The sequence below is a fragment of the Mytilus trossulus genome, chromosome 12, assembly GCF_036588685.1.
Source record: "Mytilus trossulus isolate FHL-02 chromosome 12, PNRI_Mtr1.1.1.hap1, whole genome shotgun sequence".
Classification (NCBI taxonomy): domain Eukaryota; kingdom Metazoa; phylum Mollusca; class Bivalvia; order Mytilida; family Mytilidae; genus Mytilus; species Mytilus trossulus.
Window position 1 is genome coordinate 44,137,743 of NC_086384.1, and position 66,300 is coordinate 44,204,042.

The 66,300-nt window shown below is 32.7% G+C and overlaps 1 protein-coding gene across 2 annotated transcripts; it reads left to right on the forward strand.

Annotated features, from left to right (window-relative positions):
* The first annotated feature begins 789 nt into the window (after positions 1 to 789).
* On the forward strand, positions 790 to 60,147 carry LOC134692168 (msx2-interacting protein-like). Of its 2 annotated transcripts, none has more exons than XM_063552615.1 (18): positions 790 to 1,029; positions 14,312 to 14,560; positions 25,179 to 25,325; positions 28,737 to 29,006; positions 29,424 to 29,593; positions 32,051 to 32,251; positions 32,602 to 32,750; positions 34,834 to 34,959; positions 36,999 to 37,226; positions 39,011 to 39,141; positions 40,277 to 40,405; positions 42,375 to 52,963; positions 53,591 to 54,936; positions 55,516 to 55,624; positions 56,569 to 57,347; positions 57,932 to 58,135; positions 58,628 to 58,786; positions 59,307 to 60,147. In XM_063552615.1, the coding sequence occupies exons 1-18, from the start codon at positions 947 to 949 to the stop codon at positions 59,436 to 59,438; spliced, it is 15,201 nt and encodes a 5,066-aa protein (XP_063408685.1). In that variant the 5' UTR covers positions 790 to 946; the 3' UTR covers positions 59,439 to 60,147. The 2 variants fall into 2 exon arrangements, with proteins under 2 accessions (XP_063408685.1, XP_063408686.1); XM_063552616.1 differs by having other exon boundaries at positions 29,427 to 29,593.
* Positions 60,148 to 66,300: the final 6,153 nt, after the last annotated feature.

The following is a 66,300-nucleotide window of genomic DNA, read 5'->3' on the forward strand; positions in this document are numbered from 1 at the left end:
TACAAAATCCGATGTACTCTTTTTATATATATATATATATCTTCTTTACAAAAATAAATCTAGTTTATATTATGATATTTCATGGAAAGTTAACTAGAGTTATCAATTTTTAATACCCGATTCTTTTTGACTGAGGTCTTTATTGCGTCTTTAATTAAAAATTTAACACTTCAGACGCTTATAAATGATATTTGTAGGCTACATTTCTCAACCTTAATAAACTAATATAAAACATGAAGCTTGAAATAGTGCGACTTGTCACGTCCACTTATAACAAAGTCGAATCACATCTTCTTGATCCTTCTATGTTGTTTATTTATATGTATGTATAAATGCATCAGTATGGAAACTTCATGTATACCAATATTATGGCTGCCTGGTTTTGACTGATAAATGATCAATATTCATATTTATTATATGTATTGTGTTTTTTGACACACTACCAAATTTCTTTTCCTTATCCGCTTATAAATACGTTTTCGTCTGTTGTTATCTGTATTCTATCTATACACACTTCATGTACACAGTTTTCTCAACAGTTCAATACACAAAGTAAAATGACTGGCTTGTTTCCAATATGGCTGATTTTCAAATATTAAAAGCACTTTTGATCCATTAGCTTTACTTGATCGCCGTTAGATTTATATTAATTACATTTTGTTGATAACCACTTACACGTACGTGTTAAAACATGCCACAAAATATTGATCCGATTAAATTTATACATTATGTGCCATTGTTTTGAGAAAGCCCCAAGCTGTGTTAATTATAAATCATGTGACTATTCTTTCGGTCGAAGGTCACGTGTTATCGTGACGTCAACGAGGCCATGAATTTTTTACTACACAGCTTTACAGAGAAGGAATATTGACTATGAACAGTATAATGCAATGTGATTTTGTGATGCTTTTGCATTTTATTTAACGTGATGTAGCAAATTCAAGAAATGGTTCGAGAAACCAGATATCTCTTAGTTGGGAATTTACCCGAAAATGTTACCGAAGAGGAGATATCGGAATATTTTAAAAGGTGAGTTTTGCCTTGGGTTCGAGCACGTTGACGAAATGAGGTCAACATTGTGGGCGCGATGAGACCAACGAATCCACGGATTATTATCAAACACGAGAATTTATTAGAAATTTTGTGTTTTATGTCGTAAATTCATAGTATATTGTGATTTATGGAGTATATTAGAAATAAATTCCGTTTTTGTTGTGGATTATTTTTTACCAATCAGTGTTCGTCCGAGCCACGTCTTCCTTCAATGAATGCGTGTAATTTTTATTTCACCTTTCTTTTGATATTGTGGAATATATATATACATATATTAGAATATACAATAATTTGCTTCTTGCAATTGGATTTTATTAGTTTATTTAGCTTAGAATTTTATTTTTAGAGTGTGTGTTGTGTTATGAATGTTGTATAATTGGATGTCCAGACGGGCAGATGGCATCATTAATTTATAATGAAATAATGCATTAATTTGTTAGTCATGAGTAATGGTACTCAGATAAGGTTTCTATGAAATATCTAGAATAAAAATCTCTGGTTTGTTTGAAATGGATAAATGTATATTATCTAATGATAATGATATTATTATGAAACAAATTCTGTTCACAGAGCCACATTGATTTAACATATAAGGGCGTTTACAGAGGATTTTAGTATTTAAATTATGAGGAAGTTGGGGGGGGGGGGGGGGTGATTATTTTACTTTTCTTTGTTGTTCGAGACGAGGAGTTTTACATTTGTCAGTGATTTTTACAGCTTGCTTTGCTAAATTGGTTTTGCTCATGGTTGAAGGCTGTATTTAGGTGACCTGTATTTTCTTCTTTTCACTCATTTGGTCTCTTTTGTATTGTTTTCTCATTGGCAATCACCATGACCATACCACATCTTCTATTTCCTGCTGAAAGTCTGATTTTACAAGTATATTAACATTATGTGACAACCCCAACAAATCAATGATCAGTGATATAGAAAAAGAGAACCCTGCCAACAAATAATTTATTTTTACTTTGATTTAATATAAATTACATAAAAATTTCCACAATATGGTTGGGCTCTACGAAATCCTACAGAAATTGATGTTTGAATCTAAAGTAAGTATTTCTATTTTGTCTACGAAGTGTTAATGATCGTTAAGTTATAAATGTTCCCTCAACATGGCATGTGATCAGGGTTCTCGCTAAGGATTTTTGAAGGCGAGTCCAAGGACTCATCATTTTTAGCCATGATGAGTTCAACAGAAAGAAGAAAATATTTTATTGAATTATAATGTTATATTTTAGTCTCCATTTTCTAAAAGAGCAATGAAATGACATAAATTCAGATCCCTTTTAACTTTTGCTATAAAATGCTGATATTTGTGTTTAACTGTGTTCAGTTTATACAAAATATTTCAATCTTGATGCATCTGTGGACTCACCAGTTTTGAAAATGGTGAGTCCAGACAGATTTTGATGAGTCCAGGACTCATGGACTCGCCTTAGTGAGAACCCTGATGTGATACATTTATATTAGCAGTATTGGATTTAGTAATTGTTGAAGGTCTATGCTGTATGGTAATTGTTGAAGGTCTATGCTGTATGGTGAATTATACAATGTAGTTAGTAACGTCCAATAAATAATGCTTTATCCACCTCATGGACAGGCAAACTTTAAAATTTGAAAATGAATGAAGAGAGACATGGAAAGTACAAGTCCTGGATGAGTGTTTTCATACATGTACATGTACCATAACTTGCCTGTATCTCTTTTCATTCATTATTCTTGTCAAAATCAAAACCACTGACACATTGAAGGTTCCTGGATAGGGGGAAGATTACCATGACTTCATATCATGATCATTTAAAGAAAAATTGCTTTTAGGCATGCATTCCAGTGATTTCACAAAGTCATAGTTCATGAAATTCAAAATCTGGTGCAATGAGATTCATTTATTGAAAACTCAGCACATTTATATAGTGAAAATTGAAGCATACATGTAGTTATAATGTTCATTTCAGAACTTAACATGCATGTCATGTTTGATACATATAAGTCAGGATTGCAGCTCATAGTTGATTCATTTGCATCTCTTGTTAAGGAATTAATGAAGTCATTTTGCAAAAAATATGTTGCTGCAATGTACAAAATTTTCACAGTCACCTTGTTTAAAGTATAATCACCTTCTTGGTAATATACATGTATTTGCTTGAATTAATGATATTGTTATTTAATACAACATCCAACTATACTTAAATAAATCTAAATTCCCATGAGCATCAAATTGCAAATTAAATCGGTGTCCTTTAACTTGGCTTTAATGTTTTGGAGTATTGCATTCAGGTGCAATGACTGCCTAACTGACATGTTTTTGTCATGGCTTTGTCAGTTGTTTTCAATTTATGAGTTTGACTATCACCATGATCACTGTGATATCATCTGCTACTCTTTTCAATGTTGAAAAAATGCTCTAAATTACATATACTTGTGCAAACTTCAGAAATTGGGCCTTCATTGTAGATGATGCAAATTTAAATTCAAATAATTTGATGTTGTTTTTTTTTAACGTTATTTTATGTTTTGATATATTTTATAAAGAATGTAAAAAAAAAACAGCTAGGAAGGCATAAACTTTTAAATAAATTGTTACCTTATGGATTTTATAACTAGTCAGTGTAAACATAAATTATGCAAATTTATTACCTAAAAATGTTTTTATTGCTACACTGAAGATAAAATGTTAAATTTTCCCATTGTTTTAGTCATATTTACTTTTTCATTCATTTGAAAGGTCAATCCTTATCTTGAACATGTTGAAAGCATTGACCTCACTTTTTACCAACTAAAATTGTACTTGATTGATCACCCCAGTTTGTTTGTGGTGTTTGTGTTGTGAACTATATATTATTTAGTTTATTTGGGTGTATAATAATGTAAACTCAACTTTCCTATTTTACTTTTTATGCATCATTTATATATAGGCCCAATATTTTGTGGTCTGTTCGTTCTTCGTCCTGTCCTGCTTCAGGTTAAATTTTTTGGTCAAGGTAGTTTTTGATGAAGTTGACTACTATGGATACTCTTGTTTTATTGTTTTTTCCTATACTTCGGTAAATCTTGATTGTTCATTAGCTAGCTTTTCCACCTTTTAGTGCATGTACACTGAATGTCTTTTGTTAACACCATATGTTGTTTCATATTGAACTCAAAATACTTTTTTGGGGTTTATTTGGTTGGAATACTGGAAACAACCCACATCCTCTTTTATTAATACTAAATTTTGAAGGATTCTGACATTACTGTCAGATTTTCTCTAATTTGCAAGTTCGGTGTGCTATTTAATACACCAATTAAACCAGCCTCAGGTGGTGTCTTGGAATACTGTCAGTTTTAATGTCTGACCTATAGATATCAACTGTCAAAGTGTAAGGCTACATAGTTACTAGTACATTGCATAATTTGGCTGGTCAGTGATTAAAGATCTCTGATAAAATTTAGAAAGATAATATTCATAATTTTATAAATTTTGTATGTTAATTATAAAGACCCAACATGAAAAATCTATAAACTGAAAGGTGTGACCAATCGAAAAGAAAAGAAAAAGGCACATTATGCATTCAGTCAACACAAAACTACTGTTCATGTACTTGTAATAAACTAGAGAATCAAGCCAGTGTCTTCTTATTCTTTTTAATGGTGTACATGTTCATTTTAAAACACCTGATTTGAACCCTGTGAATGACATATACATCTATCAATCTCTTAACGATACATGTACATGTAGTGTTCCCTGTTATCTGTTACATACATGTACCCCTTTGTGTGTTCTAGGAGACTTAAAGTTACAGGTCCTGATTTTAATGATCTGACGGTATTTTGTCAATTTAAGTTTCAATATAATTTAAATTTAAATTTCGTTTTATTTATGTTGTTGTTGGATTGCTGTCTCCTTGATGAACAACGTATACAAATTACATGTATACCCTCTCATTCTCCTTTTGTTCATGATGCCACTATACCGTGTCATTCTCAGTCTTCACGACACTTTTAAATCAACAGTCGCGGTCTTCAGCTCAATTTTTGAAATTTTTTAGTTAGATTCTGTTGGCCTGTAGATATGATTTTTTTCAGGCTCGATAGCAATTTTACTAGCCTGGGCTGCCAGTTAGCGTGAAGACTACATTCTCTTTTTGTTCATGATGTCACTATTCCGTGTCAACAATGATCCTTTTCAAGCTGTTACTTCTGTTAATTTTCCCATTTGATTTGTATTAAATACAAGCCCTCTGATCTGCATGTTGATTGTGATACAATACATGTATATTATCGACAGTATTTTTTTTTTTATCACAGAAAAGTAAGTTTGATTCGACATTTTCCCCTGATCAGAAAAAAAATATTTCCATATTAAATGAATTTTTATAAGCAGTTACACAGAAATAATAATCGAATACATTTTTCTATATCATTGAGTGCGAATAACATCTGTGTCATCAAACTGTTTTATAAATTTTCGGTAACAGCTTGTAGTTTTATTATTAAAAGTTCAATACAATATTTGGAAACAGCAATATGATTATGAAAATTGAATAGTTAGTCATGTTTTCATCATGAAAACTTGTATAACAATCCTTTTGATAACCCATTTCTAGGTTGTTTTTACATTTCAAACATGTTTAAACCGGGAGTGATGTCAGAATGACAAAATATTGTGTAAGGCCAGACTTTTTTTATTGTCTGTTTAACGAGATCCGCCGACTCCACATTGTCCGATTTGAGAATAAAAATAAAAGTAGTGCCTCCTACTTTTATTTTTATTTTTTCCGCCGACTGTAACGAAATCCTCAAAAAAAAAAAAGTACGAGTTCGGGTCTGCGATTATTAATTTATCTCTTGTCGCATGGTCAAACAAAACGGCGACTTCCGGGAAGGGACCGTTTTTTTACATTAAACTTTAAGTCCGATCACTAGAGAGAAGTTCGTGTTCACTCAAATTTGTTAAGTGTAATAGAGATGAGGCAATCGGGGTCATGTTGTCCAATGAGTTACCGGAAGATGTTGGCATCAGCCGCATTATAACCAACGAGGCAGATGTTGAACCTGACATGCCGGTCAACGTTTTGGAAGAGTTTGGGTTTATATTTTTCCTTTGAAGTAGTATCGTAGTATGCATATTAAAATATTATCAAAGATATCAATTAAAATCAATAATGCTTTTTGAATTTTGTGTATGGATGGGACCAAATCATTTGAAAAACCACTTTTTTTTATTCACGTACACCCCCTTTCACTTTCGCACCCTACAGAGGGGGGTACCCTTCTCCCTTCTCCCACCCCATTTCTCCTTTCTCCTACCCCGTTCTCCTTTCTCCCATTAGAATAAAACATCTCCTTTTGATATTTTTTCTTGAAATAGATCATTTTTTAAAAGGAGATATATTTTATTTTTTTCTCCTTTCTCCCAGCCTTCCTCTCCTTTCTCTCACCCTCTTTCTCCTTTCTCCTACCCCCTTTCTCCCTGTCTCCCTTACCCCTGTCCTCCCCGTCCTACAGTACACGTTTGCACCCTACACCGGAATAAAACTTAGGAAACTCAAGCTGGTAGCCCAGACCAAATTATTCCTAAATGATGTTTGTATTTTGAACTAAATTTTATCAAAATTTTAGTAGCCCAGCTCCCAATCTAGAGGTCTGTTTTCTTCCATTGTTCTTGTATTTTGATAAATTCTTAAAAAAAAAAAAAAAAAAAAAAGGGTCACTTAGATTGGTTTTATTTTTATTTTTAGTGTCGACTGGACCAATTTTGCACTTTTTTTTTTTTTTTCTTTCGTCCCCTCGACCCTATTTTTTTACAAATTTTCTCGTTAAACAGATAATAAAAAAAGTCTGGCCTTAAACTCATGGTCGCTATTAATGTACATTTTGTACAAACGATTTTATCATCTTTTTGCTTGTGATATTTGTTAATTATGTGAAGTACAAGGTTGTCCTTTTGCTTGTCTGATTTATAGGGGACTTCAAGTCATGGGTCTTGTTTTTTAAGCCATAAAATTTTCTCAACAAATTTAGGTGGTTTCACAATGCTGGCATAAATCATACAAGTGAAGTAAATACTTTTCTCTCTTTAAATTGTAACACCACTTCCCTATTCACAGTTATAGATATATGTTCATGTTCCCCCGATAAGTTCCCAGAAGTCTCCACTCAGTGTGGGCAGCATTTTCCCATATAATTCTACAAAAATAAATGTTTGTTGTATTCTACTCTAAAAGTTGTTTTTTGTGAATATTTTACTTATGTATATGTTGCAGTGAACATACATTTATTACACTCACCGCCATGAAATTTTCACCCACTATTTGTCGCATCTTTTATCATGTCAAATGAATCCCCAAAAATTGTATCAAATATTGTGTATCTATGAAGATAAAATTAGTTGTCTGAAATGTAAATTTTTAGATTTCATCAAGTTTAGTTTAAAAATTCCCAATTCAAGGCATGTTATTTTTTTTCTTCACTTTTAACGATGAAACCAAAGTAATATAAATGACCATAAAAATTGCTGCCTACGTTTGTAGTACATGTACAGTAAGAAAATATGGCATGGGAAAACTTAATGTTGCAAGCGTCACGCCACGCTTTATAAATTTCAGTCTAAACCTGACATTAAATTTATTTAAATGGTGTTATTTTAAAACTGAACGATTTTGTTTATCTTAATCATGGGCAATTCAGAACAGGAAGCTTTTGTTCAAAACTATACTGCGCTGCAATTGAAATGTTGGTTTATTGAAGTTTTTGGTAACCTAAAAAGACATTGGTCTCGCTTGACAAAACATGAAAGGCGATCAACAAAGGAGCGCATTGAATTGGATCTCCTTATAAAATCCTGTTGTGACTATAATTAATTGAACAGTTTTGTACATTAACATATATACCCAAAGTAATTGGATTGAATCAAAATAAGTTTTGTTGGGGAACAAAGAATTTTAAAATCTCAGTTCAAACATTGATAAAAATTACGAATAAATGGAGATGTAGCTATAGGGTCAATGTGAATGGGACAGAAACCATGATGACAAATTAAACCAAAAGATATCAAAAAATTTATCAAAAAAGTAAAAAAAAAAATCATTGGTTTTATGATTCAGGACATTGACAATAATAAATTTATGTTAATGTTGGTTTTTGAAACTACATAAATAGATCAAATTGTTCTTTCAAAATTTCCATTGGGGAAAAATGTCCATTCAGGATTTTTGGGTGATCAAATTTGAGTATTTGTCAAGTGGAGCAAGGCAAAAACCTTTTTTGAGGTAAATTTATCAAAATATTCTTTGTTGAGCTGAGGACAATCCATACTTTGCAAATTTTAGAGGGTGCCCATCATGCTCCCACCTGAATCCACCACTGTGGGAACTCTCATGGGGGAAATAAAATGATAAAATAGAGGTTAATATTGTTTAGGAACTTGAATTAATGATCTTGAAAAAAATAAAACCGCATGGCTGAAAAACAATGCAAAGTCTTTATTTTGACTTTGTCTCAATCAAAATTTTACATGTACATGTATTGAATAAAATTTTCACATCTGTTGTCTGTAAACCAAAAAATTATCAAAAATAAATATCATGTCATGTACATTTTAAAGAAAGACACTTGATGATCTTTTATTACTGTTCTTCATCTTGAAGTTGCTTGGAAATTTAAAGTGAACCTGAATAGAAAACTGCTCTGTTGCAAATTTTCTAATTAATTGTGTTTGTTGATATCAGTGTATGTTATACATATAAATAACTGATGAAGTTGTTCTATAATTTCTGTCATGTGTTGTCCAACATTCAGTGATTGATATCATGTTTGTTACATATTTTGTTTATCTACAGGAAACTTAGTTCCTGTATGATATAAAAGAGTTGTAAACTAAACTGCTTGTAATTGATTGAATTAAGATGTACACTATTTACATTTTCTCCTTCATTCTAACATATCTACTAGGAAGTCCCTTAAAAGGACTGTTTAACTTTAAAGTACTATGCCATTTAGCAATCTAGTACATTCATATAAATGTGTATAAATTACAGGATATTTGACCTTAAGAGAAAAATAAAGTTACATCATAGTTCAGCAGGTCACTTTAGCTTATGGCTATTTTGTTGGTTTTCACAGAAATTAATTGGAAGTTACATGTACATTTTGCTAAAGGGCAGTTTGTTATGACATGGTTTTAAGTACATGTATGTTAAATTGTTTTAAAGGTTGTTGTTAAAAGGTACTATTTGGCACAGTATAGAAGGTTTTCTGAGAATTGCGTATTACTTGTATAAGAAGTTGGCATACAGAAAAAAATTACTGATACATGTAAAAAAAAGTATCATTTACTTTCAATTTCTGATCCCCGCATTTATGTTAAGCTTACTTTACAAGTTTTGTGGTAAACATGTTTGTACATTGTATTATTAGTTTTGATATCTCTAGTCGAAACACTTGCAATTTAAAACTTTTTCACCCCCCCCCCTTTTTCCCTCTTTATTGCAAATAACACAAGTATTTTCTTCTGTATAAATGTTATACAATATACCAGAAGTGAAATTGGCAAGACTTTTATGTCGAATTTGAAAAATCTTTTTGGGCAAGTTTTAATAATCTTTTCCTGTAATCATGCTATTTTAAACATACAATACTAGTATCATAAATTATGAAACCTTTGGATTCATTCATGATTTACATATATGCATGTAGCATATGAAAAATTAACTATCTTAAGCCTTTTGTCACTGGGGTTTAAAATATGCATCATACAATTTACAAATTTCAAGAAGAAAATGTATGTCAAATATCAAATTTAAATTAATAATTTGAATCTGCCCAAAAGATATCAGTGTTTGACATTCCTTCTGCACAGGTTTAAATTGGCATACATTTATAGATTCCATGCAATACATGCAAACTTTGATGATGGCTTTGCTGTTCTCTTTCCTTAATCTCAACATGCCATTTCTACAAACCAGTTATGATCCTGAAATCTTTAAATATACTTACTTGAGTAACATTAAATTATTAAATTTGTTTAAATTCGAAATTAAATATTTCTGAAAAAAAAGTATTTTATTAGGGGTTTTGCCGTCAATTAAGAAATAACTATTGTAATTGACGTCAACAAAACAATTAAACCCCATATAGTTTTATAACCAATTAATGCAGATATATCACAATATTTCTGTCCCAAAGCTCCTAAATAGATTTAAATTATAAAACTACTAAGTTTTAAAGACATGGGGCAATACATTTTTTTTATCCAATAACGTGTCCATTGACGTCGAAGGTCGTCCAAAATCCACATGCTGTTGGCGGGCTTCAAAATCCACAGCTGGATACAAAACATACATCTCGTACACAATATAGAAAGGAAAACTAATCAAATATAATTTATTTCACTCTAAAATAAAATAAAAGTTGTGTATTCCTGTTTAATAATTCTACCAATCCAACGTCACCACCATTTTATTCAATGGACAATCATCATGGCGGCCATGTTTTAAGCTATAAATCTAGGTCGCCATATGTAACTAAAGTTTTCTACGAAAATTCAAACTAAATTTCTCAAATTATTCATGGATAATAATCCAGTATAGTACTTATTTCCATTTCTTTTGAGTATTTTAATTTCGAATCTTATTTTTGAGTGAATTTTCCATATATAATTGAACTGTTGGACAAATGTATTCTCCGTCAATTCAGTCATTTGATCGAGGCCCGGATATCTAGGCACGCAGAGCTTATTTCTTGCAAAACATCACCTGAGGATGAGTCATTTTGGACGAGTCTATCCATTTAGGTTACTTTTGCAGATGATTTTGCAGAATGTAATGTGTTAAATACTGTTATCGCCCACAACCTCCCCTTTTGAATAGACTCGTCCGCTATTTGGCGACCTTCCAAGTGATTTGCAGACGTGGATAAAATTGATTTAGAAACCGGAGAATTGTTCAGCCCTAAAGCTATTTACGTTCTTGGTGATAAACATGATCTGGGACATGATTTAATTGCTTTGGCAAAACGCCAATAACATTCTCAAACTAATGACAGCGGTCTATTGTGTTTGAATAACATTATACAGCGTGTCTTGTTTAATTTCTATGGCCGACTTAATAACATATTGTATGCATGTAAAAATCCTCATTATGTTCGGTGAATAGAACTTCGTAAAGTTTCTTTGGTGTTGTTTTGTGTACTTTGAAAAGGGATCAAAAAGAAGTAAAGATTTCCCCAAGGACTCCCTGACCTCCAAAAGATTAGACATAAATTTGTGCATAATGAATTTTACTGAAGAAAACCCAACTTCAAATAGGGTTATAAAAAAATGACGAATTACATCAGATCTCAGAAACGACATTTTTCATTAAAATATTTACATTATCCTAAAAATTATTACTGTGTCATAAAATATACATTGTCCTTAAATTATGACATGGTCATAAAATTTTAAACAATGTTGAGAAAATTTAGAAAGATGTCATTAATTATTTTACATTGTGTAATAGATTTGACATTTGAATGGTCACATAAATGAATACACAATTATAGATCTATGTATATTATATTAATGATTTAAAAAAAAAAAACTCACTTAATAAAAAAAGACTAGATTCAACAGTGATGTTGGAAATTTAATTTAAGTATTGTAAGTGTATTGTATATTAGTGTAATGGTTTGTTGGGTTGCGTCTCAATCATACACAACTAATATCTCTAATTTGAATTCAGATAAGTCGGCAAGAAAACTTTAATTTCTGGATGAGAAAGACCAGACACATTTTTAACCACAGATAACATGCCAACTGTTTTTCCTTGTACATTTGCACAAAGGTATTTCTGGGAAGAAAAACAATAGCGGTAATAACTGTGACCCTAGCGACCCCATTTATTTTTGTATTAGAGGTGATGTTTGGAAAACTGCCAACAAGTATTTCCTGAAGCAATAATAAATCATCCTTGTTTTTATCTGAGTCTACATAAATGTTACAGGATAATAATAACACAGAAATGCTTCATAATTATGTACAGAGAAAATATTAACTGGGAAAAAAGGGGGAGGTGTTTCTCAATCATGTAGATGTTACAGGAATATACTAACACAGAAATGCTCATTAAATTAATTTGTACAATGAAAATATTGTTGAAAAAAAGGGTGGGGGTGATTTTATCTCAATGTTCGGTTTAGTTGGTGGAAAGGAGTTAGAGGTTGTTGTTTATTTAAGAAATTTGAAAGTTTGGAATTAAATTCACAATTTTTCAAGAAAAGGGTCATTTTAGAGCTTGACATATACAGTAATTGTATTTTATTAGTATTTGAAAATTGTGAAAGACTTTGTGAGCTCTTAACTCCAGAATTTTTTTTTTATGTGTTGCTATCTCATTTTACCCATATATCTGTTGGTATCAAAGCTTGCAATTGCCAGTAATTTTAAAAGTACATGAAAGTTTGATGGTTAATAGATAGAATACATTAATAACTTTTTTTTTTAACCATGCATATACATTGTGTACCTAAATGTGTCTTAATCTTGAACTCTGGTGGACAACTGTCTCATCAAGAAAAAATAATTTTATAAGTTCAGCTGTAAGTTGAAAAAAAATTATAACATGACGAAATTATATCTTTTATGATGAAATAATAATAGAAAAAAAAAATGAAAATAACCCTTGAACATACTGTAATACAGATGAAAGCCTGTCACACCTCTAAGTCAAATACTTGTTTCTTAAATGAAATAAAGTTTAGATCAATAGTACATGAATAAAATATGATTTATAATGTAAAGGTTTGGTTTGTGATTGTGTTTTATATTGGTGAATAAACCACATTGCCAAATTCAGCCTGTTCACTGTTACTACATCAAATATTTGTGGCAGAAAAAATAAAACCTATTTATCAGTTTACCAAAGGTTTTCTATCTGTGGTTTACAAACAGGATATATTGTGATGTCATATCTGTACTTTAGATTGTATCTTAGACCAGACTGTTCCATCCTGTAACCAAATTTATCATTTAGGTGTACACATGTTTTTATCCTATTTGTGAACAAGAATTTTATTGTTGTCATAACAGGGCAGGATTGATGAACCTTCATTTAATTTATTTGAAATCTTCCTGAATGAGGTACTCAAAATCTTGTAAATTGGAATGTGTGTGTTTTAAGTTGCGGATTTAACATGTTTAATGAAAAATAGAAAAATGTTTTTGAGTTTTAAACGGTAAAAATTGAATTACTGCTCGTGTCAAGTGAATGATATCACAGAAAAAATAAGTGTTATTATTGAAAGAACCTGAAGAAGAAATATACATAAAATTCATAACACAATTCATACATGTATTTGATAAAACTTCAGGATCAGTTCAGGCGTGGATCCAGAGGGGGGGGGGGGTCAGGGGGTTGGGCCCCCCCTTTTTTTGGACGATCAATTCATTTGAATGGGAACATGTAATTGGAACCCTTAGACCCTTTGTCCTGGGTTAGTAGTAACCCCCCCTTTTTTAAAATGGCTGGATCCATCCCTGCAGTTGAAGGCTATGTGAGGGATTTTATTGCTGTTCTTCATCTCAAAATCACAATGATGCCTTAACATGAGACATAGTCTACCTCTAGCACTGGTATACGTTAATTTCTTTGCTTGATAAAGATTTTAATAACTTCCCATATAATTAACCTTCTTAAAGACTGGGAAAAAAGTGGTTGGAAGGTCTATATGTTTAGGCCTAAATCAATTCTTTTAAGGCCTAAATTAATATATTGTTTGTTTCCCCGATCCCGACCATGACAAGCCAGGTGTGGGTAGGTAGGTAGGGAAATAATTTTATTTTTTCCTAAAAGCTGGAACAATGCCGGTTGATCTGGTAAGCATGAAAATTGGAAATTAATAAAATAATATTTTTGACTAAGTTTGGACAATAAAATTCTATGAGTAGGACCGCTTTTGCAGGGTCGGTCAGGATTGAGGAAACAAACAATATTTTATTTTAGGCCTAATGAGGCAAATGGCTAGACATTTCTGTTACATAGTCAAAATATAACTAGTACTATATACATACTGTACAATTGGCATTATTTCATGAACTTTAAAAAAAATATGTTTCCTGGATTTTTATTATTGTGGAATATATATAAAAAAAAATACATGAATGTATATTTTTGTTGTACTTCTTCTTGTGTTTGCCTGTTTGTATTGTGTACATGTATTTTTGTTTACAAAGAATTTGAAATGTCATTCATAAATAATTCACATACAATTTTGTAATCATCTTTTTTCTTCTTTGCAGATTCAGTAAAATACAAAGTGTGAAAATTCATGGAAAAAAGGAAAGTGAAGATTTTGTTTGTGCCACAGTTGCTTTTGCGGACATAAAGTCTGCGTCAAAGGCTAACAATGCGGATAATTCTTTATGTGGAAAAGTTTTAACGACAGCGTATAGTGAAGGATCTGCTACAGGAAGTGTTGTTAAGAGGACATTGGACGATGCTCGTCCCAGTTTTAGTGCTATTAGGCCCAGTACCTTTCCAAGGAAGGGGTAAGTCTCAAAATAGATTTTATGCTTCCGCGATTGTGGCAGGGGCATTAAGTTTCACCCTTGTCCATATGTCTTAAAGTTTTTTTCTTCAAATCCATGAAATTGGAAGATACTCAAATCCCAGAAATTAAAAATAGAACTGGAAAAAAAACTTTATCTTGAAAGGATTGAGGAAATTGAATTGTATATTTCAATTTCAAGTGATCTGATAATTATAAGTAAAACACTTGAAAAAGTGTAAAGGATCGATGTTTTGCTTTTTTTCTTGTACAATGTACTTGAAAGTATGGGAAAAATCATTCACTCAAAATGCTAATGGGGATTTTTTTTTTTATCTGAGGTCTTGTATTTACAGATAGATTATGCATTCTTTAGCCCTTCAAGTATGTGTTGCTCCAGGATTTTCTCTTTAAAATTTGTCATTATGCATGTATGCTCTAGAAAAACTGAAGTTTAAAGATATTTACAAATTTTGAAAAACAACATCAACATATTGTCTTAGTATGTATGTACTGTATAGACACAGGTATGTTAAAAACCTGACAATCTAGACATTTTTTTACAAAAATCTAAGATTTTGTCGTTACTGTCATTTTGCTTCAACAAAATCATATACCTTCATGTATATATAACAAGTAAACAAGAATTCATCTGACTTTCACAGTGATGGATAGGCTGTCATGTATATAGAATACATAAATAGTTAATTTTACTGTTTGAGTCACACCTGCTCGCTATATAGCCATTTATTGGTGGTCCTTTGTACATTAGATGACCTGTTTGTTGAGCCTTCAGGTATAAATGTCCAGTATAGCTTTTCAATCGGCCGTACTCTCCAAGGCCTTTTATTATACAATGTAGATGTCCAAATGTGGGTGGAAAAAGTGACCACAATCAATAAAAGCTACTGAAATTTACATTTCTATATAGGTTTATGTGTACTTTCATGGGGTTGGCTTAACATAATTGATTTATTCAGAATAACTTTTTAAAACCTTTTCATGTTTATGTGTGTTGCAATAGTCAATGATAATATTTAAAACCAAAATGAAATTACCTAAAACATGTAATTTACATATTATAAAATTATGCTGATTTCAAACCTAATGGCTCAGCTTGTACTCCAACATCTGATTGTGACAGATTGCCAAATTGGATATGTGAATGTCAGTTTGACCTACATGAAGACTTTTCAAATACGTTTCCCAGTGACAGACAGACAGACATCTGGAACAAGTGTTTCAGAAAAAAAATATGGATTTCCAGGTGCGGATCCAGCCATTTTTAAAAGGGGGGTTGAACTAACCAAGGACAAAAAGGGGGGGGGGTTCCAACCCCTGGAACCCCCCCTCTGGATCCGCTCCTGATTTCAGTGCATCTTCCAAAACACTTCGCCAAGTCCAGCAAATGACTAATGACCTAGCTACTGTGGATTCATTTATTTTTGTGGATTGAGAAAAAATAGCAGTTTTAGGGATATTTGATGTCATGGTTTTTCACAATCTCTGCATACAAAGCCTTTTGAAAATTTGTATAATTCTTACATGTACGAACATTTGTATTTTTGGTTCACCTGAACCGACGATACCCATGAAAATTTGTATCAAACGAATAAATATGAATCCAAACAGTATCAGTATGTCAAAAAATGAAAAAGGATTGTTAATATTCCTGTTAAATTGAATCTTTAATATCACATACATCATATTGCGTGTATAGACACAGGGCAATCTCCTCCTTTTGTTATATGAATAGAATATTCATCATAAAATCATTTGCTTGAAGGATATCCTCTAGACTTTCATCAATAAAATATGTATGAACTGAAATTAATCTGCCTTCCTACACTTTTGATGAAATTAATGAATTTTTAAATGAGATTAAAAAAAATCTAATTTCAATAAACCAATCAAAGCAGAAAATCAATCTGATGAATATTCTTATCGTTGTGTTTTGAATTTTGTAAAGGAATCAAAGCTAACTGAATCCTTTTATTGCTTAATGCAGCTTTGTGTCTTACCCTTTTAAGGAGAATAGATAATCCTAAATTGGAAGATGAGAAAACATGATTTACATATAAAAGTATAGATATTGATTGTTCTAAGCTTGGAAAATAAACAGAAGGTGGTGACATTTTCTTTTCAAGTTGCTAAAGACATTAGAGGTTTACAATAAGGCTGAGACAAGGATTAAAAAGAAAAATCAATTCTTCGTTAAAGTTGGCTTCTGGCTCAACATACTGTTAAAAGCATTATACATTGTCTTTTACTTGGTTAACAATAAAGCTGAGTCAAGAATGGCAGAAACTAAAGAGAATAATCAATTTTTTGTTAAAGTTGTCCCCCAGCTCAACATACTGTTAAGAATTATACATTGTCTTTGACTCCATTTACAATAACGCTGAAACAAGAATGGCAGAATTATAAGACAGAATAATCAATTTTGCGTAAGAATCACACAGAAAGACGCCTCTAGGTTGACTCTCTTACAATAATGGTTAAAACGAGAATGGCAGAAACAAAAGAGAATAATTAATTCCGCGTTAGAATCACACTGAAATGTCCTAGCTTAAATACTCTCTTACTATAATGGTTAGACAAGAATGGAGGAAACGAAAGAGAAAAATCAATTCCGCTTTAGAATCACACAGAAAGGTTGTCCTCTAGCTTAAATACTCTCTTACAATAATGTAAGACAAGAATGGCAGAAACGAAAGAGAATAATCAGTTCCGCGTTAGAATCACACAGAAAGATTTTCCTCCTGCTCAACATCTTAAGAGAGATACATGATTCATCTAAATCTCTGACATCTGTTCGTAGTTCAGAGAAGATCTTTTTCATCAAAACATTCAGTCATTAGCAGAGAAAAATATGTGTTGCTGATGGATCTGATAATAGGTTTAACATAGCTACCATTGAACTGACATGTGGAAGCTGTTGGTTTGATTGCTTGTAGAGAATTCTTTGTCAATGTTTTCAATCTCTACACTACATTTTGCCAAGAATTCTTCATTTGAAGTCACATCCTTATGTTTTTGCCATGTTTTAGCTGTAGAAAGTTGTTATCAATTTGGCTTACATTTTGCTGCATCCTTGTTTTCACCATGTTTTAGAAAGTCGCTATCAATTTGGCTTAAAATTTAAATTTTTGCTGATGAATATTTTTTTTTGCAAAAAAGATTTACTGTGGAGAAACAGTTATTTTTCACAGTGATCAATTGCATGTTTAAGATGATAAATTATTAAACTGTGAAGCCATACTGTTAAATGACACGAAAGTTTCAATGAAGTCACCAATGAATTGCATTCCATTTCACACAACAATAAAAATGGCCAGCTTTGTTGTAGTTATGGGGGATTTTATTTTACAATGCTCCAGTGTTAAATAAAATGGGTGTCATACAGAGTTCAGATGCTGGTTTGTCTACACAATTAGGTCATTGGCGAATATTTTAAAAATAACTGACTTTGAAAGTTAAAAGTAGGACTCTTGTTGAATTTCCTAATTGACAATTTTTTCCATAGTCCTAAATCCTGTCACACTATGTTTATACTTGCAGTACATTTCCTTTAGCATTAAAAATTTCATAAATATCTAAAGACGGAAAGTTTTCGTGACAAATTTTATGTTTCTGTTGTTGAGGGAAAGTTTTATCTATTCGTTCAAGCCAGGTTCAGTTTTATACATATATATATGTGTCAGAAAATAATGTAAATTTTCAAGGACATGCAATCAACTTAATGTTATCATTACAATGTAGGGCAAACAATTGCATGAATGGTCAGTTACATTATAAATAACAGGTTTGAAGTCCACGAAATTTAAGTTCACATAGTACATGTACATGTAAATAGGTCTAGTTTATACATTTCCAGCTTACTGACTCATACTTCTAGTATTGGACACAACAATGACTAAGTCCGGCTACATTTTGTACTATCATTTCTCATAATGTGGAAATGTGAATTTAAAGAATGAAACAACTCTCCACAAACAATACTAATTTAATCGGTCTCACTGTAGTTAACAGAAAGATATTTTTGAATCCTGTCCACTCCAATGTAAATTAAAACCATTCTGAGTTTGTCTTTCTCTTTAGTGGGCTTTTAACATGTTCATATCAATTGGAAAATGTGTAACGAAATTAGTATAATGTTATTATGCTTCCATGATCAAGTACCCTCAACAAAATCTAATATTCTTATTCCTTCTACATTTGCCAAAGACTTTCTTCAGGTTTAGATGTATGAAATGTACACACTAAACATTTTATGAATCTATAAGTTTATCACTTGTGTATACTTTGGTTTACTTGCACTTGGAAATTTGCCAAATTTTCACAAGTTATAATAAAATTCTTGTTTATTCAAAGCTTAATCTCTTCTATATAGGAATGACTAACCTCTTTTCTGTCCTTGTCTCAGAACTGGTACAGATTTTATATAACATTCATTAATGTAAATTTACCAGAAGTTATGATAAGAAGCTTTGTTTCATTCCTGTGCTTCTAAGATTTTATTCTTCAAGATGGTACATGTAACAATGGTTTGACTGACTTGAGACAACTGTCTTTTTAATAAAAAAATTGAGAAAACATGTTCATTGCACATGTTGAAATTGATTTTTAGATCAACTGTAGAGTTCTCACATTTGGTGTCATTGAGTTGACGGGATTATTTGTTGAATTTATAAAAATAAAACCCAAATTTTCTTACAGATTTAGGAATTCAGCTGTTTCATACCCATTTTCATATGATGTGGGTCCGTTTGACTTCTAGTTGATTTTAGTGATATGAATGTAAGTTATTGCCAAAAGTGTCTCTTACAGTAAAAACACTCTTGGTGTTGGCTAGTGATGTCTTCACAGTGAATGTGATAACTGAGACTGAGGACTAATTCTGCATATTCAGAATCAATAGAAGATTATAATATAACAGGGTTATCAATTCTACCATTTTCTCAAAAAATCACTCAGAATCACAGTTATTAACCATGTGATATTACTTACAACCACTATACATAAGCATGTAAGATAAAGCAATTTTTACTTAGTCTTCCTCATGTTCAATATAAACACTTATATAAAATATATTCTTGCTACAATGAGAAGCTTATGATAATAAAGAAAGCCTGTGTTGTCCTTGGAGATTTATTATTTCTGAAATATCTCTTGTTTACCAAGTTAGCTGGGAGGCTTAGTTGATAAAGAAATCTACTTTTGTGTCAAAGCCAATGAACTTTGTTTTAAGTTAAAACTGTAAGCAGGAAAACCTCTGTCAGCTGATTTGAGAAGCCATAAAGAGAAATACCAAATCAATTTCAAGATTAATGACTCATTGTAGAATTTCAAATAGCAGAACAAATTGAGCATACAGAAGGATTAATACTGCCCTGAGGAAATTGTGAGATTTTTCCATCGATTTTCAATAGAATACCATTGCGATTTAGCATCAGGCTTCAGTATTGATTCTCTTCAAACCTTCGCTTCTCTCATTTATAGAAAACTTCCTAATCGATCACCGGGTGAAATAGACAACCTCAATTTACAGTTTGCTTATTGTTGTCGTTCTGTTCCTACGCTTTTAGTTTCCATGGTGACCAAATCAATAAGTTGCTTTTAATGTCTGCTAAGAGAGAATTGTGATTTGATTTAATGAATATTGCAGATGTGACCTCTAAAGTGTTGTTTATTAGATTTGCCTGGGTTTGACTTTTGCTGTAATAAAATTAGCCAGCTATTTTTTCTCTCTTGAGAATGTGAGATTTTTTATATCGTTTTCCTCTCAAATTATTCTTTTGATATCAGGAAGTGAAAGTTGATGCAGATTGTTTTAACAGTTAGTAAAACCTGTTAAGTTATGATTTGTTCATTAAATTTTAGTTGTATGGTATTTTAAGGTGATGACAATTTAGAACAATATAAAAGATATCAACCAAATGGCAATCATAATCATGTTTCGTAAATGGCAATGGTGTGGTCATTAGATTAAACAGACAAAATAAAGGAAACCCCACAAAGAGATGCACAGAAAATAAAGAGTTGTCAACATTTTGTAATGTCTGTTTTATAAACCACGGGACTCAACATTTGTTAAGAAAGTTTAGCTGTCAGAAAATTTATTTTCAAACTTTATAATCACTGACTTGGCATGATAATCATATGATTTTCAGTTGTGTAACCAAATCATCAGGTATATAATAAAATTTCATGAAATGCTTCTTTAATAAAAAATCACAGTAACCTGACCTATTAAATATTGCAAATTTGTCTGACATTTCTTTTTGATGAACTTAAATATTTCATAAGCATTTGGCTATCTTATGGCTTGATATGACTTGAAATCCTTGAAACATTATAAAACAGCCCTGTCAGTAATTTCAACTTTTATTTTGGTATAGTAAATAGAATTGTTTAATGAAGAGGAACATTCTTCAGATTTTTTACCATCATGTTACATCATTCATATCCCTGCAATGAACTTTATTTGGGGGAGATATCAGTTCATTAGAGATAAGATATTCTTATTTCATTGCAAAAAACCCTTCTGGTTTGATAAAACTGTAAATTTCATCTTGTCAGAAATAAACAGGTGACCCAGACATGTTAAATTTCATTTCACATTAGTCAGTTCTTGGAAGGCTTCCAAAATCAATATACATAATAAAAGAGGTACTCAAAGGGGAATTTAAAAAATATAAAATTTCAAACCATTAAACATTTTACCTTAGGTTTAATTGGACATATTCACTTAATATAATCTGTACTTTTAAAAGATTAAATATTAGTTTAATTAAATGCTTTGTGAAAACAGGTTTGGCAGGTATTGAAAAATATTTATAGAGGCTTTTCAAATGTATTATAATCTTCATTCTTCATGTAGGGTCTTGCCATAAAAATTGTTGAGGGGACATCTCAAAATTTTATTTGTTTTGTGGAATAGAATTTCATTACTCTGAACTAAAGATTTGTATATACAATTTTATATGCTTTTTACTTTGAACTGAAAAGTACACAAGAAAACTCATAAAAGTTGTTAATGTAAGTTACACATATAAATTATTTATTTGTATAAAATCTAAAACAATCAGATCGCCCTTATAAATATCATAAATCAACAAAATACAATACACACATGAAATATAAATTTACAAAATTCTAGACAACAAAGGGTGAAGTTTGTGAAAGAAACATTTACTAAACTAAAAATAACATTTTCCTCCCAATTTCTAATATATACATTCCTTCGAGACAATACAAATTCAGTCAAAAAGTTTGAAAACCTGAGGACTAACTTTTAGATTGATAATTCATTATTTGTTTAAATTTACTCATTGTGTAGTGATCACCAATCCCTTATCTGTTTAAGGAATATTTAAAATACAAGTGACAGACCATTAAAGCAATCTTTCTCAGTTTGTAAAACCAATATAGTAGCTTATTCTTTATTCATGTAACACCAAGTATCTGCTAACAAGCCATATGTCCTGAATTGTGAACAACAATATCCAATATTTCACACATGGGCAGATGTTTCTTGTTTGAGTGTAAATACATGTATATTATAATAAGCTGCTTTTCTAAAGCTCTAGTATTTGACATCAGTAATTAAATAGTAGATGTAGTTATAAATATATTATTAATCATCAGAATATTAGGACTCAGGCCATAGAATTAAGAAAAAAATTAATCATATAACATTTTCTCTGTATCATATGAGTTAGATTATAAATTCTATACTTTTAAAATTATAATGATGCACTGCAGGATATGTCAAAAGTCGGGATATAAAATTGAGAAGGGAAATGGGGAATGGGGTCAAAGCGACAACAACCCAACCACAGAGCAGACAACAGCAACTTGCCACCAATGGGTCTTCAATGTAGCGAGAATTCCCGCACCCGTAGTCCTTCAGCTGGCCCCTTAAATAATATGTATACTAGTTCAGTGATAATGGACTTCATACTAAACTAAGAATTATACACAAGAAACTAAAATTAAAAATCATACAGTATACATAGTGTTTGAGAAAGAAAAAAAAATAGACATGGAAATATTGGACAGACTGACTTATATAGAAAAGCTATACATTATTTTCACACATACATTAATGGTGAAATGAGAGAAAAACTCAACAACACAAAAAAAAACTTGAAATAAACTCTTCAAGATAATATAAATAATACAGCCTTCAAAAATAGAATTTCATTCTTGCTCTCCATTAGTCTTTATAGATATTTATTGAAATTTAAGCTTCTCCTATACTGTACTTGAGTATTCATATATATACATGATGAAATGAAATAGATTCTCTTAAAATATCCATTCATACAATGAAGGAAGTAGCAATGTCAAATATCCAATTATTTATGAGAAATAGTAAAAATCATAACTTCCTTGATCAAATGCTCATTTCCTGTATTGTGTATATTTCAATTCTTTGTTCAATTCAGGACGGAATTTATTTGTCTAGGATTGAAGATGTTTTAAACAATGTAACAAAAGGTTTTGTTTTAAGTGAGTTCATCCAAAAAAAAATTTTGCTTTGTCTTAGAAGCATGTCTCATGGTCTTTGTGTTGGGTTTTAGAAACCATCTGTCAAATTTTATTCTGGGTTTTGATCTTCCATGCTTTGTGTCAATCCTTGTATGGCATTGTTGTTTACTGTTTAAGCTTTCAGTATAAGATAATCAATAGTTTCACAAAGGAATTATCACCAATACAATGTTTTTCACAAACAAAAATACCTATAATACCTTTTGTAAAATTTTTCACATTTCATTTTAAATTTTAAATACAAGCTTTTGTATGTCAGACTGGCTTTTGTGTTTCAAGTACAAAACCCTTGAGGCCACATTATACAAATACAAATACAGTTACCATGGAGATTTTTAGATAAAAACACTCAGTCATTATCAATGTTCAGACAGCAGAGATATTGTTCAGTTAAATGTATGTAGGATGGTATGGACTTTTTACCTTGACAAGAAATTTGAGATAGGTGATCTGAAGATATGGGGGCCGTCTCAAAATACGGTTTCAACAAGGAAGTTTTGTCAACACATTCATATTTAGGACAAGTTTAGACTTTGGACTTGTGTATTTGGAAACCTCACTTGTGTGAATATGTAATTATGTTAATAAAAAATTTCTTGACAGATAATTTGATAAAAATATTCTGATTAATGAGCTATTTATTCATCTGGAAGATTGCACACAAGAGTAATGACTTGTAAGACAACATTTCCTGTCCTTTATAATAGAAACACACTTATGTAAATTTTTTAAAGAGAGAACAGTTTTTCTTTAAAGAAATAAAAAAGACAGATTATAATATGACTTGATTGAGCCAAGCAAATTATTAACTAGAACGGTTTTCTAAAAGAAAATGAAATGAATTCATGTACAAATATTTTTCTATCAACTGTATAATGAATTCAGCCCTGAGTGTCTGCCTTTAATACAAACTTGAAAGGAATTTAAATTTGGAAAAGCCGCTATCTACTGTATATCTTTCTGTCTGGCCATCTCACCTGTATGTGTTTTGTTTTTTGTGTTTAGAGGATCTCGGCTCTGCAATTTATTTTCAAGTCAATTTTTTGTCCTTACATATACTATCTAACTTATCATAGATTGTTACTTGAATTATTATGATTATTTGAAAATGAGGAATAAGTTTATTAAACTAATTTTCTTCAAAAGAACACAGTTCACAGAGATTTCTATGTAATAAATCAGAATATTTTAATTTAATTTTAGTATCATGTTTATTGGACGAAGCTCAGTATAATGAATTCATATGTTTAGCATATTGTTTACTTTTTATGTATGAATTTTTTTTTAATATTCATTTAATATATGCCCCTTTTACTGGCTGTATTTTCCCATAGTTATATTTGACCTTCAGCATTTAACTGTTCTTTTATGATAGAAATTACAAGCAATTTATAAATTTATGACCTTTTGTCCTCTGGCTGAATTCAAATTGTGATGACATTTGCTGATGACAATATGTTCAAAATTTAGCCATGTATTTTATCTCTCCATATAGAGATGGTTAAATATAGACATATCATAGGTACATGTACTTCTTCTACATAGAGAAATTTACAAGTTTGTCTATGCAGCAGAAATTTGTGTACTGATTATAAAATTGTGCCAATGCTGCAGATACTAATGTGTAAATTTGCAGTAAAACATCATGTTTGATAAGAACTTATAAAACCTCAGCTTGCCTCAATGTATCAGCCTTTAGGAAAAATGGTTTAAACAAATTCTACATCCAATCCTTGAAATATGCATTTTGTTACATACTAAAATTTGTTTTCCACTTAAATTCAAAGACCGCGAAATTCACAATATACATGTACACACACAATTGACCACCTAATAATAATAAATCCACAGTATAAACTTTGAATTAACAGTATTTTAGATAAGAAAAAGATCAAGGCTTACATCTGCAAGCAACCCCGAAAAACTCATTAAAACATTGATGATCTATTTGAAAAAAATCATCTTTTGATGATGTACATGTATCTGTATGGGTTTATTCTTTCGACTTAAATGTAGCAAATATAGGTAGAACCATGAGTAACCCTATTTTATTTCTATTGTAGGCCTGAAGATGGTGAGGTATATGAAGGGAGGGACTATTATTCCAGCCAGTTAGGACAGTATAATACAGGGTACACAGAGGAATACCAACGGGGCAGGCCTCGTGATCGATTCCCACCACGTGGAGGAGGATTTAAACAATTTGACAGGTAATACGAAAATTTGAATCGATTTTCATTAATTATTAGTTGCAGGACAAACAATTATAACCACTTTTATTATAAATGGGCAAACCCTTTATGATTGATTAATGGGTGAAAGAGGTTTATGTCTTCAGTGTTTTGTTTAGTTTTTGTTGAGAACAAATGTACCAAAAAGCACTAGTGGAATAATATCGAATGGTTTGCTGCATTTTCCGTTTCAATCCGAATAATTGCAAAGTGGTAGATGACATTGATCTGACAAGGCCTCATTACTGAAGCCAGAAATGCAAGTATGGCTGCTGTTCAATAGATAGATAAGATGGCGAAATAAGAATTTTGCATACATGTATACAAATTTGACAAGTGGTCTCTGAGTTCTCCATTCTGATCATGACATGATGATTGATTTTCCTGTTCGCTTGGTTCTTTATGCTAAGTTTTAGATATTTTTGACAGAGACGAAAACAGCGAAAGGTCATCGCGATGTAGAATCATTAGATATGGTGTTTTATAATTTTGCATTTAAGTACGACACGATTAAATCCTTGTGAGTTACTGAAGGCTTTAAGACATACTTTTTATGACAAAATGATGAGTCGACACAAATTTGCAATTCATGAAAATGTATGATAAAATCATGCCTCTGGCTTTAAGCTATGTAGATATACCGGTATATATTAACCATATACAGCTTTGTTCAAAGCTGCGTCTTATACAATTCAAAGTTCAAATAAGAAAACTCGGTCGAGCTTTTCTCAAAGAGTTAACCAGAGAAAGTCAACTATGTGTTAATTTTGATAAAAATAGACTAACCAGTTTCCACTAGTTCTGATGTTTGATTGTGAGGTGTTAATAACCTATACATGTGTGACTTTCAAATGTGAACAAATTAGAAATTGATTGAATAGAATGGTCTTCGAATAATCATCAGATTGAAATTTACAAAGCCTATATCCCTTTATGTAATGGACAATATAGTGTGTCAAACAAGTTTCACCCATTGCCAGCCAGACTAAATTGTAATTTGTTGCCTACTTTTTTAGAGCAGATTACTTTCAAATGGAACTTGCCTGTTTTGGCAGATGTAGTCTGCACTAAAAACTTTTTCAACAACTAATCTGAAGACCAATATTCTGACATTTTTCTGATTGGGCCCAAACAAACAAAACTTTGCAAAAACTTACTAGTCAGAATGAAATTTTACTACTAAGTCTGGGGCATCAGACTTGTGACTAACTGTAGAGACTGCAGATGCTTACTTTTTGCTTTTTATCTATTCATCTCTGGTGAACAGTACTAGTATAGCCAGACATATATTTCATCACACTAAAAAACAACATTTTCCTAAATTTAGCTTTAATTCCCGTATATAAAATGCATTTAAAGACTAAAAGGTTGGGCGGTTCATTTCAGTGGATTCAATAAAATAACCATTTAAAGGCTTTTCTGGGAAGTTATATTATCTGTTGTAAAAAACAACTCATTGTCATAACAACGGAAAGATTAATTTCCACAGTGAAATATAATTCTTTTGACAAGAAAAGAAATAAATTCTGCAGAATTCCAACCCACATATCTTCAATGATCGACAAATGCCAAATGTTCTGTCTGAGAGAAACATTAAATTGGTCCTATTAAAGGTATGGTTGGGTTTTGATGAATTATACATTATTGAAGACTGTCCGTGGAAGAAGCAGATTATTCCAATCCTTCCGAAAATGACAAGTCATCAGTAACGTAATCAGTGAAGTTATAATGGAAGCGACAGAATACGCTGCATCGGGTATGGATTTCCAATAACTTGTAACGCTGAGGTGGTATGTTATAGATTACGGAATGCTGACTCAAAAATATAATCTGACATGTGGAAAAAAAAAATTGTAATATTTCTGGTTTTTCTGACACTTACGGTGTGTAATTAGGCCTCAATAGCATTTGATAACCTTCTGTGTCGGAGGATAGGAAGCCAAGTTCTACGAAGGAAATTTGCCAAATCATTAACGTTGTCATGAGGAAAGCCAACTTGATGAGGGGAATTTTTTCCTAATTATTTTCAAGGATTGTATATATAGATCTATGCTTGCAGAATCACTGATGGTGGATTTCATATAATTATTCTGTTATATAAATTAAATGCTTGCTTGAAGCTGAAATCTACATTTCCACAAACTTTTTTCTCATGCATATATTTTTTTTTGTATTCTCCAAACAATTCATATCACCTCCTATTTCAACTTACTGCTATTGAGAGGGATGTGCTATTGATTTAATTGCATTGAAAAATGTGTGTTATCATTTTATTCAGCGTCTGAGAATTATTTACATTTACTCAGTGAACAAACACATCTTTTGTGGGAATAGATATTTTTAGCAGGATTCTTTCATATCATGCTTTCAATGAGCTTGGAAATCTAACATTGGCTTTTTCTCTTCAATCCTGAATAGTAGCCTTTTAACAATTTTATTTCGTTTGTATAAGGTTTTATGTATGTGCCAGGCCAGTCTTTTGTTGGAATTGTGTCGAATGATTGAATTAAAATAGATGCATTGAATTTAAGCTAATTTAAATTCTTACTGTCAATACAGAATTTGAGTAAACAGGTTTTTGCTTTCACACTCGGTAAAATTAATTCAGAGATAGGCTTAAATCAGGCGTTAGAAACCGTTGGACCATAAACTTTTAAAGTTCTTTTGCAAGGTATTTTTTTTCTATTCATAATAAGTTGGATTTTCTCATTAAAATGTGGTTATATACATTTGTATCATGGTTTCAAGGATTATAGAAAAATGAAGAATATTCCATGCATTAATATATGGTCAAATATGTGGATAATTGCAACGCAAGCTGTTTAACTTTATGTGAACTGTCAACTGATATTTTGGAGTAATTTGCACCATATTGAATGTAATGTGACATGTCAGTGGCCGTTACAATCCTCGAGTAGGTATCCTATTGGTGTAGTTTTTCGATACCAGTATATATTTTAATGCTGTTGGGAATAATTTATGATCTGTCATTCAAAGTACCCTTGTGTTAAAATGGTAATAAAAGAATTCACAGAATTTACAATGGATATATATGTGAAATATGCATGTAACAATGTAAGGCAGAATTGATGATTAGATGTATATAGAAAAATGTATACATAATTTACTGATAATTTGGAAATACTATACTACGATAGTACTTAGAAGTTGAATCGTAATTTAAAAAAAGAAAGAAGAATAAAGTTGAAAAGTTGAAAGGATTGTATGCCAAGTTGTATTTTTTGCATTCATTAAAAGATTATAATTCTGAAATTGCAATACTCAAGTACTGTAGTCTACGTGTTGTGTTCTGATACTTCTGAGTTAAATTTATAGTTTGTTGTTAAAGGAAAGACATTGTTTTAAAATTTCTATTTTGTCTTGTTTTAGGGGAGGACATCACCAATGGACTGCTGGAAGACGATTTGGAGAAGGTCACAGGTCAAATTCATCTAGCGATCGAGATGCCTTTGAAAAGCCACGACCTCCACAATCACCTGCTAGATCAACATCACAGACGAGCAGAAAAAGTCCAAAAATGAAGCGAAAGCAATCAAATTCTACTAGTCGTTCAAGGTCAGGATCATCAGATTCAAGTTCAAGTAGTAGCTATAGTGACTCGTCTTCTGACAGCAGCAGGTCAAGGTCAAAATCTGGAAGGTAAGTTAAGCAAAACTTCTATTTGTATGTATATTAAATGTAGTCTTGTGCATCAAAAAAAAGTATTTGTGACCTATTATTAATTTTCATTGACTTAAAGATTATGTAAAAATGCCTGTTTTTCTTTGTTAAATATGAACAATTAATAGGGCATACACAGACATATATTATGGTTTTGTAATAAAATAGTAAAGAACATGTATATTAAAAGGAAGACACGTATGGAAAGGTCAATACTGTGTATTTTGGTTTCATTGTCCTTGGTAATTAAAGGTGAATATTTGATAGGAGCTACTGAATTGGGTAAGAGATTTACATTTCTTTCAAAAGTTATCTTTGGTATTTTAAGAAATATTGATCGAAGTGAATTTAGTGTATAAAATGTATATGGTGTTACAATCCAGACATGTTTTGCAGCAGGAGTGGTTCTCGTGCAGGCAGATCCAAATTACCGTCCACAGGGTCACAGGTCAAGTCGGGGAGGTCAAGGTCACAAGAATCTATAGGCAGTGACAACACAGAAACTACAGAGGGTGGAGGTCGCCCACATGGTATTAGAATCACCAACCTTCCTGGACGATCTAGTGGTAAGTAATTTCTTTCTATTACAGCTGATTTCCTAATGCTTGCAAAGTAAAACTTTGGGTGGCTTGCTTGCTTTGTTTGTATAATTGTTTATACAAGCTTTGCTAATAGAATTGACATCTTTAAACAATTTATATAGGCATAGTTTAACCTGTTTATATCATATTTGAATTTAATTGGGTGTTATCGTACTGATTGTACAATATACAAACAAAGCAAGCAAACTTACCAAAGTTATGTTCTACATACATTAGGAAATTAGCTGTAATTTATACTACAGTTACTCCCTATGTATACTACAATTACTCTCCTGTTCATGCTCTCTATTTATACTACAATTACTCTCCTGTTCATGCTCTCTATTTATACTACAATTACTCTCCTGTTCATGCTCTCTATTTATACTACAATTACTCTCCTGTTCATGCTCTCTATTTATACTACAATTACTCTCCTGTTCATGCTCTCTATTTATACTACAATTACTCTCCTGTTCATGCTCTCTATGTATACTGCAATTACTCTCCTGTTCATGCTCTCTATGTATACTGCAATGACTCTCCTGTTTATGCTCTCTATTTATACTGCAATTACTCTCCTGTTTATGCTCTCTATTTATACTACAATTACTCTCCTGTTCATGCTCTCTATTTATACTGCAGTAACAAATCTTGGAAATGACATGCATTTGTTTGCAGGGGTTCAGATTTGTGTGGGTCCAAGGTCAGAGACGCTGGCCTGTGTTTTCTAGGTGGAGACTTTTCATTTTTGAATTACAATTTTGTATGATCTACTTGTGGTAACCAGGGGTATGAAATTATATTGAAATTCTTCGTTTAGTACAGGAACAATTTGTTCTAAAAAATCATTCAGTGGGATTTTATTTCACTATTTGTGCTATTACAGAAATGTATTGTCCTGGGTGAGAAGTTCTAACATATTTACTTTTCCTGTAGATATTTGAAGATGCTGTACAAGTGGGACGTGATATTTTTTTCTTTCTGTGTAACTGTCCTGCATTTGTTTCTATCAAAAGCAACATATTTTACTTATAAATGTATGACCTTTATGGCACAGTAAACTTTTAAGATATTTTACTCTCAATTCAGAAATTAGAATGCAAATATGCAATATATAGGGTGTAATGTAAGATTAATGAGGCCATTAATCAGGTTTTAATACATGATGAAGTGCATTATATGACAGGCCAAAATTAACTCATTTTTTCCAGAGAAATGCAAACATCATATAATACTCTTGGATGAAATAACAGTTTTATTGGGAGAATTAAATGGATTTATGAGGAAAGAAATTAGAAAAATTGAGTTTGAGGAGTTAGAAGTGAAATTTTGTGAAGGATTTTATGATGTATCTGATCTTTACAAATAGTTTCTACATGTTCCAGTTCTAAAAATAGATTTACATAAAGAAATTTTGCTTTCAAATGTTGTTAATGATAATACGTAGAAATATAAATCCTCTTATATTAAACCCTTGTTTGTTGTTACTAGTTTCTAGAACAGGTACTTAAAATAAGATACATTTTTCTTTAGTAGAAAATATTTAAAAACCTGAATCTTTGCCAAGACCTAGTACATCTGTTGAATACAGAGACAAGCTCAGGGCTAGAAGTGTTTTTGTTCAACAGGGAAATAATTGGCACAGAATGTTAAGGTTCTGGTGGGGTATCTATTTTTTTCTATTTTTTTGGCAAGGAAATTGGCATGTAGTAAGAAAATTAATTATTGAGGTTCACTACAGGGAAGACTTCTGTATGGATTGGATTGTTCAGATTATGTATGTTTAAAGTTGGAAGGGAATTATTGTATATGCACATAAGCTACTTATTTGTTAAGTAGAACATGTGTATTTTATATATGTATTTTGCACATGAGTAATACAGATTAATGTCAAAATTTACAGTGGATTTAAAACAAACTAATTTTCCCAAGTTGAAGGATTTTTACATGAATATTAAAAATCACTAATATGTCAAACTTTGACATTTCTGTATACAAATTTTTGAAGAAAGTTGGACAATCATGAATCAAGAACTGATTACATTAAACACAAAATTTCAAAGTAAAATCTGTTAAATTAGCTTGATTCTTATACAGCAAAAAAATTCATTCCTTTAAGACAAAATTTCAGATTCAAGTTTTCAACCCTTCTATACAGTTCTTGCTTAAATACTAATGTATTCAGTTCAATGGGTTCAAAGTATATTGGGTCTATTAGTCTGGGACCTTATTTTCCTTGTAGTGGACCATTTTCTTATTACTAAGTCAATATATAAGTCAAATTTAATTATGTTTACACTAAGAAGAAGATTACATATTTGCTACACCGATGCTTTATACACCACCTTTGACTTACTGAAGAAGACCCTTTTATTATTGAAATCAAATTTAAAACTGTCTACTGTATTTCATCGTATATCATTTTTTTTCATTTTACAGACACCAGCTTACGAGATGGACTTTTCCACGAATATAAAAAATACGGGAAAGTGAATGCTGTGCAGATCTCAGGAAATGGGGATGGTCGATACGCTATCGTCAGCTTCAAAAAGTCAGAAGATGCTCGTAAAGCAAATGTGGCCTCTCAGGACAAAAGATTCTTTGGTGCAAATATCAGAGTATCGGAGCACGAGGGAATAGGTATGTTATCAATGGCATGGATTTGGTGGAAGTAGAAATGGCTTTTTTTATTTGGAAGATTGAGTTAATTGCTTGATAATATTTTTCACTGTCGGGGAAAATTCCTTTTAATAATAGATTTGGAGATCGTTTAAATTTTTTTATTACTGTGGATGCTGTTATTTTCTTTTGTTCCAATTTTGAAAACTGGTTCAGTCTTTTTATAGCAGACCATATGCTATGGGTTTTGCTCATTGTAAAAGGCTGTGCAGTGACCTTCAGTTGTTTGCAATTTGAGATCTATTGGATAGTTTATTTACCTCATATGCCATCATACCACATCTCCTTATATTTACATTATATAATTTAAGATGTTGATGACGCAGAATTCCGTCCCCCAGAAGCTGAGCTGGATGAGCACCACCCTAAAGCTACTAGGACATTATTTGTTGGAAATCTGGAGAAAGAAATCACCATGGAAGAACTGAAGGACATGTTTTCTAAATATGGAGATATTTTGGTAAGTTGAATTTGTGTTCCCCATTCTGTACCCCAACTTATTATAGACAGGAATTTATTAAATAACTGATGCCACTAGGGAAAAAAGAAAAGGTGATTAGAAATTGCATCAAATGTGGAAAACTTGGAAATTTCTTTTTCATGTTAATATGAATTGAACAACCTATTTATTTTCATGAAAAAATGGACTCAAAATCAACTAGAAATGACTAAATGCTAAAGTAGTGTCCTTGTATAAAAGTCCAGGTTAATACTTGTTCAAACAAAGGAATAATTTGAATGAATGTGAATGCAGTTTTATCCAGTTACGCTAATTCATTATTGGACCAAAGTCTAGCAATATTTAAAAGACATGCGAAATCGGTGCTGTCTGGGTTTGAGTTTTACGCCTTTATACAAATTGTTTTGTATATGATCAATATATGGCTTCTAAAGCATTTCTAAAGTGTGCTAGATTTTCATTTAAAATGAAATGTTGAAAGTTAAAGTGTATTTTGCCTTAATACAGAAGGGATTGAATGTTGATCCTTAAAATTGGACCAAAGAATGTTATGTTTTGATGGATCTTAAAGTTTAGCGATGACTTTATAAAGATTTATTTATGAATTTGTATTAAAATTTTGATTTGATTATAAATCACATTCTTTCCCGTTTTGATCTTATGGATTTAAAATTAATGCATTAATAAAATATTGTTAAGTGAATTGATTACCCATTATGGCCAGAAGGGATGAGATTTTGATGGCCTCCAAATTTTTTAAAAGGTAGCCATTAAAATAAAAATTTTGCTGACAAAGCCATGTCTGAAGAATTTAAGTTTAACATAAAAAAATGAAGTCAAACTCAAAAAGCGTGTTCTTTGTATTCAATGTATTATGAAAGACCTAAAAACACAATTATGACTGGATGAACACTGATTTCCAGTTCAGTGCTAATTTGTACATTGTTTAGAAAGTTTCTCCTTACACATGTCAAAATTGAAATGAATAAGTCAAACTGCCGTGGAATGAAATAAGATAATGAAATTTTACTTTGAACATTTCTATTAACTTGAAAAGACCTTGAATCCATGACTTTTTGTTATCTCATAGCTTAGGTACAGATAGACGAAATACATTAAATTTTAATATTTAAAAGACGATTTCATGGTTTATGAATTTTGTTTATACACATGATATATATGTATATGGTTCATTTAATATAAGTTATAAGTTTAATATGAATTTAAATGATACTGAAATTACTAAATTGACTAATTTCCATATGCTATGGGTCAAATACGAATCAAATTGTGACATTTTCATCAATTTCTTATTAGTTGTAGTTTTATGATATTATTACTAATCTATGGTAAATAGGATCTGTATGCTAGCTTTTAAGCTTGAATTTAGGACTAAAAATAGTACAGGATATTATTTCAAATTAATGGACCTTCTTAGTAAAATAAAGTAGTCATGAGTAATTGTAACAATAATAAATTAGTTATGAAGTTATGACCACGTAACAGGATATTTATAAAAGGTTGTATTTATGAAAAACAACAAAAATGGTCCAAAAGAAATGTAAAAAAAGAACTATAAATTCAAAATAATAATAATATTCTGAATAGTTATGCTTATTTTCAAAAAGGGGATACAAAATACTTATTTATTAAACTGTTCTAATGAAAATTATTATAAAAGAATGGATACAAGGAAATGACTAGATCAGATAAATAAATAAATTTTAGTCAACTGTCATTGAGTATGAAGATTTGAGCAAGACCGATGGTAAAAATATGTAATACTTTCTATCTCATAATCTGTCTAAAAAACTTTGGTCTACTCTTGGGACAAGAACAATGCAGAATTAAACAAAACATGGACCTTTTCCTCCTGCAGATTATATTGTCACTCATTGGTGGATCCAGGGGGGTGTCCGGGGTTGGAACCTCTCCTTTTTTTTGGCCGATCAATGCATTTGAATGGGGACATATAGTTGGACCCCCCCCTGGGTTGGGAATACCCCTTTTTAAAATGGCTGGATCTGCCCCTGGTCACTTCTTCTGACCTCATAATAATATTTTGTGTTGTTTTGATTTGTAGGACATAGATGTTAAAAGGCAAGGTGCAATATCAGCCTACTCGTTCATCCAGTTTACAGATATACGGAGCGTAGTGAAAGCTCTCAGGGCTCTGGATGGTGAAACCATGGGAGGAATGAAGTTAAAGGTATGTTCTGTGATCTTTAGTAAGAGAGGTTAGAGGACTTGAAACGGTACATACTATGATCTTTATTAGAGAGATCGACTTCAATTTGTAAAAGGCAAAAGTTTTGATAATTTCATTAATGAACTTTTTAATGACAAAGATGGACCTTAAATTTGTAAAAGGCTAGAGTTTGAACATTTCATTGAAGAGAGTAATTTTAAACACCTGGCCTTCCATTTTCTACAAGAGGTCCCCTTATTTGTAAATCTAAATGGCCCCAAATATTTTACTTTTACTTGACTGGTTGTTAAGAGTTTATATTTTTTGTGTTACTGACTTGTAGAGGTTTGAAACTTAAAATGACACGAATTTTAACAATGTTTAAAGTACAGTTCTGTCACACACAGACAAAAGCAAGGAACACACCTTCTTGACGTGTGAATGCGCTCGAATCAATATATGAAATAAAGGGATTCACCTTTGCTTATGAGATATATTGGAGAAGACGTAATTGAATTGATTTATGTACATATGTTATATACTTGGAGAATAAGATAAAACCTATGGATTTGCTAGTGTTATAAAAATCCTGTATTTAATGCATAATATGAATATTACATGAATTTTTTGCTGGTCTGACAAGAATTTTCAATAATGCCTATTAGAAAAAATCTATACAAGAATTCGTTATACACTGACTAGCTTGTAAGATTAGTGCAGTGTATTTCCTGAACTAACATTAATTTATTGGCTTAAATCAGGAAAGCTTATTTAAAGTCATTTTTAAATGCGTCCTTGTATGCTGAACGAAATATTAAGATTGTCAGGAAGTTTATAGTTATATGTGTATCCACTATTATGTTGGCCCCTTAGGTCACAGAGAGAGTACTTCCTGTAAACAAGTGGTTTGGAAACGATTCAAACATTTATTCCAGTTAATAATCGATGATTAAGAGAATTTTGAATTGTCGATCGGTAGAAAAGCACATGGGAAAGTAATTTGTTGGGTCGTTATATTTTGTGTAACCTAAAAATTAAAAACAGGATGCAGGATTTTGATATTGATATTAGATTTTAGCAATTTGAGGTATTGATGGTGAATTTCTAAATGACTTTTACAAATGCTGCATTAGGACTATGCATATATTGAAAAGTAATTCTGCATAGTTTTGTGTGTAGATCTAGATAAAACTAGGAAGATTTCTCTTCCTAATGACAATAAAGCACAAGATAGCTTTGTTGATAAAACATTTGCATTTTAAATAAATTTTACATTTGTTGTCCTTTTTCAAAGATATTTGATGAAAATGGAGGATATTAGGAGTGGTATATTTTACAATGATTAAAATTGTTGTTTGAATTATGTATGACATTTCGGAATTTAAGTGACGATAATTTTTTATGAAATTAAAGTTATTTAATGTATTAAAGAGGTAATTAGTTCAGGAGTCTAACGATTGTTCTACTTTTATCACTCGCTGAAACCTGTTACGGAGGTTTATTTGATTATCGAAAAATATTTGTTGTATGGATTGGAAAATCAAATAATTTGTTCTTCTTGGAGAGTTAGTACATCCGTATAAGTGATATTGTTGATTATTGATATTTTTTAACGAAGTTTGTCCACGCTGGATGGAAATCTATACCACAGTTTCATATTCTGTTGGAGCTAATTATTCATGATTTTCTGACGTATTTATTTGTTCTTTGATTACACCTGCTAGACAAATAATACTTGTAAATAAAAAATGGGCATTTATATGTCCATCTTGTGTTACATATCCATTACAAAATGTTGAAAAAATCTGTTCTGACTAGGTTAGATGTCGTGGTTATTATTGCACATGAAACAGAATTTTGTTATCCAATATTTAATCAGTTGATATTGATTTTTTCATACTCTCTGATTTATGACATTGATTTTATGGACATTTTACTATATTTGAGGTTTTTTCATTTTTGTGAAGTCATCATTTTGTTACGCAATTTTCTCCTTATAGACATCAGACAGGATTGACCGTAAATAAATTACAAAGTTTAATATTTTTTGTATTTTTCAGCTTGGTTTTGGTAAGAGCATGCCTACAAACTGTGTCTGGGTGGACAACTTAGCCGACACTGTTCAGGAGAAATTCCTCTTTAGACAGTTCAATCGCTATGGCCCAGTGTCTAACATGGTTATTGACAGAGAACGAGGCAAAGCTCTTATTTTCTTCAGTAGTCTGGAAAGTGCACAGTTTGCTCTCAGTGAAATGAGGAATAGAATCTTAAACGGCCAGAAAATTCAGGTAATTTTACATATACATATACATATATATATATGAAATAAGGAGATGTGGTATTATTGCTGATAAGACCGCTACATGTATTCAGCAGTGAAACATGACATAGATATTAGCAACTGTTTGCACATTTTAAAAGGTGAACTTGATATAGTAAATTGTAACAGACTTCTGTTTTAAAATAGAAAAATGAGAGTAGAACGTTTTCACAGCAACTTTACATCATATCAACCCCAGTCTTTTCTATTTTAAAAAAAAACCAGGTAATTTTTTTTGCCAAAACAATTTTCCTGAGTCAGTAAGTTTTGTAACATTGACTTCAATGTGGAGAGTGTTTTTTCCTTCTTCAGTCAATGTATATTTTTGGCAAGTGATTTTTTTTCCGGCGAAAATGGCACCCCCCTAATTTTAATGTATAGTACAAGTATTTAGTTCTTATGGTGTTTTTTTGAACAACAGTTTGATTTAGTAATTGTTTTAGTACTACCATTATGTAGTAAAATGGTCTAATACAAACAGTGTAGAAAACATAATAATAATCTTTTCTTAAAAACTATCTGGTCTTCATAGTGAAACACATGCAATGATATAATTTACAAAAATATTTAGAAGAATTATAGATAGTTGTTATTTTAGAAATACAATTATTATTGGAAATGATTTTAAATACCCAAGAGAATACCATTTTATTGGAAACCATTTTAATACTCGCAAAATTGCATATCTTCGATCTTTGATAATCTCATCTTTTTTCCTTAGTCCTTTGTGTCTTGTCAGTTATAACATCTTCGTGGAATCTAAATGTGAAAAGTGGGAAAGGAAAAAAATGCTTTTAGATTGCCATGGTTACCAAGTAACTTGATAATTTTATTTTGCAATAAACACCTGTCATAAGTCTGACATTTGAGATCTAAGATCAAAGTATTGATGGAACGTCCATTTTCTAGCAATAAGTAGCAAGACTATTTCTCCGCCAAGCTATCTAAATTTTATGTCGTGTTTTTCGATCTCGCTGAGAAAGGATTAATGAATGTATGTTACGTAAGTTTGTTATAAGAATGGTTTTTCTTGTGGCATTCTATATGGATGTATTGATTTTGTGTTTTTGTTTGAGCTTGGAAGAAAATAGTAGGATTTTATCGTTCAAAATGTAGATCAAAATAAGGAAATGTTTTTTTTCCTCAAATTTTAATTACAATGAGATAATATCTTCCTTGTTGGAGAGGTATATTTTCATGTTAATGACTTGTATTGAATAAAGTATTTAGTGATGCCATGATCAAGGCTTATGTAGATATTTACTCTACTCATTATTAGATTGATAAATTGTACATATCTTTTATGTGTGAAGATTGTGCACATATGTGTTACTATGGATTCATTTATGTTCGAGGATAGCCATTTTGTGGATTGAGGAAAACTAGCATTGGATATTTTATTTCATGGTTTTGCTGAAGTCTGCATAGAACCATAAAGAAAATGTTGAATATTTAAATTTGTGATTCACCTGTATGTATACACAAAAATCGGTTTCAAACAAAAATGATTCCACAGCAATGGATTTGTACATATATTTACTGTCGGAACAAAAATAACAAAATGATGCACATATTTGTTAACCCTTGTTCAGATAATGAATTAATTTCTACCTAGTCGACTTATAAAGAATACAATTGAATATAGGTTTCTTTAAAAATAACAAAAATCTTGATTAACCGAGGATTGCCTAGTAGAAACAATGTTATGGATAATTAAAATTTATTATTAAAATTTATTCTCTTTTTTTCCAGATTGATTTTGGCAGCAGAGACTGCCAGACGGATTTCTATGACAAAATGGAAAAATCTGGTCAGTTGAAGCCTGGACAGAGGTCAAGTGTAACTTACCAGAGACAAACAAGTGATACCCAGCGGCCGGAGAGGTAGGTCATCTGTTACAACATGGAATAAATATTTAAAAAATATGTGGTGTGATTGCCAATGAGACAACTCTCCACAAGAGACCAAAATGACACAGAAACTATAGGTCACCGTACAGCCTTCAATAATGAGCAAAGTCCATACCGCATAGTCCGCTATAGAAGGCCCCAAAATGACAATGTTAAACAATTTCTCGACAAGTCAAGTTAGGACTTATTTCAATGTAAATGGAAATACTATGGCCCTCTGAAATCTTTCAATGTGTGTCTAAATCCTTGAAGTAAAAATTGTACAATGTTACAGCAGAATTGCTTGTGTGTGTATAAAGTACAATGGAGTTAACTTCTCTCTCTTGTTTGCCAAGTGGAACAACTCTAACTGTTGGACCGTTTTGAATCTATGTTTGAAATATATGATAAAAGAATTTATGGTTTATGAAACAAACTGGCATATTTAAATTTTATTAATGAAGAACACACTCAGATATTTTAGGGTTTATAATTTCTTATTGTCAAAAGATTGATTTATGTATGAATAAAAAAGCTGTAAAAGTTCATAAACCCCAAAATGACAGGTATTTAGGTTATTATGAAAACATATTCAACTATTTTTGAATACAGGTTCAAATATATATCCATGTTTATGAGAGTCCTTTGAAGAATTCTGATTTAGTAGAATGTTATTGTTTGTCAAGTTTTCTCACCTAGCAGGTAAACAACCTTTGGGATCACAAAGCCTTGACATTTATCAAATTTAGTCTGTCATTTTAATAGATTATTTTTTAACTTCAAATTGTTACACAATCATTTTCATGATGTGTTGAATATATTTTTTTTTTTTCCATTAAATTCAAATAAAAATCAGATAAAACCCCTAAAAACAGCAACAAAATTGGCAATACATGTAATGGGGTAAGAGGCCTAACTCTACTGTTAATTTCAATATGGCTTTTAATCTACTTTTGATTCATAACTTTCGTTAATACAAATTTTCATGGCTTTTCCAAAGTTTGCATACAAGCTAATAGACTAATAGAACATAACTTGTTTTTTTTACCACTTGTTACATAATGTTGTTATGAGTTGCCTTGAACAGAAAATAATTGAACTTTTTAATAAATCTAATCTTGTGTTTTAGGGGTAGAGGAAAATTTCCATTTCCAAGAGGAAGAGGTTTTGTCAGAGGTGGGCGTGGTGGTCGATATATTGCTGGCCACACTGCAGGATATGGTGGCAAAGAATACCATGAGGACTACAAATGGCAAAGGTAATACACCATTTCAATTAATTTGTTCAGAATCTTTCAAGGAAAACATCTCTGACGAAACTTAATTGACTAGGATTGTCAGTTTTCCTATCAAAGGTCCATCATGTTCTCTGAGGACTCAGGCGTCCTACACCAATAAAAAACAGACTGCCACGAAATAGCTCAGAAGCAGTGCTTAAAAGTGGTGTTAAAACATATAAAAATCAATTAAATCAAATCGCTCACCAATTATATGATATAACTATAGGAAACAAGGGAGTATATATATGTATATATGTCAACGAAAAAGCAACTGGGCTACATGGGAGTGCTTACGTGATGAAGCATTAAGCCTACCGTTAAATAAATAAAAATTAAAATAAGAAAATAGTATTATTGCCATTGAGACAACTCTCCATCAGTGACCAAATGACATAGAATAAATAGACAACAGCTATAGGTCGCTACAGCCTTCAGCAATGAGATAAAACCATTAAATCGGCTCTCTTTGGAGAATGACTGTAAACCAAAATAATTTTACAGATATTTTTATATACATTAAGTTCTTTCTAGCTTTTTAATTTTTTTTATTCCCTTAATTAGCATGTCAACAGTCAGTCTGAATAAACAGTCACTGAACTAAAGAGCTTCATAGTCCAATTTTCAAATGAACAAGCAGTTGTGTAAAATTACAAAACTTCAATGCAATTTTAGAAGTAAACATTATTTGTTAAGAATAGGCAATTGTTCTTTACGCCTCCAGAGGCACTTCTTTAAAGGTAAACGAAGGGTGATAATTTGAAATTGATTGTGTTTGTTTTTTAAAATCTTTTGTCAGCGCCAAACTGTGTACAAATTCTTGTAGGCGGGTTCACCTGTACAAAGAGCATTACTTCTTTGTCTTTACAATAAAGAAATCATTAATGTTTAGTCTTGAGAGATATTTCACATTTGGATAGATATAATTTTATTATCAAGTTTCATCTATATAAAACCAGCTGCGTGAAGTTAAAATCTTATAATTTAACATTTGATGCATTTAATCTTGTTTGTTTTTCCAAAAAATCTCATTCATATGTCAGGACTAAAAAGAACAATTTTGAAACCCACCCAGGATTATTAACATTATGCTTAAGGACTGAAAAAAACAACAAAAACAATAATAGAAAAATAAAGAATTTGAAAATAAATGATTTCAAGTAGAACTTTTTTTTTAACGCCACAGAGATAATTCAGATTTTAAGGGTTTTTCAAATTAGATAGTTTGAATGACAGTGTTTCAGATGAATATGGCCTTGTTATTTAGACAATAAAAATGAAAACAGTAAGGTTGTCATGGTAATAAAACCTGTTAATTTTTTGATGCCAAGGCCAATATATATTCATGGATTATAAGATTATTTTTTTACGCTGATAAATCCAGGTTGAATTTCAATTAATACAAGAAAATAAACCTTTGTAATGGCACATATTTAATATTTGATTTATCACTTTCTCAATTTCATGCCCACTTAAAAAACCACTACTTGCCAGTATTTACCAGAATTTACCAAAATGGTCTAAGGCCTGACCATTTTTTTTGCCAACCTTGGTAGTTTGTGGGAAATGTTATAATTAGTGAATCAACTACATAAAAAAATAAATGGGGTTTTTGTAAATTATGATATCATTTTTCAACATGTAAATTAACTTTTGTGTACCCATTTTGCTTTTTGATGAACAAAATCATTCCTAATAAGGGAAGATGTAGGTACGATATCACCCTGCATTCTTCAACAAATGACAAGCAACCACACTTTATCCAAATAATGGTGCCTTGTTTGAACAAGTTTTAGTTCAATTCAATAAGATTCCACATCTAAATTGAATTTTTAATGAATAGAAAGATAAAAAGCAACACTCAATTAATAATTTATTTATGCTAAGTAATTTCAGTATAATTTAAATGTAGTGCTTTGCAAACTAATAATATTTTTCTTTGTATTCTTAGGTATAATGAAGAATACAGCCAAAGCAGCGGTGGAGGTGGGACTACATTTGAAGGTGACTTTGAAACCGATTTACACGCATATAGAACTCAGCGAGAGCGTCAGCGTAGTTGTAGTCCTGACCAATATAGTGATGATATGTATAGTGAATCGTACCGTGAATATAAAACAAGGTATGCCGAATATCCTGGAGGCGGAAGTCCAGGGAGTGACGAAACTTACGACTATAAAAATAGAGACGAAATATATTATAAGGAACGATATGTGATAGGATCTCGTGAAGCTAGTCCTGAGGGATCATTTCATGGTCGTGAGTGGAGTAATTCTCCCACACGAAATCGGGTGAAAGACCCTGAAAGAAACACACCACCGACCCCTCTCGGAGGGGAAGATACTCAGGACTTTTCATCGCACGAACAGAGTCCGTCTGAAATGGACACTGAAAACAAACGATCAGGAAAAGATGATTTTGATATAACAGACGCTGACATTCAAGAATTACGAACATCTAATAAATATAGTGCTCATAGGAAAGAATCTTTATCACGGTCGGAGGAAAGATATGCTCGCAAGCGATCATACGATGACTCTTTTACACGAGACTCATTATCTAAAGAGGATCTTAGTGTTCGGAAATTAGACAGACAATTAAGTCATGGAAGTCACGATAAACTATCAGAATCTAAGCGAGACTTGTTTAACAAAATGAAGAAACTTCAGTCAGAAATCGGTAATAAAAGTGAAGGACAATGTAGTTCTAATAGTAGTGATTCTGATCGAGGTTCGTTAACAGGCGGGGATCTATCAAAGTTAAAACATGAACGACAACTTCTGTTGGAGAAAATTAAAATGTGTGAAGATACTAATATTAGTGACACTGATCGTTTGGATAAATCCCCATTAAAAAGGCCAAGGCTGGATCCTTGGTCAGGGAAAAGTGCAAGTGGACAAAGACTTCAGAGTGAACTTGGAAGTGTGATTATGGGACCTAAAAAAGAGAAATCATATGATGTTTCCCAGAGCTATCGTAAACAAATGGAAACTATACGTAAAAATGAAGAAAAATCTGTGAAAGATGACTCTTTTAAATCGAAAAAGAACGATATATTTAGCTATGAGGATGATAAGGAGGATTTAATACCACAGGGATTACTTTCACCGAAAGATGTACCAACAGCATTTGTGAAAAAGCGTAAAAAGACCGAGGTGTCCGATGAAAAAAGCAGGATGTACCGTCAAAAACGTGAAATAGAGGATGAACGTATGAGCAGTGACAATGAGGAAAGTGCTAAAAACGTAACACGAACTGATTCAGTGGGTTCATTAGGGAGTATACGTCGTCTTTCTAGTGGACATTCCTCGCCACGGACACCTATTACAGGTCATCTGTCTCTTGAAAGTATTGATCATAGACTAAGTGAATCGGAACAGTCATTAATGTTTAAGAAACTTGACTCTAGTAAGCGACGGAGTAAAGATGATCATTCTACTAGTCCTGTGATTATTCCTTTAGGAGAGGACATTTTAGTAACGGATATTCCCGATCCCCGTGTGCCAAAAGTAAAATGTGAAGAAGATTTCTGTCTTCCTTTACCAAAATTTGCAGAGTATACTCCTCCTGTTAAACTTAATTCACCACACTCAGAAAATTCAGGAGATGTTTCGAAAGAAGATTCTCCATGTTTTTCACCTCCGAGTAGTGGTAGTAAGAACGAATCACCACAGCTATCACCGAATGATACTAATTCTGAGGAGTCGCATACTCTTAGTAATCAAGAGCCTACTTACATACCAGAAGAAATTTCAAATAATTCAAATGAACCAACTATTGATACATTGGAAAATCAGGATATGGAAACAGTTAAACCTCATACGGAAGTAGATTTGGATGAAGGGTTATCTGATGCTAGTGATCATAATGACGATTTTTGTCTTGAAGAGCGCATTCGTAAACTGGATGAAAAACTCAATCAGCTTCCTACAACACAACCATCTAAACTAGGAACTGAAAATGTGTCATCTACGTCAATTGGAATAAATATGTCATCGTCAAATCCACCAACAAACATTTACTCTAAATTTAAGATCAAGAAACGTCAAGATTCTAATGGAGTAGGTCAGGAAGAAAATAGTGAAAAGGGAGATAAACCATCATCAGAAATTGTAAAAACAATGCTTAATCGTAGTAGTATATTTGATCTCGACTCTAAGAGACTAGAACAAATTAATGAGAAATATTCTCCGAATATGAAATCGGTTGTGTCGAATGCTGACGATTCTCCTAAAGGTGTGACATTACGGACTAAAGCAGAGACAAAGGAAATGCCTTTGTCTACACTGCCGGGATCGTTAGCTGGACGTTTAGGGAACGGTGGGTCGTCATTCCCAACGTTGTCAGTCAATACTCAACCAGTTGTTCCGTTAAGTGTTAAAATTGATGATAAACCAGTGAATTCATTATCGCCAGGATCTTTAAAAGGACCTTTTTCACATGATCAAAATTCTCAGGAAAATAAAACTGCTGATATGTGTTCATATAATAGTGACAATAGAATATATAATATATCTGATCGTATGGATGTACAAAATCCTGTAACAATTAACTATTCTCCGAGATTTAATTCTATAGACAATGGAATAAATAAAACATCTTTAGCAACGTTGTCAACGAGAACAATCGTAGAATCAGCAATTGAAACGGCTGAGAAATCGGACAATCTTTCTCCAGTTGATTCTATTGTTAAATCGGATCCTCGTTTAAATTCTAAGAATGCGTTATATAATAAGACTAATAAAATTGCTGATGATAATTTGGATTTTAATAAGAAACTTGATACGAGAAAATCGCCATCTAAATCTCTAGATATGAACTCATCTAAAATAGAAATGAAAAGTGAATCTGGACTTAAAAACGATATAGCATCTGATCATATTTTGGGAAGTAAAATATCTAAAAGTGATAATGTTGAGGATTCATCAGCAGATATTTCATCATCTGTTTCAATTGAACGTAAACGTAAATCAGAAACACCTTCAAAAAAGGATAAAATTAAAAATGCTGAGAGTAAGACAAATTCACCATCTGATACAGATAAGGAAAGTTCTAAGTCTGAAGTCAAAAGTGGATCAGAAAGCCCAGAATCTAAGAGGGCGAAAATATCGTCACCGGAGAAAGACAAATCTGAAACAAATTCACCGACTCACAGTGAAAGTGCTAAATCGGATAAACTTAAAAAAGACAGTGATAAGAAAAACAAAGAAAGTAAAAAGAAAGACAAATCTGAGTGTGATTCTATGAACAAAGATAAAGATTTTAATGATAAAAAAGATAAGGACCATGATGGTGATAAAACTAAAAGTTCCGCTAAGAATGTTGAAAATGAAACTAAGATTGACGATAAATCAGTAAAGTTGCCTTCTGATCTTGTTAAAAAGGAACCTCTTAATAAGACTGATGGAAAAGATGCTGATAAATCTCAAAGTAAAAAAGACACTGATAAAAAAACTGAGCATAATACGACAAAAAAGGAAAAGAAAAGTGATGGATCTTCATCTAAGAAGTCTGCAGAGAGTAAAACAGATTCAGCTCATAAGAAAGAGAGTAAATCTAGTGATTCTAAGACCAAGGATAAAACGAAATCTAGTCATAAAACTAAAGATTCCTCAAAACAAAAGGAAGGAAAGTCATCTGGAAAAGCATCTAAAAGTGGGTCAACTGAGAAAGTTGAGCAGACAAAAGATCAAGTAAAAGAAACTGTATCAACCACAGAAAATACCGATAAAAAGGAATTGAAAGAAAGTGAGATTAAAAGTTCAGAAAAATCTCAAGATGCTTCTAAAGATAAGACTGAAAAATCAAGTGAAAATTTAAAGGAGAAAGAGAAATCAACAGATGCATCAAAGGATAAAACTGTACCAACCACTAGTGAAAAACCAAAAGACAAATCTAATGGTGACAATAAACATAAAGCTAAGCTCGATAAGTCTAAGGATAAAAGTGGCGAATCAGCAAAACATAAAGCTAAAAGTGACAATTCTGAACAGCACAAAAATAAATCTAGTCATGATAATTCAAAAAAGGAAAAGTCAGCAGAAAAAACTAAACATACAAAGCCCAAGGACAAAACCTCATCAGAAAATGTTAAATCCAAAGACAAATCTGCCGACGCCAAGCAAACATCTGTAGAAAAGCCATCAGAACCTGATAGTAATGTTAAAAATGAATTGAAAGGGGCTGATAGTGAATTGGTGAAAAGTGCTGAGAAATTAAAGTCATCTGATGATGTTAAGACAAAAGAAAAATCTGAGAATGGAAAACAGAAAGAAAAATCTGGTAATGGTAGCACTTTTAAAAAAGAGAAAAGTGAAAACGAGAAACCAAAATCAACAGATTCCTCAACTAAGACCAAAGAAAAGACGAAACATGCTGACGGGAGTCATGGGAAAAAGTCAAAGGAGGATAAATTGAAATCTACAACAGCAACATCCTCTTTAGACAAACCAACAAAGGACAAAAGTCATAAGGATAACAACAAGAAAGATGAAGACAGATCGAAGTCAGATGCCAAGAAAGAGGGAAATAGTGACAACAAAAGTTCTAACACTAGTAAAATGTCAATTGACAGTTCTAATGCTAGCAAAACCTCAACTGAAACTAGTAAAACTTCAACTGACAATTCTAATGCTAGTAAAAGTCCTACTGACAGTTCTAATGTTAGTAAAAGTTCAACTGACAATTCTAATGCTAGTAAAAATTCAGCTGACAATTCTAATGCTAGTAAAACCACTAATGAGGGATCCAACTCGTCAGACAAGAAAGAGAATAATGGAAATAACCATGACAACAAGTCAGAAAATAAATCGGAAAAATCATCTGAGAACAAGAATGATGGTAAAAGTGAGAATAGTTCAGGAAATACCGACTCACTGGCGAAAAGTTCTGATAAATCTGAGTCAAAAAAGGAAAGAAAGAAAAGTGGAGAAAAATCATCGAGTAAAAGCAGTGGTAAAAAGTCTAGCTCAGAAAAGAAATCTGATGGTAAATCTAGTGACAAGAAAAGTTCAAAGAAGGACAAGGAAAATAAAAGGGAAGAAAAGAAAGAAGAGAAGAAATCGCCAAAGGAAGATAAGCATAAAAGTACACCCAAAAAGGAAGTTGAATTTGATTGGTCTGCTTGGGTGGAGGAACCATATGTTTCAATGTATGATCGAGTAAAACGAAAATCTAGTGAAAAAACCAAAGAACGAGAAATGCAGGTTACTAGGAAAAGAGATTTTAATAATCTAACAAAACGTCGCAATAATAAGAAACATAATAAGTTTGGTGATTCTGACGATTCTGATTTCTCACATGATAGTGCTGAAGAAACAGATGCTTTTGAGGAAGAAAAAGTAGCTAAACCAAGCAAAGAAGTTGTAAATGACAAAAGTGACAATGGACCAAAGCGTAAACGATGTATTATTGACACCTCAACATCATCCGATGACGATGATAGCCAGTTCTATAAATCATTCCAGAAAAACTCTTTGAATAACAAAGAGAAAAGTAAAGGTTTGACAGGGAAAAGTAACAAGCATTCCGTCAATGATATCTACTCGTCAGATTCTTCAGAAACGGATATTGACTTTCCACCGATATCTCCGGCAAAGAAGAAAATCAAAAAGACCAAAACAAAAAGTAAAAAACCTCAGATACATCATGATACTGATAGCGATTTGGAAAATAACAAAGAAAAACAGAAAAAGAAGAAATTGACATCTAGCAAGCCTAAACCAAAATCTACACCTAAGAAGAAGTCTGACATCAAAACACCAGCTGCAACTACACAAACAGATACACACGAGTCAGACATGCTTGATATAGATAGTGGGGACATGGACATATTTGATAGAATCAAATTGAAAAATCACAAAAAGAAAGAGTTAGTCAAAGATGCTGTTACACCTAATGCTAGAAGGTTTGATACGACAACTGATGATTCTGATAACCATTTGTTCTCACCGAATAAAATCAGTATGGCAAAGACGGAACCCAAACCTACTGCAAAGAAACTCACAATAATGTCTGATCTCACATCCGATTCTGACTCTAGTTTCCCTGATTTATCACCTAAAAAGAACTGTGTCACAAAGAAGAATCATACTATGGAAAGTAAGAAACCTGCTGTCACTGTTGGCGCTGGTGTCATTGCTCAAACTATTCGTATGGAAGATCTTGGTGAGAAGAAAGATGAGATGAAGAAGAAAGATGATGATATAAAGAAGAAAGATGATGATATAAAGAAGAAAGAAAAGACAAAAAAGAAATCTAAAAAGAATGACATGATGAAACCTGACGAGAAGAATGCTGTAGAAGATGGCAAAAGTCTGTTTGAGAAAATGGATAACATCATTCCTACTCAGTGTGAATTGAAGGATAAAAATAGTAAACACAAGAAGGAAATAAAATCACCCAAGGACCTGCCTTATCTTGATGAGGAAGAAATAAGCCAGGCTGAGAAGCTTGTTAATAACATGAACAAACTGGAAAAACCAATGAAGCATGACTCAGCAAAATTGAATAAGACATCTAAGCAAGATCATGAGAAAACTATCACCAAGAGTAAAACATCAAAACTGGACAAGATGGACCATAAATTGTCCAGTGAAACAGAAACAGACCAGGAAAGTAAATCTCATTCAACAGATCATTTGACCAAATCTGAAAGTGAAAGTAGAAAAGATGCAGACGATAAGAAATATGATCAATCAGTCAAAACTAAACCCAATAAAACGAAGAAGAAGAAACATGACAGTATATCTGTGGATTCAATTCCCAAGGTCACGCCTGAAGTGTCAGAGAAAAAGGATGTGGATACAACAAAGAAAGTCAATAACAAACATGACAAAATAGAATCCATTGATGGCATGTCTAAGAAGAAAATTAACAAAATTGAAATTGAAGACATGATTACCAAGAAACCTCCTTGTAAACTGGATATGGATGATGGGCTTCTTAAACAACATAACAAGCATAACAACAAAGTTGAGAAAGACATTGGCTACAAGATAGGCTTTGGGTTCTTTGAAGACTTCCCGATACTAGAAGAGTCAAAGTTAGACGACATACCAAAGAAAAAGGAGCCTAAAGAGAAGGAGAAGAAGTCAAAGAAGAACAAAGATGATGAGCCAAAAACACCAAAGAAAGAGACAGTAAAGGGTGAAGGAAAAACTCCTAAAAAGAAAGATAGAAAGAAGAAAGATGGTACCACAGAAATGATTTCAAAAGAAAATGGTCCCAAGCTGGAGGAACTTGTTGGCAAATTGGCAGCTGGGGCTATGCACAATTCTGATGTATTCGACTTCCAAGATGAAGATGACAACAAACCGCTATTTGCTGACTTCTTCAAGATGAAAGAAGAAATGACAAAGAAGGCTGCAGCTACAAAGAAGGATAAGCCAGATGGAAAGAAAGAAAATAGGCTTTCTTCTGAAGAAAAATCTGAGGAGTCTGAGTCTCATGAAGATGGAGAAGAGGGTAAAAAATCTGGACCCAAAGATAAGAAGGATAAAGTTAAATCAGATGAAGCTAAGAACATCATGGAAAAGCTGGAGGAATCTTTAAAAGATAGTCTGTTTGGTCCAAACCCAGGGAGCAAGATTGATGAAACAAGCATTACTAGCATGTTCAGTTCAAAGCATGTCAAAGAGGCATGTAAGGAAGAGGCCAAGAATATCATGGGATTTGCAAGTCCAAAGGGAATGGTGAAATCGGACGATGAGAGTTGTAAAAGCTTGACCAGTCCAACAAAATCTGAAATTATAAGTCCAAAGGATAAATATAGGAGAGACATGGTAGTTGGTCATGTAGATTTTGATACCTTTACCGATCTCCATAAGAAGGACGCAGAGGTTAAGTCAAAGGAAATTTCATCAGCTGAGGAAAAATGGAGGGAATTGATAGCCGGAAAGGAAGATGCATACAGCAAGAAAATCGATATTTTCACAGACAATTTAACACCCAAGTCTGATGTTCATACGGACAAAAGTAAAGAAGAGAAAAAAGGCAAAGTGGAGGAAAAGATTCCAGAAGTACCGGAGAAATCAAGAGAAGAAATCGTTGAAGAAGCTGTCTCAAGTTTGCAGAAGATAACAGAGACACCATCTGTTGTCACCCCTGAAGATGATAACTACCAAGATGGTGGACTTGTTATTGATGAGACAACTGCTGCAGTAGAGACGGTAACAGAAGAACCAGTTATGGCTGAGCAAGCACAGAATGAGACTGACCTAGCAATTCTGTCCATTTTGCAGTTTGATGATAAGTCTGGCAGTTTTCCAGAAACACTACCTCAACAGAATTCTCATGTTTCTGAACCACAGCCAGAAGTGCCACCAGAAAATATTGTGGTAGAGTCAGAACAAGTTACATTGGATACAAATCCTCTTGATAGTAGTATTGGATCTGAGAACGACTTGGTGATTGACACCTCTACACCTGATCAAGTTGAGCTTCAGAATGACATCAACTTGCCAATAACAGCTTCAAAACAGGAGAAGCCAATAGCAGCACCTGTTCAGGAGAAGCTGGTCACAGCACCAATTAAGGAGAAGCAGACAACTGCACCAATTAAGGAGAAGCCATTAAAGGCGCCAATAAAAGAGAAGCCAGTAACAGCACCAATTCAAGAGAAGCCAATAGCAGCACCAATTCAGGAGAAGGTATCAGCAGCACCAATTCAAGAGAAGCCAGTATCTGTACCAGGACCAACATCTGTACCAGTCGAACCTAGAAAGGAAACAATTTTGCCTGCAATGCCACCAGTGCAGGAGAAGCCATTAGAACATAAAGAAAAACCAAAATCCAGAAGAAATCAAAAATCCAAAGAGCAGATTGAATTGCTTAATGCACAAAAGGAACAACCAGCCAGATCAGTTGGACAGGTAGTAAAAGACAACAACCAGATGTTCAATATACAACCAGAACAATCAATACCACAAGTGCATCAAGATCTACATGCTCAATTTTTTGGACAGATCGCAGATTCAAAACAAATCATTTCCAAACAAATTCCAGAAGTTCAAAAACCAGAACCCAGCAGAAGAACTCGGAGGCAGAAGGCAAATGCCAAGGCTAACCACCAAATTGAAGTGCCAGGAACCTTCTATCCCCCAGTTTATAATGCTGTTGATCATAGTCTCCATCTGACTAACAATCTACAAGGTGGTGACGCAAGTGAAAAGGAGAATGAGGAGAAGTTACCTCAGCCCTACAATTTTGATGTTGAGAAACATGAAGATGCAGACAATCTACGTGTATCTGGTGACGAAGGTGGCAGCAATGCCGATAAACGTACTCGCAGAGGGAGAAAACAACAGAACTACAAGGAAATGAATTCCGGTGTTCATGGTCGAACGACTTCTCCCAGATCAAGGTCGTCTCCAAGATCTCCAAGGACAGGCATGTCACCAAGGCAAGCTTTGTCACCACTTAGTTCACCTAAAGCAGAATTGGCAGCACCTTTTGTAAAGATAGAAAGACTTCCATTTGGCTGCAATAAAAATGTGAGACCAGAGGGTGAAATGTTTAATGATACCCTTGATGGGAAACAACAAATAATTGAAGCTGTTGAAAATCTACCAGAAAATCAAGGTCTAACTGGAACAAAGAAACTGGTTGAAGAGATTGCCAAACCTGCTAACAAAGAGGCCACCAATGTTTTTGATTTTGACGATAATGAGCCAGAACTGAAAATTGTAACAACACCACTCAAGGCCACAAGGCCTAAGAAAGGTCGAAGAAATACCCAAGAGGCAATTTTACCACCACAACCGACAACTCCTGAAGTTAAAATTTCACCCAATGGGCCTAATCATATTGTTTCACCTCTTGAAGGTAGATGGCAGTGCAAGAAGGATAGTGAATCCGACAAGAATGGTAACCATCCTTTGAAATTGCGAATTGCTTTGACGCACACCACTGGGATGTCAACCAATACCACTAACAGCGTCAGTAGTATGATCAATTCAGCAACCATCATAGACAGTACCATTCCAAGCATCAAGGAAAAGAAAGATCTGGATAGTCTGACCAAAGTCTCTTGTGCTACAACATCATCCATCATGTCAACAATTGCTTCAGTAGCATCGAACGCTGCACCAACAATGGCCAACGTATGTATGGATAAGATGAGCAATGTAGATAGAATTATCGATGATGTGTCCAAAGGCATCTTTGACTGGGACAGAGGAAACGGTCAGATTGAACCAACTAAAGAGCAGATCATGATGAGCATGGCAAACATGATGCCTAAGGTCACAGACAGTTTCCCTATTGCCCTGCAGCCAACAAAGAAGAGGCATACTCAGAACCGTCACATAGGAGAACTAGATATGATGCCACCACCACCTATGACATCACTGCCAGGTCATGACCTTGGACTTGCTGCTAAGTCTTCACCTAGTCTTGTACAACCACCAATGGCATCATCACCTTTTGGGTTAAATGTCATGTCGATGTCACAAGGTCATCCACCAGTTCAGACTCCTCCATTGACCTCTGCTGGTATTCCAGTCAGTATTGCCTGTACCTCAAGCAGTCATCCAAGTCAAGGTAAGTTCAAAACAATAGTGATCTATATTTACCATAATTATGAATAGATTTAAGAAAAGATGTGGTACAAATGCAAATGAGACAACTCTCCATCCAAGTCACAATTTTGAAAAGTAAACCATTATAGTTCAAAGTACATGAATATGTTTTAAGTTATTTTGTGTAAAAATTCTGTTGTTAAAAAGTAATGCAGTGGACAATAATCTTGAAAGTGGTTAATTTTAAATTTGTAAATTTTGCAATTTATGTAATGACACATTTTCATGCAACTTTATAGGAAACGAAATGTTTTAAAATATCAATATCTACAGTTTTGCACACAGTTTCAAATCTGAATAAAAGAGATGTGTGGTTTTATATCAATGAGAACAAGCAACAACAAGGAAAACATACAATCATTTATAACAATATACAGTTGTCTACACAATATGTCAATTCAAAACCATCCTGTAGTCTATAAAATATGTGAATAGATTCAAAAGAAACAAAGTTTATAAATCTTCAGATGATTAGCTCATGATTATTAACACAACACTCATCTAGCTGAATATTATCAAATAATAATGTGTCCCTCTTGCATCAATATTTTATGTTGATTTATAAATTCAAAATATCTTCTTTTTTCAGTACAAATTGGTGAGCCAGCTATCACATCCTTTAGTCAGGCTAGACCTACATCTCAGATTACAACTACAAAGAATAAACCTTTGGATATGGCACTCAACCCACTTAACCCACTAAACATGATGGGTAGATCAGATGTTATGACCTCTGCTGCCCATTCCCTGTCAACTGCAGCTGTGGTCACTCAAACGACCACCACCACAATAGCTCAGCATAGCCCTGGACCATCTGTTGTTATGTCATCACAGAAACCAATGGTCACCACCAGTGGCAATACCACCGTCTTGGCAGGTAGAACGGTTACAGTCAAGCCTCCAAACACCGAGGCTTATCTCCAGCAGATGGGTCTTCATCCATCGGCTATTCCATCGCAAGCACCGGTTTCTGCTCACCAAGTTCCAATGCCTAGGATGCCAGACAATAAGCAGGGTTTTCCACATGGGTTTCTACCAAATCCAGCTTTCTCAAGACCAGAAGAACATAGTAGACCAATTCCAGCAAGTATTTCTGAAAAACAACCTCAGGTTACATCTTCTGCACCAACATGTGTGGTACATCCTATTACCACATCATCTGGAAAAACATTGGATCCAAAACTATTGCAGCATCAACAGATGATGCAGGCAGTAGCAGCAAGCAGGGCACCAGTGGTGTCAACGACCAGCAGTGGACACTCAATTCCACCAGCTCACATGCATCTAAGCCAGGCGCTTATGGAGAAAGAACAACATATGCGTAACATGGCCGCCCTGCATAATCAACCAATGATGCATCTGATGGGTCAGCCTCATGTCATGGCAAATCACATACAGCACAAACCAGAAAAGGCACCCAAAGGGAAACAGTCACATAAAGCAGAACTGCCACAACCCAACGAGCCCTTACAGAGACCACCAAGTGCTCACAGCCAAAAGCCACAGTCAAATGAGCCACAGAGGCCACTTAGTGCTCATGAAAATCAACAAATGTTGCACGACCAAATAAGGACTTTGATGGGAAAAGGTATGATTCCTCCCGGTGCAATTCCACCACACATTCTACAAATGTATCATCAACAACAACAACAGCAACAACAACAAATAGCTGCAACACAACAACAACAACAACAACAGATGGCCACAGCCAAGATGGAGGAAAAGAAAGGACACAAGAACCATACACCCAAAGAAATGGTGTCTCCTGGCATTGCTCATCAGCCATCCAGTATGTTCGCAACCAGTATAGCATCCCAGTCGTCTAATCCTCAGATCAAGTCTCCTGCTTTGGCTCAGACGGCACCCAGTCCACATCCTGTTTTTTCACAGCCATCAACATCTCAGGCTAGACCAATTAGTCCAGGAATGAAAAAGGTAAGAATTGTATTTTAAAAAACTGTTAAAATTGAGAATGGAAATTGGGAATATGTCAAAGAGACAACAACCCCATCAAAGAGCAGATAACATCAGAAGGCCACTAATGGTCTTCAAGGCAGCCAGGTTTATTATTAGAAGATTAAAATCCAAATTAATTTGTAGCATTTCATTATTAGTTTTTGCAAAAAAATCATTAGAACTTTTAAACTGTAATATTGTCAATGTTTCTTTGAAGTAACAGGTTGTATATCACAGTCTAAATCTGTGTTGCAAAGTTTATCCATATACACAAACAACCAAAAAAAAACGTACTTAAAAGTCCAGAAATAAAATTAATTCTGAGTGTTAGAATGTTGGTAGATCTTGGTGAAAAGTGTATTTTCAGAAACATTTGGACCCCCCCCCCCCCCCCAAAAAAAAAAAAAAACTCTTCTAAGAATATTTGAATATTTTTTTTTAACTTTCTTTGTTTGAATACTGAGAACAAATAAAAAAAAATGAAAATTTCTTTTCTTTTTAATAAGAAAAGACTTTATAAAAGTTGTATTAAAAAAATCTGACACATTTTTTTTGCAGCAGTTGAATGAGAAGTTTAATCAGAATCAATGGACCAGTGAAAGTATAGCTGAGGCCCAAAGGTCTGGACCATCATCTGGTGAACCATCACCATCTCCCAAACTCTGGGGTAGGTTTTCACATGTTTATGCTATAGTGGCAAGAATTTTATAGCTGCAGTATGGGCTTTGCTCATTGTTGAAAGCCATACAGTGACATAAAGTTGTTAACTTCTGTCATTTGGTCTCTTGTGAAGAGTTGTCTCATTGGCAATCACACCATATCTTTTTTGTATTGTCAGGCAACTAGAAGTTAAATCTCAAGTCATATTTATTGGTATTTTATTTGAGATTAATAAACTGAATCAAATTTATAAAAATATAAGTGTTTCATAAATCAGATTCTAATTTATTAGCATTTTATTTGTATGGAATTAACTGGATTCATATTTATTTACATTTTATTTGTGATTAATAATTCAATTGATTTTTCTGATAATAAATTTGATTTAAATGAGCCTTATCTCTCTCCCAAAGTTAGAAATAGCCTTTTGTATGATGCATTTATTTGTGCTCAAGTCCAATTTGCTGTTAATTAAAACTGTATTATTGATGAGCCGAGTGAATTTATTCCATTACCACGCTTTCAAGGTTGCAAAGGATATAGATTTTTTCCTTTGGGATTTAATTTGTATGCTAAGCAAAGGAATAATAACATTTGATCTTGTTAGCTTGAAATATCAATAGGACTCCTAATAATGACTAAAGTTGTGTGAAGTAGAAATATGTATATTAAACCCAAGTCCATACGAAAATTGGTCTGTTTGTTTGTCAAAATGCAATTAAGTATGAAGACTATATGGTGCATTTACCTCAATGAGATAGCAACCCAACAATCAAATGATAAACATATTTCAAATATACAGTTTTTCCTATATATTTGGTGACCTTTTCACTGAAGATAATACATCAATGTAAAGTAACATATAAGTAAGCAGTTGTTCAAATCATTTTTTTTTTCTCCAAATCTTTACAAAAGTTAGTTGAATTATTACAGTTAATTCTTATTTTTCAGGATATGGTGGCAGTCAGCAACCCAAACCAGCTCACCAACAGAATTTAGACTCCAGCAGTAAGACTCATCAAGAGGCTATCCGTCTCATTGAACAACACAAACAACAAGAAATGATGAGAATGCAGCAACAACAGGATCATGCAAAACTGCAAGAGATTCAGAGGCAAGAAATAGAAAGACGGGAAGAGATTCTACGCCAAGCAGCCTTGAAGTCACGAGACGGCGTTCCATCAACATCAGCCAGTACGTCTCAACAGTCGGACCGAGACCGTCAAACAGCTTCGGTGCCTGGCAAGCCAAGGTCTAGTCACTTACCTAATCATTCAGAAAGTGGACCAAGTGTCATGGACCCCAGAAATCTACACCATCTTCAAGGACCCAGAGGTCATGGTGCATTCGCCGCACCCACTGGCGAACTGATTCAGGGAATACCAGCACACCTGTACAGGGACCCAGAATTTCAACAGAGATTACACACTGCTGCAGCTCTTCGTATGCCACATCTACTGGATCCACATATGTATCCACAAGGATACCCACTTGGACTGCCTCATCCCTATCATGGACAGGTGGGTGGATTGCCGATAGACCATCCACACTTGGCAGACCAAAGGCCTCCATCACAGGGAGGTAGTAGCCATAGTATGAGGTCACCACCACCCAGGCAGGCCCATCAAGCTGTTGCCAAGAGTCCAGCAATTCCAGCCCAGCCACCAAACAGACAACAAATGCCTGATCCTCCACCTGGTGGAGAGGGGAGCTTACTCAGTTTGCTTCAGGTTGGTATTTTATGACCAGCTGTCTTTGATTTTATTCCAGAATTGAATGACATCAAAAGGTTTTTTTTTGTAGGATGTATCCCATACAGAAATTCAATACACATTCCATAGAATGTCTATTGGAACCTTTATAACATGCAAAATCAGTGGCTTCAGTAATTCTGGAACTCCTGTAGGATTGTGTTAATTTTATACTTCAGATATTTAGATACAGCATATATAGTTGAAATATAATTTGCACTACATGAAGAGCAAACAATTATATGAATTAAAAATAGACACTCATATACATCATAAATCAGTACATATAATTAGTATTTGACCCCTTATACACTTATTCAGATAGATGTAGCATGTTGTTATCAATTCAGTTTAAAAGTTGGATGACCATAAAGTAAAAGAGATTGTTAGCATGGTTAGTTATAACAAAAACAGCCATCAAAATAGCAAGTGATCAAAAGAAGTCGGATTTTATAATGTCTCCTGGTCTATATCAATTTGTTATGCATTGAACTTGTCCATATTTTGGAAATTGTCTTGTAAAAGATCATGAATAAAATATGTAATCTGAATTTCTATTGCAGCGGTATCCAGTAATGTGGCAGGGAACATTGGCGCTGAAGAATGACAGCTGTGCTGTACAGATGCATGTGATTTCTGGATTCAATTCCCTGGTCCAGACGGCTCTCCCACAACAGGTTGTAGAAGGGACATGTCAGCCATTGAGAATTGCCCAGAGAATGAGACTAGAAGCAGCACAGCTGGAAGGGGTTATTAAAAGAATGCAGGTACGATTCTGAAAAGAAGTAGAAAATTATATTTTAAGTTTAGTGGACTTGTTTGTTTTCTTGGATACATGATCTTCTTGTTATGAACCATTCTCATCAAAACTAATAGAAAATTTGAACTTTGTTGAGTAATGGATTTTGGCTGTACATTTGTACCTATGGAATCTAGGGAAGTACCCCACCAAAAGTAACGAAAAGTATGTTAAGTTTCATTAGTTTCAAACTTGAATTTAAGTAAAAAGATAAATGATAGACATACAATTTTGAGGAATCAAGCAATTTTGGCAATACCCTGTTGTATTGAAATAAATTCTAACTGATTGAGCATATCTTAAAAAGCTATATAAGGGAGTGATTTAAAAACTGACTTTCATGTCACTATTTACAATTGTCCAGTAATATTTTGTTAAACACTACTTTTTATGATCAGAAATGTGAAGTTATTTCTGCCTAGTCAAGTGAAATCAATGCAGTTATTAATTTCCTTTACAGTATGACAAAGATTATTGTATGTTGTTGGCTTTACCTTGTGGAAGTGACCATGATGATATCATCTACCAGACGAGAGCCATGTCAACAGGCTTTATACAGTACTTACAACAGAAACAAGCTGCAGGAATTGTCAATGTGGCTGACCCAGGCTCACAACAGGTATGATATAAAGACCAGCAAATTAGAACCCCCCCCCCCAAAAAAAAAATTAAAAAAATCTTGTTTTAAGGAGGTAACCTAAACTAAGGGAAATAACTATTAAAATCATCAGTACAATTTTGTCTGCAATATCCCAAGCTTCTAGGATCAAAGCTTTGATGAAACTTGACTTTTACAAACACATACAATTTAAAGAGTTGTCTCCCTGAACCAAGGTCTACCCTCTTTAGACTGTATGAGATCTTTTATAGGTTTATAAATTGGACAACCAGTGCAAAATATAAGGTATCTGGCCAGCAATCAAAATGATGGTTATATTGTTATACATTTTTTGAAGGAAAAATATTAAAGGATAAAAAATAGCCAGAATATACCGGGGACCATCAAAATCTAAAGTGAGAGAGAGCTAACAATTAACTGGCTTTAAACAACAATGAAAATGCATACACCAGTCTCAGTTAATTTCATTACGTCTTTCAATAAATTATTTTATAAACAAATCAATTGTTTTCTTTTTCAGCCTGCCTATGTGGTGCACATATTTCCCCCATGTGAGTTTTCACACGAGACTTTGGGAAGATTGGGATTTGAGCTTTTACATCAAGTTCGCAACCTGAGCCATCTTTTAGTCATCATTACAACAGTGGCTTAGATTTTGTAAGATGGAATATGTGTCTTCACTATCATGGATTTGACTCACTCCCGGACATGACATTATTAAACACCGGATTGGACAGAGGATGTATTTCTCAAAATGACACTGGATTTAACTTAAAAGTGCTACACACGTTTAATGTTAATAATGGAGAATGGATTATTATTAAATTGGATTTTTGTATAAAATCAGTTTATATAGATATTTATGATTGGAATTTATGTGGATGATTTTGTAGAAGGAATATATTAACACGGATATATTATTATGCTAATATGATAATAACAAACTTATGAAATATTCTTTAAAAAAGATACACAACTTACATACTAAATATGTATATGTAATAGAACGGTTTAGATAACGAGAATTTGACCAGTTCTCAATATGGATTATGTATTTACTTATATTGGGATATACTTGTACATTTATTCTCTCTAACATGGATAATACAAAGTGCTAGTACTTGAAGCAGTAGTGAAATGTACATTGCTATTGTCGACTGCTTGTGGATTTATTTAATAATGTTTTTAATGTATGAAAAAGACTTATCGCTGGGATTAATATTTTCAGAGAGAGAGATAATCTAATTCAATATTGTGTTCCATTACTTTCGGGTGGAATTAAAATTTCATAGAGAATTTCAATTTAATGTGGTATATATATTGTGATTAATGGAATTTTACTTCATACACTGGATTTTTTTTTTAAAATAACCAAGAATGTTGCCATTTTGAGTTTTTGAGTTGGCATTTTTTTTCTCAGCTTTGTGGTATCTCGTTCCACATTCATGAGGGACATAGATATTTATTTTTATTTGTTTTTCTCAGGATTATAGATGTTTTTTTTTATATATTCTGCCTGGAAAGCTGTTCGTTTTTTTGAGACTGAATGATGTGGAATTATTATGACTTTTAAGCATATTGTGAATGCTTTTCAAAATAGAAATCCATGGATAAGACTTGAGCCGTATGGCTGGCATAATCACCTTGGTGATAGACAATGTGACATGTGACAGGACGTCGTTAATGGCGTCAGTATTGATCTCAGTACATTTAGAATTGGTGAATTCGTCATAGGGCAATTTTTTTTTCATCGTTAGTTCATGTTCTCATACCATTTATAATTAGTTTGAGCAATGTTTGGAAGGCAGCTTACGATTCGTTAAAACTTTCGTTGGAAATTTAGGGAAGTGATTGTCTAAGAAGTGCTGGGTCACTCGTAATATTTTAACAGTATTTTTGAGTCGTTTAGAACAAAATGTAATTATTCGCTTGTATGTTTTTCCTATTCTTTGTTTTTCTTTTTTAAACTGCACTTTTGAAGATATATTTATAAAATTTATAATATGAATTTTTCACTTTAGAAGTTTTGTGAATTTTAAAAATTTAGAATTTAAATTAAATTTTTGCTTTATATAAAAGTTTTTTTCCTAACATTAGTTTAATATATGGATAATGTTTTTTCTAATATGTAATTTTTTTTTGTCGAGCTTAGTAAGGAATTGCATTGTTTTATTTTTTTCTCTCATTTTTTTGCATTAAAAGGCAGCAGATTATCAGATAGACCATTTTCATTATAGCATTTATGTCATTATTGCTTTCATTAATTATACAGAACCAGAAATGTATTCAAAAAATAAAAACTCTTTAAAAACTTAAAAATTATTTCCTCTTGCATTTGGTCAATTTCGTAAAATGTATTCAACAGAAAAGAAATGTTTGCTCTTATTCATCTCATTATCATAAGAATTGGAGGTTAACTTTATAATTAGATAGTTTAAGCATGCCTAGAAAAATTAGTAGCACCCATTATTATGCGGCATAATGTTTTATGCTACCATACTAGATGTTCTTGTAACCAAGCTTAGTGTTATTAAATAGTTAAAACATATCATAACCTCAACCTATCATAGTAAACAGGCCAAAGATGTGAATGAGAAAAAATGATGAATGCGAAAAAATTATTTATTGGGATGAGAGTGTTTTTTTTTTTGTTATCTCCCCTTTTGTACATATAAACAGTTGTAAATACGTAAAACAAAAAAAAACTTTGTTGTGTACAGTTGTTGTTAGATTTTTTTGTTAAAAAGAAACAATGTATAAATCCCTCCTGTACATAGTGTAAAATTGTGTGTTATTTGTATATATAGTTAGCTCCCTTTACTACTCTTGGTAGGCAAGAAATACGGGAGAATTAAACATAGACGACCAATTTACAGTTGTTGTTGAAGTTTTTTTTTGTGTTTATATAACTGTGACAAACACTTGCTGTGGACAGCTTGGTTATTCTGTGTATATCAGTTTGAAATTTATTTTTTGACGCTTGTGGGATTTTGTACCAGATTTTTTTTTTTACAATTTTAAAAATTTCTGTCAAAAAGGACATATTTATTCTTTCTTTACAGATTTAACTCTTGGGAAAAGCTAAGCTTCCAGATAAAATCTTTTCATTAAATAAAAATTTTACAAAGAGAGGTTTTCATATACACTATTTTGTTAAAATTCTTTGAGAAATTAATTTACACTACATAGCCAATTAAATGGCTCTTTTATATGATACGAACAAATAGAAAGTGTTATTTTAAAGAATATTAATCTATTAACAGAACTAAACGATTCCTCAAATCCAATGTTAATAAAAAAAAAAAAAGTAACAGTATTTATTCACTTCTAATCCTAATAATCTGGTAGAAATTCTGACAGCAAGATTATAAAAAAAGTGCTTGAATGTGCAATTGAGCTGCCATTTTCAAGTTTTGATGTATAAATGTGCGTGTGTGTTTGTGTAAATGTGTGTGACTGTCGTAGATGGAACTGTGATACTGTTTAGTCTATACAGAGTTTTATTTTTGTAAATTATTTTGTACATTATCTTGGCTCAATATTACTTGTACATTATTGTATGTCCCACGTCATTCAGTCGTCTTGAAGAACTTCCGCTTTAAACAAAATAAAATGAAAATTAAATATAATATACTTGTTGATTTGTTTTTAAAGAGTGACATATATTCATGGTTAATATATATATACTTATATACAATTCAGCTGGTAAAAAGAAGATCAAAACAGGTTGGTTTACAGTGCTATAGATTGTGTATGCTCACCTTATGATGGTTTTTAAAGGCAGTGCTTTAAGGCCTGACTTTTAAGTCATGAGGTTCATCTTTTCATACGCAATCTTTGCAGGGGGTCTTTTGGCCAGAAATAGATCCGGAAATGTTCGAATTTCTCCTCTTCTTTTTATGGTATAATATGGTTTTTGTTTCTTTCATTTACATTGGGGACTAAAGAAACGATCAGTGTGTATTGTTCGTTTTATAGAACTTGTTATTAGTGTGTATTTTGCATTATAAGCAGTCAACCTGACTACAAACTATCATTATGTGTATTCCGTGTGGAAAGAGGTCGGGTCAATTTCGAGTGTTATCTGACATCTAAAGATTCTTCAATTAGTTCAGACGTTGATATAACAATGAAAAGTCGACTGGACATGATTAATATTGTATCTTCTATAATTCAAAGCGGAATTCGGTTTATGAACGAGAAACCGTAAAAGCGTTTCTAGTTATGTATGTTGTCTACGTATTATCATGATTCCCGGTACTACGTTCCGGGTATTAGCTATTTGATGTGTAACATTACGATCGGGTACCAGCCAATCTACGTGTGTATGTGTATATGATTTCCCGCCAAAATGGCCGATTTACAGCTAAAAAAATAGTCCATAAACGTTCCGTATAATGATATGCAAATTCATGATTAATCGTAACTTTTTTTTATCTTTGTATAATAAATATAACAAAATGGATTCCACAAAATTGAAAATAGCATTATTTTACGAGGATTTCTCATATTTTTCTCACTTCCGGCGCAGTAATACATATGTTTTGAAGAAGCTCGAAGGATTTGACAAAGTGAATTGAGAAGGGAACGGATAAATATACGTCCTTGCTATCAGGTAAAACAATTTAAATGTACAGAACAAAACATTTACTTCACGCAAATAGTACAGGCTTAAGCTTTTTACTGTCTTACACGACTGTAACCGAGTGTTTAAATGACGGCGGTGGCCTACAAGGTACGGGTCATACTGGGTCAAGTCTAAATATGTAAACATATCCACGTGCTATTAGGTAGAAAGCATCATAATGCAATGTCTACAATTTTTCCTCCTTTATACATCGTTTAACCAGATATATTTCTCTTTCAAATACTCTTTAACACGGATTGAATGTACCAGAGACATATAATACATTTTATGTCTCTGAATGTACGTATCTTTTCTAGTGTTTTCTTGTCCTTATTAAATGTTTAAATATTTTTGAACGACTGAACACAGGAGTGAATGAATGCAACAATTATATATACTGAAGACTTGGGCTGTAAAATGATAGTGTATGTATATCATACTGATAATTATTCTAGCAGTAATTATGTTAATTTAGGATGTAATGACAGGAATTCACGAGTTATGCCTCAGGCTTTCTGAAAAAATATCAATGACAATGTAAACAGGAACAAAACATTGACACGAATGATGCTCTCTTCTATGTTATAGTTATTTAGGTATGTGTGTTGCACAAGTTTAAAAAAAACTTAAGTTATAAAACTTTTTTTCAGGGCACAAACCCACTTTAAAGAGACTTGTCTACTGCCATACCCATCCTATTTTCATGCTCCATTTGCAAGCAAGAGACTGAATGGTTTGCAAAATTAAAAATCAGGACAGTGTCCAATTAAAACAAAGAACTAAACTGGATGAATATTGTAGGAGAAATCTAGAGGAAAGTTTTGATTTGTGAAATTGGTTTTCCTGATAAGTCATTCATCATAGCCTGCAGAAAGGAACTATAACTGTCCACCACCAACTGACGAGCTAATGTTGAGCTTCACATATGGAATTACTCAAATACCATCAATGTCTATGTTTTCAGCACAGATTTCACAAGTTATGACAAAGCTGTGCTTTTTTTTATACCTGTTAAAGAGTTGTATACTAAATTTAATTTTTTTATCAATAAATATATATTGTGTCATTTAAGAACTTGTATTTTGCCAAAAAAATGCATACTAGTGAATGAAAGTGGTGCAGTTCATTTTGCTTTGGTATATAGAATTGAATAACAATTGTTCATGTTATTGGAATGCTTATAAAAATAAGGAGATGTGGTACAATGTATATGATATTTAGTGACTGTGAGTTTATCAAGCAAAAGTGAATAAGAAATAGGTATAAGCAGTTACAGGTACTACTGTACAATCTCAAACTCTGAGAAAAAATCATACCGTAAAGAGAATTTCATATTTACAAGTAAGTTTTGTTTTTGCGTTGAATAATTTTCTTCTATTGTTTTAATTGTAAATATGGGAAGTGGTTAAATGCTAATGAGACAGCTGTTATGGCCACAGAGCTTTAATTGAAAACTTCTTTTTCATTCATACCGGTAGATTTTGCCTGGAGTTAGAAACATATCTGCTAACTTTTCAAAATGCACATGGGGGTTTTACGTGAAAGATGGTCAATATAGTCATACAAAACCTTCAAGGGGGCCTTCAAATGGAAGCAGGACAAGTTGCCCCACTGGCTAATCGCCCCACTTTTTTAAAAACTGCCACAAACTGATTTATCAAATCACCCCACATGTGAAATTGGTTAAATCATGTTTAATATTACTCCTGTCAACTCGCCCTACTTATAAAAAAAACGGTAATATTTAGATTAATATATACAATTAAAAATAAAAACTCGCACCACTTTAACGAAAACTAATCTACACAGAATACAAACAAACCGAAAATTAATTTAATTACTATTATTGATATATACTGAAACTATAATTCTAAAAATAAAACTGATTGTTGAAGAATAACTGTAAGTTTTGAAGCTTAGTTATTTGCATAACAGTTGAAAAGAAACCAGTTAAATGTATCAAAATGCAATATAAGGAATTTAACTTATATTTAATGGAATAACATCTTTTTCCATAAGTGGGGCGAGTTGGCATTACTAAATTCATCCGGGTTAATAATATATTTATCTAGATTTCACCCATTTCCATTAGGTGGGACCAGTTGGCAGGAGAAATATTAACGGGATTTATCACAGTTCACAAGTGGGGCGATTTGGTAATTCAGGTTGGGGCAGTTTTTTTGTCGAGCCTGCGACTTTTGTTGCAGAAAGCTCAACATACATTGTAGGGATAGTGATACGGCGGCGGCGATGTTAGCTCAGTTCTTAATAGGTTTATATTTTAGAAGGTCGGAGACCTGGATGCTTCATACTTTGTATATGGTTGCCTCATGTTATGAAGATTCCGTCGGTCACATGTCCAATGTCCTTGATCTCATTTTCATGGTTCAGTTACTACTTGAAAAAAAAGTTAAAAATTTTTGTAATGTTAAATTCTCTCTTATTATAAGTAATAGGATAACTATATTTGGTATGTGCGTACCTTGCAAGGTCCTCTTGCCAGTCAGACAGTTTCACTTGACCTCGACCTCATTTCATGGATCAGCGAACAAGGTTAAGCTTTGGTGGTCAAGTCCATATCTGAGATACTATAAGCAATAGTTCTAGTATATTCGGTGTATGGAAGTACTGTAAGCTGTACATGTCCAACTGGCAGGTGTCATCTGACCTTGACCTCATTTTCATGGTTTAGTGGTTATAGTTAAGTTTTGTGTTTTGGTCTGTTTTTCTTATACTGATTGCAATAGGTCTTCTATATTTTGTGTATGGAATGGTTGTAAGGTGTACAGGTCTACCTGGCCGGTGTCATATGACCTTGACCTCATTCTCATGGTTCAGTGGTCAAAGTTAAGTTTTTGAGATTTGGCCTTTTTTTCTAATACTATAT

What these genes read in the sequence shown, in the direction of transcription:
- LOC134692168 (XM_063552615.1), top strand. Translation starts at nt 947, where the DNA reads ATGGTTCGAGAAACCAGATATCTCTTAGTTGGGAATTTACCCGAAAAT. An exon ending in GCTTACTCAGTTTGCTTCAG is followed by an intron (nt 57,348 to 57,931) that starts GTTGGTATTTTA and finishes TTTCTATTGCAG; the next exon opens with CGGTATCCAGTAATGTGGCA. An exon ending in GGGTTATTAAAAGAATGCAG is followed by an intron (nt 58,136 to 58,627) that starts GTACGATTCTGA and finishes TTTCCTTTACAG; the next exon opens with TATGACAAAGATTATTGTAT.